Raw genomic sequence first — 72,089 nt, 5'->3', positions numbered from 1 at the left:
CATAAGACGCCTATGGTCCACCCTAGACCACATCTAATGCAAACGAACCAACGTATAGGTTCAATTCTCCTGAACTAGAGGAAGTATTTGATATTTAAAATGGTTCAAATGGCTCTGAGCACTATGGGACTTAACATCTATGGTCATCAGTCCCCTATAACTTAGAACTACTTAAACCTAACTAACCTAAGGACATCACACAACACCCAGTCATCACGAGGCAGAGAAAATCCCTGACCCCGCCGGGAATCGAACCCGGGAACACGGGCGTGGGAAGCGAGAACGCTACCGCACGACCACGAGCTGCGGACTTGATATTTAAATTTCGACTCTGTACCGTAGTATAGCTACAAGATGCCCGTTCATCCGATAGACACACAAATGATCGCTAGGCTGAGGGCTGTGCAAAACTGTAACAATAAAACCCGACACACGCCCCTTGAAAAATCACATTTAGAGCTCGTCGTTTTGGACCATTCTGGCACGGTGCACTGTTGAGCACGGACCGATTTCGTGTGCTGTATTACTCAGATCCCTCTAATGTTTTCTTTTCTGTGTTGATAAATAAAACTGAAAAGTGTCTGTGCAGTGTTAGCCATATCGGATATTTACATCGTTGCCGGCTGTCATAAAGTTTACACTTGTTTCGGTAGTATGGACGAAAATCTGTTTTGTGTAGAAACGTATCAGAGAATTGGTGTCTGCAGGTCGTGACGTAGTGGTTTGCGTCCATCACTCTCGATCAGTTGCAAGATTTCCTTCACTCGGCGACGGGGTATGTATGTGTGTGTGTGTGTGTGTGTGTGTGTGTGTGTGTGTGGCCGCGGAGTGGCCGCGCGGTTTGAGGCATCATGTCACGGAATGTGCGGCCCATCCCGCCGGAGGCTCGAGTCCTCCCTCGGGCAGGGGTGTGCGTGTTGTTCTTAGCATAAGTTAGTTTAAGTAGTGTGTACGTCTAGGGACCAATGACCTCAGCAGTTTGGTCCCTTAGGAACTCACACACATTTGAACATTTTTTGAACACACGTCGCAGAAGTGCATCAAGCTAGAGATTTGTACCAAGCTGTCGATGGAACGCAAACGGAGTCTGCCGACCAGTAGTGCCACACGATCACTTCAGAGAATTTGTACCAAACTTTTATATCAGAATGGAATAAAGAGCAACAAAGTTGTAGAAATTATAAATATTGTCCCTGATGAGTCTGCTACGACTAAAACCAGGCATTACGGGTGGTGTAAACGTTGCTAAGAAGATGTTGAATATGGCGGGCGCCCTGGATGCTCTAGCACACTATCTACCGACGAAAACGTGGGAAAAGCGAAAGTCATGATTATGAAGAATCGCCGAATCACAATCAGAGAAGTCTCTGATGGTGTTGGGAAATTAACTGACTCGTGCCATCAATTTTTTCGGATGTTTTGGGCATGAAACGTGTGGCAGTATAAGTTATTCCAAAACTGTCGAATTTCGGACAAAAACAGGGGCGAATGCAGGTTTCTCGGAAGTCAGATGAAATCAAGAATGATGCAAAACAACTGAAACTTATGTTAATTGGCGATGAAACATAAATTAACAGATGTGAGGACGAAACTAATCCTGAGTGAAAGCATTCTGGACCGCCAAGACACAAAAAAGCTCGACAGCTGTTGCCAGACGTGAAGGTATGCTCACTGCAATCTTTGATTTTAACGGCGTATTGCGCCACGAGTGCTTACCGCAAGGTCGGACAATCAAGAAAGACTACTATTTGAAATACTCCCCGGATCTGCTGCCGGATCCTAAAATGAACTTGATTCAATATTTCGGCTATCCAATTGCCCGCCATCTTCAGGACACCGCTGCTGCTGAAAACTGATGCCAAGGCGAGACTTTCAAGATCTATTATGCCGTGAAAGCCTACGAAGTCACAAGAATGCTACTAACAAGTGCAACTCCCTTTGGGTGAATAAATAAAAAAAAAAAAAAACGCCGGATTTGTGGCGAAACAGTTCATGGCTTTTGCAACACGTTAACGCACCTGCCCACAGTAAGTGGCTTGTTCGTGAGTTTTTGGCCAAAACCAATACTGTAATGATGCCACAGCCTCTATATTCGCCAGACATCTCTCCCAAAAAAAAAGGTAAATTAAAAACGCATAGCCAAGACAGCTATAAGCAGTTAGACATCTAAAAGCAGTTACACAGATAGAATTCCGGAAGTACTTCGGGAAATGGAAAAACCGCAGGAATAAATGTGTAATGTATCACGGAGGCTACTTCGAAGGGAATAAATTTGATGTAACGATAAAAAAAATCTTTCAAAAGAAGTTCCGCTGTTTTCTAAACACACTTCACATATTGCAGGTATGAACACAATCGCTAAGCAGTGGCTAGCACACTGGACTCGCATTCGGGAGGACGACGGTTCAATCCCGCGTCCGGCCATCCTGATTTAGGTTTTCCGTGATTTCCCTAAATCGCTCCAGGCAAATGCCGGAATGGTTCCTTTGAAAGGGCACGGCCGACTTCCTTCCCCGTCCTTCCCTAATCCGATGAGACCGATGACCTCGCTGTCTGGTCTTCCCCAAACAACCCAATCCAACCCCACAATCGCTAAGCAGCAGTATGAAATGGGACGAGCACATAAAATCAGAGCCGTCCGCTGTGACCGAGCGGTTCTAGGCGCTTCACTCCGGAACCGCGCTGCTGCTACGGTCGCAGGTTCGAATCCTGCCTCGGGCATGGATGTGTGTAATGTCCTTAGGTTAGTTAGGTTTAAGTAGTTCTAAGTCTAGGGGACTGATGACCTCAGATGTTAAGTCCCACAGTGCTTAGAGCCATTTTATCCATAAAATCAGATTAAGGGAAGAGAGTGGATGATTTGGTTTTGATGGGACGGTACTGCGAAAATGCATTTCACCTGTATAGGATATCGCGTACAACACACTAGAGCGACCCGTCCTCGAACATTGTTCCACTGTTTGAGTCCTCGTCAAATAGACATGACAGACATCTAAGGAATCGTTACAGGTCGGCTGAGCCCATGCGAAAGAGCAACAGAAATGGACCCTAAACTTGCATGGGAATCAGTGGAGGAAAGGGTTCCCGAGAAACCGTGTTCGGTAAATTTAAAGAACTTGTATTCGAAGAATTGTGTGCGACTATTATCCTACCACATCGTACGCGAGTGTTCATCGGAGACGACAGTATCGTCAGCTCCACCAATTTAGGTTTAAAAAATGCGGAATTTGTTGTGGGGCGTAATGGAATATTCCTGCTTCAGCCTGTATGGTTTCCTCAAGTCCCGACAGGTGGCGGCGCTATACGCACCCATCAAAATGGTGTCTGTACCGAACGTGCGTTCCAAGCAGAGAGCTGTCGTTGAGTTTCTTTTGACGTAAAACCAGAGTATCGCAGATACTCATAGGCGCATGGAGACTGTCTGCGGAGAGCTGGCAGTGAACTAAAGTAAGGTGAGGCGTTGGAACAGGTACCTGTCATCATCGCTCCAACCTGTCTGATCTCCCGAGTGCCGGCAGGTCGCACACATCTGTGACTCCTGCAGTGCTGGACTTCATTGTGTTCGTCGCCACAAAACTGCAAAACGAACTTCTCCTTCCCCATGACAACGCAAGGTCTGCTGACCGGAGAGGAACTCACAAAACTTGATTGGACTTTTCTTCCTCATCCACCCTAGAGCCCGGATCTCGCATCTTCCGACTTCCACCTGTTTGACCCAACGAAGAATGCAGTCCACGGGAAGCAGTACGTGAATGATGGGGAGATTATTTGTGCAGTAAGACGCCGACCAGTAGACTGGCACCATGAACTCATTCAGGCCCTCCCACTAACGTGGCGTAAAATTTGAGGTTGGGAATTGCGAGGATCGCATGGTGTTGAACACACACTCCTACGTTACGTAAAAGAAGCAATTCTCCTGCGGTGGCCGGGAATCAAACGCGGATCAACCGCTTGGGAAGCAACCGTGCTGACCGTTACACTACCGTCGCATTCAACAGAGATTATGTTGAAAGGTAGGGTTCTTTAGTCCAAAGAGTTGAGAATTATGTGGCGTATTGGGACGCTGGATAAAAACAGCCTGCTTTCAGCAAAAAAATGAGTTGCATTATTTACTGGAAGCCCCTCGCACATAAATGATCTGACGGGCAGGGTGAGCAGGAATCAGCAGCTGTTTGCTGACGACGTCGTGCTGAGCGGGTAGTTGTCGTCTTTGATCACTGTAGGAGCATAAAAGATGACTTCGAAAAAATTTGCCGGCCGGAGTGGCCGAGCGGTTCTAGGCGCTACAGTTTGGAACCGCTACGGTCGCAGGTTCGAGTCCTGCCTCGGGCATGGACGTGTGTGAAGTCCTTAGGTTAGTTAGGTTTAAGTAGTTCTAAGTTCTAGAGGACTGATGACCTCAGATGTTAAGTCCCATTGTGCTCAGAGCCATTTTTTTCCGTAATGTTCGAATACAGTATTAATAGTATGGTGCTTGACACAGTCATATGGACTAAATATCTACGCGTACCGTTGCACAGAAGTGACAAAACGAAAAAAAGAAAATGCCAAGCCATTTACGAACAGTACGGAAGAAAACTTGGGAAGGGTGAGACCGAGTTTGGAAATATTAGAATAACGGGTTACCAGCGCAGATGCAATAGTGCAGACGTTAGAGAAAGAAGCTGGAAAAGTGAAAAAGCGAGGACTAAATACGAATGAATCACACAGAATGTTTTAGATAAAATAGACGAGCGCAGAAAATGGAAAGAAATCACTCTTCAGAATAAAGACAACGACAATATAGAACACTGAACAACGAAATGAGGAGGACTACTGGCAAAGCAAGATCAGATAGGATGATAAAGCAATGTGAGAAAACAGAACAGTTAGAAAAGTAAGAGAAATTGGTGAAATTTACAGAGCTTCAAAGCGTATAATAATGAAAAAACTGTGAAAAATTAGCAAGCAAAGAACGCTAAGCAAACGGGACAAGGTAACAATGAATACTGGAGGAAAGAAGATCTATGAGTATATCAGTGTTTCCCAACCTGGGTATAATTACCCCCTGAAGGGTAAAATGAAATTTTCTGAGGGGTAAAAACAAAAATGGTTTGTTTGTGTTTATTAAGAAATCATTGGAACGATCTGTCGTTTTACAACTATCAAAAAATAACACTAAATTTCTATATAAAACAAATACGTGATCTGTGTTAACAATGTAGTACGTTCTAAGATCATTTATGGACGTCACTCCATCTAGAGCACTCAACCTTTCTTAAACCATTACCCTCGAGAGCAATCGGATATTTTCTAGTACTCGCACCCTCCAACCACCCTCCTTACCATCACCAACTTTAGCGTCTTTAGAAAGAACAGTTTTATTTTTAAAGTTTTGAAATATGAGTGATATTTACTTTTGTGAATGTTTTATCACGCTATGGACTATGTGAATAACCTGTAATCTCCAGCGCTTAGTGTCAAGCATTAATGTTAGTAATTGAGAAAAGCAATTATTGAGAAAAAGTAATTATCGATAACTCATGAAACCAATCTTATTGTTTAAAAATAATTACTTTTTCCTCAATAATTCCTTTTCTCAATTACTAACATTAATGCGTGACACTAAGCGCTGGAGATTACAGGTTATTCACATTGTCCATTCACTACATATATGATTTAAGCTTTCTACCATACGTCGATGGCGGGAAAAGTTAGACATACACGTAACAAACAGTACATATTCGATCAAAATGTGTTCTTCAGTTTGTAGATAGTTCGTGCAGTAGACCAGAAATTGCGTCATTACTCACTTCGAAACAGATAAATGAACATTTTGCAGCATGAAACAACAGTAACTACTTCAGGTTACTGTAGCACTCTACACATTATTGTTATTATCGTATTGGTCAGACAAAAAACGTTAACGGTCTGAAGTCATGCAGTTTCTGTCAGTGCAGAAGTAAGAAGTCCAGCCAAGTCATTTACAAACTGTAAGTATAGGTCATACACTTGAAATTCGTCAATTTTAAATTGGGATGCACAGTGCTGGCAAAGCAGTTCCGCTAGGGAGGGGACCAGTGCAGGGGAAAAATGTTTATAACAAGTATCCACGCCTCGCGATACAGCTGGAATTGTTTCAACATTCATTCCAAACCACACACACACACACACACACACACACAAATAAGAGCGCGCACACCTGCACAAGCTGCCAGAGCACAGCACATGGAAAAGAAATGTGCCATTCAAGATTTATACACGTGAAAGTAGATTTTTGACTATGATAGCAATGAACATAAAAATAAGGAAGTGAATGCATTTGGCGCGTGATTTATGACGTACAGTGATTGAGAACAACTCACACACAAAAAAGATTGTCAAACATAAGCAGTGCCAATTGTCTCATTGAATCACTAGTTCGTAGCTTGATAAAAGACTCACAAAAACTAAATATCATTCATCTTTCACAACTTTAAAAATAAAATTGTTCATTATAAAGACGCTAAATTTGGTGATGGTAAGGAGGGTGGTTGGAGGGGCAGGTACTAGAAAATATCTGATTGCACTCGAGGGTAAGGGTTTAAGAAAGGTTGGGAGCCACTGATCTAGATGGAGTGACGTCCATAAATCATCTTAGAACGTACTACGTTGTTAACATAGATCACGTATTTGCTTTCTATAGAAATTTAGTGTTATTTTTCGTTAGTTGTAAAACGACAGATCGTTCCAATGGTGCTTTATGTTTACAGATAAATTATACTTGTAGTCAGAGATATTGTGTGTTATGTAGATGCGCGATCTTAATGTTGTTTATTTCTTTTGTTTATCACTGACATAATAGGAAAAAAAGGGCCCAACACAACACGATAAACAAAAAACAATAGACATAATTAAGATCTCTCATATACATAATGCACAATATTCCTGACAAAAGACTTCTCTGACTACCTAAGTTACAATTTACATGTAAACATAAAGGATCACTGGAACGATCTGTCATTTTAAAACTGTCAAAAAATAAAGCGAAATCTCAGTAGAAAGTACATACAGAACCTATGTTAACAAAGTAGAACGCAGAAGAACTTACGTTCTAAGATGATTTATGGACGTCACTCCATCTAGACGTATGTATAAAATAAGATAAAATCTCGTAATACTATTACATTGACATGGGAAGTATCTGTAATAGAACTCTCAAAAAAATGTACGAATTTGCAATCTTATTTTTCTATAGAAAGTAAATATGTGACCTATGTTAACAACATATTACATAAAATGAATTACGTTCAAAGATGTTTTCTGGTCGTCACTCCATCTAGACATAAGTATAAGGCAAAATGACATAGTACTATTACATAAACGTAATAAAATGTAATGTCGATAGCAACACTTGATAATAGCACATATGCCGAAAAAAGCTTGTCGTGAACCTATGTAATCAACAAGAAATAAACGATTTGGAGCTAATTGTGTCAAAGCATAAAGAAGATTTGCTGACTTGTTTCTGTATGCACTCGGAAAACTATCGCTACCGCTTATTAAGGTGGTAGGTATTCTGTTTCACCGATAGCGAACAAAATGTTGTCTAAACAGCCTCAATGCATCTACATTCTGATGAAAATCAACATTTAATGTTCTGCGCACATCCTAAAGAGAATGTTACAGGGAGACGCGGCAGAAAGACGCAGTTGGGCTGGCTTGTCAGCAGATTCACATCACTCTGACAAACGTGTATCACTCGATTCCCCTGCTACCATTTATCCAGAGTCCAGCTGTACTCGTGTCAGGGAATTCATTTCCCTGCGTTTGACAAGCCACCAGCAAGGACGCTTGTGTATTACCTCAAACAACTGCCCCAGTATGTACTCCATGAATATAGTATTTTAGTCGTTCAATTTCTGTTGTGCTTCGTCCACATTTTCGTCTCATCTTACATCATCACCTGTAACGGAAAATGCCTTTGTTGTTGAGCCTCTCGATTTTCTCCATTATTTAACCCATTGCAGTGACGAATAAAATTTGCAAAATGGCACTGCATCGCTGTACGCTCTGCTTAATCTCAACTCACTCTGAAATAGCTTCATCCAGCGGAAGACAACTCTGGCTGTGTTCATATAGCATTTATACTTTATTAACTAGTGATATTGATGTGCTCTCAAGGCGTTCCTACAGATTATATCTACGTTCACAATCATCTACAAAAAATGAAGATGATATTTCCTCCTTTTTTCCAGTAATTCTCCGTCATCACTTTTACAGAAGACATCAGATTTTTCTTCTAAAACTATAATGGCGCCATTGGAGCTGCGAACAGAAAGCAGTATTATCAGTAAATACAAACTGACAGAAGGATTCACGTATTAATGAGAGCACAGCTATCAAGTAGTTCATATGCACAACAGCTGCGTTTCCACATTTATAAGAGTGCAGCTGTTCATCCAAGACTATTTCCGTCTCTGACAAAATTACAGTGTCATCAGTAAATTTTGAAGTTCGCGGATGACATTCTAGCCTAATTCTGCCACAGATGGCAAAAGACTTGGAACTGCAAAGTGGCTCAAATGGCTCTGAGCACTATGGGACTTAATTTCTGAGGTCATCAGTCCCCTAGAACTTAGAACTACTTAAACCTAACTAACCTAAGGACATCACACACATCCATGCCCACGGCAGGATTCGAACCTGCGACCGTGGCGGTCGCGCGGTTCCACACTGTAGCGCCTAGAACCTCTCGACTTGGAACTGCAGTTGAACGGAATGGATAGTGTATAGGAATGATGTTTTAAGAAGAACACCAACAAAAGTAAAAAGAAGGTAACTGAATGTAGTCGAATCAGAAAAGACTATGGTCAGGAAATGATGCTAGGAAAGGAGAAACTAAAAGCTGTAGATGAGTGAAGCTACTTAGGCAGAAAGACAACTGATGATGGCTAAAGCAGAAAGGATATACTCGTAAAATACATACTGGCAATAGCAAGCTATGCATTTCTACAAAGAGAAATTTGTTAACAACAAATAGGCATTCAAATTTTTTCTGAAGTTATTTCTGTAGAGCAGCGTTTCTTTACCTGTGGGTCGCGACCGCTGGGGGGTCGCAAAGCCTCGCTCAGGAGGTCGCGGTCGCTGGAGAAAGCAGTTGCAGCATAGTTGGTATGTTTCATGACGATCATCTGCTATCGTATAAATATTACACGGAAGTGACAAGGTTTTGTGAAAACACCCTTGCAAATTCGCTCAAGTTCAGATCTGGTACTTATTTATAATAATGAATACGAATTTAATTTAAACCTGTTGAAGAGTTCAAATAAGCAAACACTTGCAGCAGGGAGAAGCAACACGATGTCTATCGATCTCTTCCCACTATGCCCCCACTGGCCCCTTCTCACCCCATCGCCTTTACCGCGGCAAAGAATATAATTATATCTCTGCCCGCAGAGCACTGTGACGTCTTTTCACATTGCACTTGATTTCTCGATCAGTGTAGTATCAGTAGAAAGAAAATTAAGAACGTTGCCTTTGAAGTCGCTGACATACTTTTACTATGGTTCTGGGGGCGCCAGAATAGTTTTACTTGGAAAGGGGTCGCGTATTCAAAAAGGTTGAAAAACACTACTCTAGAGTGTAGCATTGTATGCAACTGAAACGATGATGCTGAACAGCTCGGACAAGAAGAAACAGAAACTTTTGAAAAGTGGTGCAAAAGGAGAAATCTGAAGAATAAATGCATAGATCGGATAACTAATGAAGAATTACTGACTAATTGGTGAGAAAATGATGGAACAACTTAATTAAAAGTGTATCCGTTGACCGGACGCATCTTGAGACGTCAACGAATCGCCATTCTGTAATGGAGTGCGATGTGGGTACTAGAATTGTAAAGGGGCACAATACGCATGTTCAAATGGATGTACAGGTTGGTTATATATAAACTTTCGCTACTAGAGAAGGCCCATACAAAGACAGAGAAACTTTGTGGAAGCATTTGTAAGGCCACGCGGAAGTGAAATAACGAATAAACTAGCGAAAAAACACACATTAATTTTCACACGAGAGGGTGAAATTTGCCAATCGCGTAACATATTTACGTATCAGGTCACAAACCCGCTCATGTGATGATCATCTGCATCCACGCCAGCCCGTAACCGCACTGGAGATATCATTTCACAATTGGTCGCAGCACTTTTCGAGCGGTGGACCAGGGAATCTTCAGCTGTCGTGACACAGCTCGTACATGCTTGAAGATCGCACATTGCGTCCAGCATACTCAGCCAAGATAACAATTTGTGACGCAGTTGGCCGTCAGCCTCTCCCAGCAACAATTCCCAAATCACGAGGTAATTTGTACTTCCAAATCGTGTTTTTAAACTTCGGTGTGGAAAGAGGACCTCTCTGTACCCCTTTAATGCGTCGATACTCGGGAAGAGTTCAAATGGCTCTGAGCACTATGGGACTTAACAACTGAGGTCATCAGTCCCCTAGAACTTAGAACTACTTAAACCTAACCAACCTAAGGACATCACACTCATCCATGTCCGAGGCAGGATTCGAACCTGCGAGCGTAGCAGTCGCGCGGTTCCGGACTGAAGCGCCGAGAACCGCTCGACCACAGCGGCCGACTCGGGAAGAGTAGCAGCGCTACTGTTGTTATTTCGATAAAGCACCTTTTGAGCAAAGTACTGCTCACCTTGTCCAGACCCTTGTTAACTGTCTATAACTGATGCTTGTGTTTCAACCCTACGTCTCCCTACCAGTACCGGCGTCTAAAGGCAAATTGTGACACTAACGATATTAACAACTCAAATCCTGCAGCGCACAGTTCCATCAGCCGGCCGCGGTGGTCTCGCGGTTCTAGCCGCGCAGTCCGGAACCGTTCGACTGCTACGGTCGCAGGTTCGAATCCTGCCTCGGGCTTGGATGTGTGTGATGTCCTTAGGTTAGTTAGGTTTAAGTAGTTCTAAGTTCTAGGGGACTGATGACCAAAGCTGTTAAGTCCCATAGTGCTCAGAGCCATTTGAACCATTTTTGAACAGTTCCATCAGCATTCCTATACACTTCGATACCCATACGGTAAATAGTTTTCCGTCCAAACTGGGCCAAGCAGCGAAAGTTTAACTATAACCACTATGTAGATTGCAGTAGTTATGCAAATGTTATGCTTCCACGGGATAGATTAGGGTAGCGAGCTGCATCAAATCAGTTTTCGCACCGAATAACACAACAACAAATCAACAAGAGTTGCATGACACAAATGCTAACTACCGAAGTAGTGTACACCAATGACTGGTGAACTAAAACGTGGTGAACTGAGAAATTATTTGCAGCAGAAAATACCGGGTGGTTATAATTAAAGTGCAGCTCCTCACGGGGGGGCAGTGCAGACTGTAATTATCTTTGACAGCGAAACTAGGAAACTAGGTGGATATGCTAATGTGCGTATGCGGAACCCATTTACGCTGAAAAAAAAAATAGTTCCAATTTTTGTCACCAGGCGCAAATCTGGCGCTGTACAGCGTCTCGTCGACGTCTCCGGCACTCATACTGAACAAATTGTATAAGCGGCAGTTCATAATGTCAACATTGTGCCTTTCTCACTTGTTTGACCTTTTCTACCCACGTCCCATTGCTAACTCGTTGCACACGGAAACATTTCTGTAAACCTTTCTTGCATTCACGATTTTTTTTTTCCAACTTAAATCGTTCCGTATTAACGCTATCAAGTTTCGCCGCCATACGACAATTACGGCTATTAGAACATCATGTGTACGTTCGTTCACGCTTCGGGCTATGAGTTACTATGTACATCACAGTTGGACGGCTCGATACAGCCCAACTTGAAGGCCCACTAGCGTGCCTCGCTGCACTTGAGACAGCACAATGCAGCACTCCCAACGTTGCGCCCAGCTTTTGCATAGAAACGGCTTCCGTTCTGCGTATTAGCCTCGCTACCACGGCAGAATATCGCTTCTTTATATGCATTTCGTTAACTTGCAGCGCTGATAATGCTGCGGTGGTAATATGTTATACGTGTATTTGGGAGAAACCGGAGTCGGATCGCGATCGAAGCGTGTAAATGCATTTTTTTAAGAGTTACGCAAATCACGAAAGGTAAAAGGCAGCTTCGTTTCACAAGTAAGTCTAGGGTTCACTTCGTGAAGCACTGCGACACTTGGTAAGGCGCTCCTCGTTCCGGCAGACCACTGTTTGCTGGGAATCGAAATGCGAGACCTCCCGACAGGGCGAGGTAAACGCCCGGAACACTAGGTAAGCGAGCCCTATCCGTGCTATCGTCCAGAGTAATGGTGATCAAGGACGTCATATGCAGCAACAAGGAATTAAGGGAAATAGCAGAAGACGGTAGAGGTTCGAAAAAATCAAAAGAAAATGGAATCTTAGATAAAACAAGGTAGCTGTTAAAGAGAAGACGAGAGTCTCAATGAAGTCGTAACAGAAACATGATATAATTCGTTGATCGGAACAAAACTATTCGGAAATGTCTTCAGGAGGATTATAGGATGAAAGGTATGCAATCAAACATTGCTTATAAAATTCAAAAGACGAACTACAAAAATAGATAATCAATAATAGTCTAGAAAATAATGGAATATAACGTACATGAAGGCATTCGAGTTGCGAAGAAAGTAATGGCGCCTGCTATTCACTATAAATAATTGCATCTGAATGGAAACACAATACACGAGAACTTATAAAATTATTTGCATTGGCTAATGTAAATAAGTAATCCATCCTAAGGTTGATTTGAAGACCACAGTGCTGTACTTATGAAGTTGTAACACGTTTCCAGTCACATGTGCTCACACTGAAGCATCAAGGCATACAAAAATACAGAAAAATGATTTACGTTACTGAATGTTTACATGCCATCTGCTTCGCATATACGTTGTCATGTATTCATCGAATCTAAAGGGCTAACCTTCTGTAAGGATAACATATACATCATATGCATTCAGATATTATGTATGAGTACAATTCCCTATATACGCTAAAGAGCCAAAGAAACTGGTATACCTGCCTAATATCGTGTAGGGCACCTGCGAGCACGCAGACGTGTCGCAACACGACGTGGCATGTATTCGACTGGCATCTGAAGTAGTTCAAAATGGTTCAAATGGCTCTGAGCACTATGGGACTCAACTGCTGTGGTCATAAGTCCCCTAGAACTTAGAACTACTTAAACCTAACTAACCTAAGGACAGCACACAACACCCAGCCATCACGAGGCAGAGAAAATCCCTGACCCCGCCGGGAATCGAACCCGGGAACCCGGGCGTGGGAAGCGAGAACGCTACCGCACGACCACGAGATGCGGGCATCTGAAGTAGTGCTGGAGGGAATTAACACCACGAATCCTGCAGGGCCGTCGATAAATCCGTAAGAGTGCGAGGGGATGGAGATGTCTTCTGAAAAGCACGTTGCAAGGCATCCCAGATATGCTCAATAATGTTCTCGTCTAGGGAGTTTGGTAGCCAGCGGAAGTGATTAAGCTCAGAACAATGTTCCTGGAGCCACTGTATAACAATTTTGAACATGTGGGATGTCGTATTGCCCTGTTGCAAATGCCCCAGTCCGTCGGAATGCACAATGGACATGAATGCATGCAGGTGACCACACACGATGCTTACGTATGTGTCAACTGTCAGAATCGTATATAGACGTATCAGGGGTCCCGTATCACTGCAAATGCACACGCCCCACACCAATATAGAGCCTCCACCAGCTTGAACAGTCTGCTGATATGCAGGGTCCACTGAATCACGAGGTTGTCTCCATACCCGAACACGTCCACCCGCGCGATACAATTTGAAACGAGTCTCGTCCGACCAGGCAACATGTTTCCAGTCATCGACAGTCGTGTCGGTGTTGACGGATCGAGGGGAGGCGTAAAGCTATGTGTCGTGCACTCATCAAAGGTACACGAATGGGCCGTTGGTTCCGAAAGCCCATATCGATGATGTTTCGTTGAATGGTTCGCATTTGTTGATGGCTCAGCGTTGAAATCTACAGCAATTTGCACAGGGGTTGCACTTTTGTCACGTTCAACGATTCTCTTCAGTCGTCGTTGGTCCACTTCTTGCAGGATCCTTTTCCGGCAGCAGCAATGTCGGAGTTTGATGTTTTACGAGTTTCCTGATATTATCTGTGCACTCGTGAAATGGCCACACGGGTAAATCCCCGGTTCATCGCTACCTCGGAGTTGGTGTGTCCCATCGCTCGTGCACCGACTATAACACGACGTTCAAACTCACTTAAAACTTGGTAACCTGGCGTTGTAGCAGCAGTAACCGATCTTACAACTGCGCCAGACACTTGTTGTCTAATACAGGGTAGAGAAAAATTGAAACTTCCTGGCAGATTAAACCTGTGTGCCGGACCGAGACTCGAACTCGGGACCTTTGCCTTTCGCGGGCAAGTGCTCTACCAACTGAGCTCCCCAAGCACGACTCACGCCCCGTCCTCACAGCTTTACTTCCGCCAGTACCTCGTCTCTAGGCTGTGGCTACGCCATGTCTCCCAATATCCTTTCTTTCAGGAGCGCTAGTCCTGCAAGGCGGTAGTGCACCAGCGTTCCACTCTGAGGGCCTGTGGGCAAATCCGCCAAGATCCCGACACACACATTGTAGTTATATGATAAGACGTACCAGGAATGAAACCGTCAACAACTGTCAATTCGCATACCGAAAGTCTTTTACAAATTGTTTACAACTGGAGACCCTCTGTCGCGACACAAGCTTCGTAACGTCGAATGGTGTTTTGCCAACCCTTTTTCAAAGATTCATGGCGTTGCCCTGATGTGATTGGCAGCATGTTGAATGCGATCCATTAATTCATCTTCGTTTCTAGGTGGTTCGCTAGACTAGAACCATGAAGAGTCCCCACAGAAAAAAGTCCGGTGGCGCGAGGTCTGGTGATCGCGGGAGTCATGTCCTACGAGCACCTCTGCCAATTACCCGGCCGTCGAAGAGTTCATGTAAACATCCTCGCACAGCACGACTGTTCTGTGCGGGCGCCCCATTATGCTGCAGCCACATGCGTAGGCATATCTCCAGGGGAACATCCTCCAGCAAGCCAGGTATTTCTTGCAAAAGAAGTGAAGGTAATTTGCCCCGGTAAGTCGAGGAGGTAGGCGAACCGGCACAGTCAGATAGTCACTCACAATGCCTGCCCAAATGTTGAGCGAAAATCGTTCCTGGTGTCCGTGGACGTGCGTGACGTGAGGATTTCCCCTTGCCCAGTAATGAACATTTCGAGTGTTGTAAAGGCCGTCTCGATGGAAGGTGCACTTGTCGGTAAATAACACAATTGCGGGGAAGTCAGAATCTCTTGCAGCACGTCGCGGAAACCACCGAAAAAACCCTAGCGTGTGTTCATAGTCCGCCACGGGGTTTAGGTCTTGGACGGGGTGGAAACTAAATGAATGCTGGCCGTCATCCCTCAAAGCCTCCTAGACTAACCGATGAGTGACCCCCATGTCGTGTCCAACCGCTCGAGTACTTGTCGTAGTTGCTTCCTCGAAGACCTCGAGAACAGTCTCTTCAAATGCAGCATCCCGTCATGTTCGAGTTCTTCCAGCATCACCATGATATCCCGCTAACGAGCCTGTTCGCCAAGTCGCCGGTGAATTGTTGTAAACGTTTGCGGGTGTGGGTGGTGTCTTGCTGGGCACCATTCCTCATACAACTGTCGAGCTTCATGCGCATTACCGTCGGCTAGCCCATAAACAAAAATCATATCTCGTTTTTCTTCAAACGAATACGGTGCCGCCACGCTTACTGTATGACCAAATCGCAGGTGGCGTGTGTGTGCACCGAAGCGAAGCTTACGTGTAAATGTCTCTGAGGTGAGGCGGAGCCAAACAGCAAGACCTATTCCACACGTGTGCGTATCACATTGGGGCAGTGACGGGACAAGGGACGTTTGTATCTGTGAACAGAGACCCATAGCGCTGCCTCACCCGACTAACGGCAAGAGGGCAATCCCACGGCCAATCGGTGTGCGTGGCGCCAAGTTTCCGTAGTTTAAAAATGGTGCGTTTTCGACCTACACAGCATTAGTGATTTTGGTTCCTACTGGCATCAGCTATCCAGGTTTAAAATTTCGTGACACAATTTTTCTCCACTCTGTATAGGCGTTGCCGACCTCAGCGCCGTATTCTACCTGTTTAAATATCTCTTTATTTCAGTACGCATGCCTATACCTATTTCTTTGGCACTTCAGTGTACTAGAGCGCATTCGCGGAAAACCAATACAACCAACGTGGAAAATGATTAGAAGTAGTCGAACTCAGGGTGAAAGTTAAATTTTCTATCATTGCAGGAGTTTTAGTGTGATCCAACTCAATAGTGTAAGTCCACAAAAGAATTACAGTACTTTAAATTTGTAGTGCAGTCCTGATCGTTCCATAGTGGTGATAGAAAAAGTGCCTTAACTCTTCAATTTTTCAAGCTGTCTGTATAAGAAATCCATTCCGTTATCACAGTGTCCAGTGGTTTTATAATCTACAGCCTTCAGTCGCTGGCTTCCGAAGTGAAATCTTGCGTTAAAGCATCTGTGGAGGGGCAGTACACTGTCGAGAATGTCGTTTTCCAATCTCTTGACACACAACTGGAAACCACCATCTCGACTGACTTAGTAACTAAGCAGGTCTGATTAATTTGGTGGTCAACGGCCTTGCCGCAGTGGTAACACGAGTTCCCATCAGATCACCGAAGTTAAGCGCTGTCGGGCTAGGTGACCATCCGGTCTGCCGAGCGCTGTTGGCAATAGGGGTGCACTCAGCTCTTCTGAGGCAAACTGAGGATCTACTTGATGGAGAAATAGCGGCTCCGGTCTCGTAAACTGACATACCAGCGGGAGTGCGGTGTGCTGGCCACATGCCCCTCCATATCCGCATCCAGTGACGCCTATGGGCTAAGGAAGACACGACGGCCAGTCGGTACCGTTAGGCCTTCATGGCCTGTTCGGGCGGAGTTTAGCTTAGATTAATTTGGTACAAATTGAAAAATAAATTACAGATTACGAACATAGCCCACGAAATTTAAAAATGGGACCATTCTGTCAAATAATTCTACTTTCGCTGAATCACCTCCTCCTGTCAGAAATAGTATTTCTTGTCACTGAAAAAGCACCTTCAACTCACACACATTACATTTAAAAGTTCTTGTCCTTTATCATGTAATCTATTGCGTGCTGTAAATAATCAAGTACTTGCAAGATCTCCCGAGATCTATCAGACTGATCACAACATCCTGTTGTTTCCCATATGTAAACCACAACAGACGATTGCCTACTAAAGTAACTACTTTAATTACTTTAAATAAGGCAGTCTTGGTTGGAAATTGTTTTTATCTATTTATTGGCAGTTACGCGTTTCGCCCTTGTGGGGCATCTTCAGATTAACGGAAGGTGAATTGGCAGTTACGCGTTTCGCCCTTGTGGGGCATCTTCAGATTAACGGAAGGTCAGAACATCCGCCCTTTGACACCAGCATATTGCGTTAAGACAAAAAAAGTAAGTAAAATTGTCCTATCGTCATAAGGCGAATAAAAGCATAAATGACCTGTGAAGCTACGTAAGTTCGAAGCCGTTGGAATCTCGCCACAGCTAATTTTAGGAAATGGAGATTACCTCGCTGAAATACGCATCTAGGTTCGGCTCCGGGATAAATTAATAGGACCACGTCTCCTTAGAACAGGTCTTCCGCGAGGAGCAATCCTCAGTTCCGTTCTCTTTGTTACTGTAATTACATTGATAACGAATTCATGTCTTTTTATAACGAATGAATAATAGTTACATTTCATCTATTATAAGATGAAGTTCAAATGGCTCTGAGCACTACGGGACTTAACATCTGAGGTCATCAGTCCCCTAGAACTTAGAACTACTTAAACCTAAGTAACCTAAGGACATCACACACATCGACGTCCGTGGCAGGATTCTAACCTGCGACCGTAGCGGTAGCGTGGTTCCAGACTGAAGTGCCTAGAACCTCTCGGCCACAACGGCCGGCTAAGATGATGTATTTAACCACAATGATCCTTATGATATATTTATGTTAACAGACACTATGCAGCTAAGCCTGTTAGTTCTCGGTATACGACACTTCTTGTTGCAGCGAACGAGCTATCTGCGCACAGCTCTGTGCTGAACTGGGAATGGAACACAAGACGGGGCAATGCGTTTCTACCACTTTGGACGCAGGAACCGGGGCGCGCCCATAACGTGTACCAACAACATGTGCAACTCCTGTGCAGTGTCCAAGTTTGATGGTAGCCTGCGGTAACTGCGAAATTTCAGCTTCGATAAGTCGACTCACGACTTACACGAACCATCTGATTCACTCCGTTAGTGTGAATAAATAACACCTTCCAGTGCCACCTGGTATGTTAAATTTGCACCACCACTCGCAATAAAGATTTAATGATTTTTATGTCGGAAACAAGAGAACTAGGAGGCGAACTGCCGTTAGCACATTTACAACTTGATCATATTTTTATGTCCATTCCGTATGATAGGTACCTCCTTACTTACGTGGAGTAGACAAAAATACGAAATCAATACAAGAAATGGATGCTTGAACGTTAATGCAGATGGTAGCCAAGTCTGCAGGTTGCACTGTTGTATTTGACGAAAAACGGCGTTTGTGCAATATCCTCAATACACTGAAAATGTAAATCTTGATCAGAACAGCGTTCTGTGAAGTTGTGAGTGCATCATGTCGGAGCTCCGTGCATTCGAATCTGGGCTAATTGTTGCGCTCGTATGGGGGGCTGCTTCCATAAACAAAGTAGGCGATGTCTTTGCAGTTTCAAGAGGCACCGTATCGAAGATTTATAGCATACACAGGGAAAGAGGAAGAACACCATCTGCTAAGTCACAACGGTGACGAAAGTGAGTGTTCGTGGTAGTGACGAAAACTAATAGGACGACACCTGCAAAAGTCACTGCAGAACTAAATGTTCTGTCAGCACCAAAACAAGACGAAGGGAGCTCCAGAAGCAGGAAACTGCAGCACGAGCTGAAAATCCAAAAGAATTCATCAGTGATGCGAATGCCCATAACAGGAAAACGGGGGGCCAAAGCCACAGAACATGGACTATGGACCAATGAAAGAATGCCATTTCGTAGGATAAATTCTTGTTTCACACTGTTCCATCTTCTGGCCGAGTTTACGTCCTAAGAGTGTGAAACCTGAGGCCGGGGGTTCTGTTTGATGATTTGGGCAGCTATTTTCTGGTATTCCATGGGCTTGGTAGGTACTCTGCAAAGTTGCATTAATGCCAATGATTATATGACTATTTTTGCTGATGAGTTCTATCCCACGGTACAATGTTTGTTCCCCAATGGTACTGCTCTGTTCCCAGAAGACACGACCCCTGTTCACACAGCTCTCATAGTCCGAAACTGGTTTTGATTTCCCCTGCCCACCATGGTCAGCAAACGTGAATATTGTTGAGCCTTTCTGGCCTACTTTGGAGAGGGGGGCGCGTGATCGCTATCGACATCTATCATCGTTAACTGGACTTGCCGCTTTTTTCCAGCAAGCAAGGTACGAGATTACCCTGAAAACCACACAGGACTTGTATTTATCCATTCCGAGAGGGCTGGAAGCTGTTTTGAATGCGAACGGTTTCCATGCACCGTATTAGTAATGGTAATATTTTGTGCTTCTGGTGTTTTCATAGTTTTCTTCACTGATGTTATAAAAAAAAGGTGTCCCATTCGCTACTTCACCTTCGTAGGGACTGTTTTTTATGCAGCCTCAGTTCTTCGTCAACGATGCCACCTCCACACTAAATGCCATCAAAATCGGTTCAGCGGCTTAATCGTGGAAAGGTAACAGACAACCACAATTTCATATTAATAATATTCGTATGGGTTTCTGAAACTCCATGTGGTGAAAACGTAAATGCGATACAAATACGCTTCCTAGTGCGATCTCCACCAACAACTGACATGAGTAATTGCGGCCCGAACCGCATATTGATGTAACAAATTCCGTTCCACTTAGGTGGACTTAACTGTCAGCAATAATGTGCACTTTATATGTGATGGAGACTCCTTTCCTTCCGAATGTGAAACTAATCACAGCGGAGCAGTGAAGTCCCCAACACACTCGTAACAAACAATTTGTATGATAGTCTTCCCAAAAATGTTCGAAGGAAACAAGAAGAAAGTCTACAGTCGTGCCGACGTTTCGGTCACTAAAGACGGAACACAATTCCTGACTGGAAAGACTAAGGTGGGAATTCGGGAATCACCTTTTCATAATATTACCGTCCATTCGCGTTAAGTGATTTAGGGAAATAAAAGCAACGGCAAATCTGCGTAGTCGGATGGGGATTTGAAGCCTCATGCGGAATCAAGGAAGATTACGGGTTTTACGTCCCGTCTATGAGGACATTAAGGGACGGATCACATGCTGGTATTGAGGAAGAATGGACGAGGAAATCGGCCGAGTCTCTTTTCCACCGCCTTAACCGAATTAGAGAAACTACGGCAAATCTAAATCCAAATGGCATGACAGAAAGTTTCATCGCCGTTCTCCCAAATTCGAAAAGAAGTTATTAAACCATGCGCCCCCTTTCTGGGTAAATAATAATCTCCATGGCGATATGAAACCGAGACTGGCATGCCAAGTGACGCTGTATTCAGTTAAAGCATTGGACAGACCCTGTCCTAGGCGACGTAGCTTAAGTGGTTGACAATAGCACTTAGTGACGCCACTGTAACTATACTTTATTTACTTGTTGATTTATTTATCCTACAACGATTACCAGACCACTAGGACTTCTCTCAAATGTAACCAGACATTCTTCATACGCAGGGGAGAGGGTGGGGGGGGGGGGGGCGTGGAAGGGTTGCAAAAACCATGAAGTGGTTATAGGCCTAACTGTGAATAACTATTTTATTTTTAATTAGTTTCCATTGATATCACACAGACTTTAACACCAATGATGGAAGATTGTCTACACTTCTGCGTAATGCCTGAAACAAAACAGAGGAGATAAAAATAAATAAAAAGGTTATTGAGTTACAGCCCCTTCTTTACTTTTGGCCCACACCGTATTTCATTGGGGGACAACACATTTTGAGCTCTCGTATTTAGAATGGAATGCAATAATTGTAAATAGTTGTCATGTAAATAGCAGAGATTGTAGCAGACGTAGCAGAAAAAAATAGTTTATATAACTTTGTGAAAGCTGGATAATGAAGATAAATCATCATACACTGACAGCATTGGGTATGACATAGGAATGGACGGAGAGAAAGAACGTGATAGAAACAAGGGTAAGGAAGGGAGGGAGGGATAAAGAGCCGCGAATGACTGAGAAATGGAAGGAGAGAGACCCATAAATGAGGAAAGACGTGGAAATTTGCTTCTCCGTTTGACAGAGACGAACCATGGTTAGTATTTGTTAAAGAAATGTCTGATAAGCCAACAACAGTTAAAACGCTCTGTAGTATTTGTTTGTGATCAAAATGCTGAAAAACGGAGCGGCAGTAATGCGCTGACACACAACACCAGTGGTGCATTTTAAGAAACGAATGATGTTAAATTCAGTTAACAGCAGTCCGTCCACTTAGTTTAGTTAATCACATGTTTCATGGATTAATTATATAACTGCTCGCTTTAATGTAGACTAGTGTATGTCAGTAGGTGCACAAATATTATACATTTTTCAACACTAATATACCTCTGTACATAACTGGACTTTTACTTTAATGTTAATTCGCAATAAAATTTAATAAATATGCCCCAACCACACATGGCCATTACTTTCCTATTCAGAAATTCGTCTGTAGGGTATATAATGTCAAGCAGAAACAATTTTCTTTTTTAACCTGTTTTTAATTATCTAACAACACCTTTAATTCACAAGAAAGGTTGTCAAATATTTTCATGCTTCTGTACTCTGACTCTTCCCGAACGAGAGTGGGGTTAATATGTGGACAGTGATGGTCCTTTTTGATCCTATAGCTATATTATGAACTCTTCTATCATTTTCAAATTGTTAACTGTTCTTTACAACAAATTTCATAGGGTAGTTAAATTACTATTAGTGCGTTGGTAGCCTACCTAGCCTAGTTTTTAAATCTTCTGCACTGATATTCCAGTACACAAACCGTTTTATCTTTTTCTTGTAAACTCTCGCCTCTCGACAGTAAGGAACTAATAATCCTGGGCTCAAACATTGAAGAAATATTGTGGAGACTTGATATGGAATGCAACATTATTTACTTTCATGTAATTCTAATGTATGATGCTGTTTTAGTTTGTTAGAGCACCACGTTTCTGTTTCTGAAGTTACAGTTTTCAGCTCAGGCGACAAAAGTTAACTCCTGGAAATTTAATATCGTCAGTGAACTGTCTGCAGGGTTTCATTGGTAGTCACAATCACACCTCTGTTCTACGTTACCTTCTCCTGGTAACACGATTTCTGATTATTTTGTTGGGACGTACGAAGATTAAGAAGTGGAGCTGAAGGTATACAAATCTGTGCATTGTTTCATAATAGCATTTAAAACACAGGACGAATTAATGAGCAAACGATATGATGAAATTACGTAGCCGGCAGTATGTCTAGGACGCAGTGTGTTCGTTATTCGACACTTCGAATAAACAAATTGCGTGTATGTTACGAATGGTCTCCGTCCGCTGTAAAGATGTTATATACCATGTAGTCTAAATACCCGTCAGTATGATGGTAACACAGCATAGATAAAATCAAGTAGCTTTTCTATACTTACTCTTCGACGCTGCCGGGCCATGCACGCAATCAGATCCAGTTTACAGTACTCACAAGCATCTAGTGGATTATCCTTCCTTCAACACATTCTGTGCAGCAATGGCACGAAAAATTATATAAGTGATGTTTTTCTTATGAAGACACGTCCGACTTCCACGTCACCCTGCGAATGGTTAGGGATTTATTTTTATGCAATAAAATAAAGTATAAACAGTAAAGGATTCTATAATTACCTTTTTAGTGATGTCAGAGTACCTAGAGCTTTCAGCCAACGTACTCCCTGCTTAAGAGTTTATGAAGCTGATCCAAGGAATGTTCAGTAACAGAATATGCAGCAAGGAAACAGAGTAGACGTCAAGTAAAAAAAACGGACAACATATCTCGGTGGCCTGTCTCAACATATAGGGTAATGCAGGAGGAATGTCACATGATTTTGTGAGGTGATTCTACATGTGAAAACAAACCGAAAAAGTCCTATGAACATATGTCCGATTTTCGATCGTTACATAACTGGAGCGGGCTGAAGACTATACACAAGACTGAACGGATACGAAGGCAGTGTAAATATTACTTACCGAAATGCTACGTAGGCGCTGTGGTGGACAGAGTAATGGTGGGGCAGATGACTGGTCCTATAAGAGGTGCGACGGTTCTCCAACAGTTGGCGGCACTGTGAAGTCGCACTGAGGCAACAGCTGCAAGAGTACCCAATGCGCAATCGTAGCTTGGATCAGTGAGAAGTCTTGAGGCCTTGAGTGCGTCGTTCTTGAGTATTAATTGAGCAAGTCCATTGTGTCATGGAATGCCAACATGCCACATACATTCACCCAAGCATAATGTGCAGACATGTTGTTTTCGTACGGGTATGCCGGCCGTTGTGGCCGAGCGGTTCTAGGCGCTTCAGTCCGGAACCGCGCTGCTGCTACGTCGCAGGTTCGGATCCTGCCTCGGGCATGGATGTGTGTGCCGTCCTTAGGTTAGTAAGGTTTAAGTAGTTCTAAGTCTAGGAGACTGATGACCTCAGATGTTAAGTCCCATAGTGCTCAGAGCCATTTTTGTACGGGTACTATAATGGCAGTGCCCCTGCGGCTGTAACAGAATACCAGAGACGTTGACCTGATCGATGAACCCCCTGTTTTTCAAACTGTATGTGAATCCAGAACACGTAACGTCAGAACGTGAGGCTGTCCAGTTGGTTGAAGAAAGGGACGACATTATTGCAATGGTACAACAGAGTCCCATCACCAGTACATGGCACATTAGCTGTCAGCTCGATATTCCCCAAACGTGAGAGTGGCGTACGTTACACTCCGACGGCTTGTACCCAATCCACGTGCAGGCCTTGCAACATCTGCAACCAGGTGACCCAATATGAAGGCACCAATTTTGTGAATGACTGGCTGCACACAGAGACGTCGTGCAATAAATTTTATTTACAGATGAGGCTACATTTACAAGCAATGGTATCATGAACACCCACAATTCTCGTACATGGGCGTTAGAGAACCCACATGACAGTAGGCAAACAAGACTCCAAGATAAGTCCTCGTAGACATCTTGTGAGGTATGACTGATGGCCTGGTGATAGGGCCTGTGTGCCTGCCAAATCGCATGACAGCCACAGCATACGAACGCTTCCTGATGGAACACCCACATACACTTTTGGAAGACGTAACATTAGAGCAACAACCGCAAATGTACCTGCAACATGGTGGACCATCGGTTCACTGTACCAGACAGGTATCCCAGCATCTGAACAAAACGTTTTCAAAACAGTGGATTCACCATGGAGGACCCATCAACTGACCTGCCAGATAATCGGACTAACCCCATTTATGGGGTTGGTTAAAGCGTGATGTGTACACTACCACACGTGGATACACGTGAAGAACTTGTCGCTCATACCACCGAACGCTGCTACCCGCTTTGAAGCCCACCGACATACTGTTCGATGTGCAACACACTAGAAACGCGTTGACAAGTGCACCTATGACGGGTGGGGGCTTTTTGATATCCTCTTATAGGATCGATCAGTTATCTGTCCCACTGGTATTCTGTCCACAACAGCATTTCTGTAAGCAGTAGTCACACTTGCCTTCATAATAATTCATGGATGTGTGTAGTCTTCAACGTGATCAAGTTCCATAACGATCAAAAATCGGACGTATCTTCATAACACTTTTTCGGTTTTTAACTGTATGAAGTTAACGTGTGGTGGCAAACAAGAATGAGGCACCGCGTAGATTCAGACAACAGTCAGGTTGACTTTTCCCATTTCATCGCGACTCTGAGAGAGAATTTCGTAAGCCACCACCACCAGCCCAGCAAATATGCTGAACGCTTCAAAGCTCGCCAGACGTCCAACGTTGCACGGACCATAATAACCACTCGGCTGTCTATTTTAACAATAATATAAAAAGTTAAGTTTCCTTTACCGACAGTTGAGAAACTGTTCGATGTACGTGTTTTTCCCATCGTGAACTCTGTGGTCAGATGAAAAAAAATAATACCAAGAATGGAAGTTGGAACAATGAAGACCTTGCTCATTGTCAACTCATACTTTGACAGGATATCATGTGCCCACTACAATGCAAAGTGTTTAAAGAAAAGAAAATCCAATTCTTTGTGAAATACATAAAAATGAAAAGTGATGTTGACGCTGCAGTAGAATAACTGTAAACGGTCATTTCTGATCATCTGAGTGCATGGTGCATAGGTAAACCATATCCATTAAATTTTATTAAAACAATTTGTGCTTCATATTTTTCCTTGATATTCTCAGGTTTTCTTCTAAACTTTTTAAATGCCACGTTTTTTAATACAAATGAAATGAACACACTATGTAAATACAAGAACTGGAAAATGGTGTGACACCACTTATTACTACACAGGCATATCTCTGAAGTCAACAAGTGGTGTGGGTCCTAGAGCAACAGTTCAGAGTGCCGAGTCACTAAACTGGGTAAAATGGCTAATCACCTTGGAAATTACACGGTGTACGTCCAAGTGCTTATGACGGTCAGGTATGCTACCACATGATGACATTGATTACTTGTGTGCTGTGTTCTGTTGTGTGCGAAAAATTCGTATTTGGTTCATACTGGAAAAAAAAAAACTAAAATAGTGTGACCCGAGTGTTACAAGCTAAAAATACAAATTTGACTCAGTTCCTCAGTCAGAAACTTAGAGAATACTACGGATATCAACAGGGTATCGCAAAAAGTTGTGAAACAGACGGGAATCATTCAAGATCCAGTCAGGTAAACTCATGCTGCCCAAAATGTTTCGCAACTGAAACTGCGCCTGCTACAAAGCGTGTTTGCAGTTGAAATGGTTCAACAATGGATTTACGCAGGGTGCAAAAAACCATTTTACTGAAAGTGTAGAGTAGAAGGACAGCAAAAATCGAAGGAATTTGAATACGGGAACTAAAGATCGCAGTTGGATATTAACGATAGGGTAGACCGGGGCCAAAAGTAACATTTTGCATTTTTTTATTACCTCCCTACAAACTTTTGAAACAAAAGCCACTAATGTGTGTGTTCTCTGAAGCTTTCCTAACCCAAATGAATTTAGTTTCCACAAAATTACATATATTTGGTACTTGTAAAACTAATTTCAAGGCATCAGTGTTCTTGTTACTTTTGTCCCCGGTAAAGGTAGGTTAGAAAGTGACATAATAAGTTAAGCTACATTTTATTACCACTTCCCTTTGGGACGACTGTGGCGGAAAGGCTTGACACATACAAGGCAGTAGCTATCATTGTCTTCCTATGATGATTCTTCAGGTTTTCTCTGCTTTCGCACTCTTAGCCGGCTGCTTTCTAAGTTTAGCTCCTTTTCCGCTTATTTCGCCTGGGGATGGGCCTATAGCCCTTCTTCTATAGCCAGTTTCTCTGGAGTGTCGGTCAAAATTGCTACTGGATCAGGATTAGATGTGCTCCCAGCTTCAGATGGGTCACTAGAAATCGCTAATGATTCTGCTAGGGACATAGTTTGCTTTCCATAATTGGAAGCTTGCGCTGGGCGATCAGTGACAGAAGATCGTGCAAATTCGATTTAGCTGAACGCATTCCTATTCAATGGTACTATGCCCGTGCAGTGAAACTGCTGCAATGTTTTTGGGAGTTACAGAAAGTGGAAGTGCTTCCCTTACAATTGAGGGGATGTCATAAATTGAAACAGTCTTTCCCAGATGATTCTTGATCCAGTTGTCAGCAAAAGCATTCACCATCTTTTTAAATGGACCATAAACTCAACGGTCTAGAGGCTACATCCTGTGTGCACAGTGCGGTGGGAATGACAGCATAACAATCACCTTGCTTTTGCAAGAATTCAGGCTTCTAACGGATATACGAGATTCGTGATCGTCGAGAAGCAGTAAACACTTGTGCTCAGAATTGGTTTAACGCATTTTACGAAATGGCGGAAGAATAACAATAATTCTTCCTCTCGCATCCAGCCACTCATTTCCTGCTTCAATGCAACCAATAGGACCGTCTCGAATAAAATGGTCATGATACCTCAAGCGAGGGAATACAAAGAGAAGTGGTGTACTGTTTCCCTGAGCGTTGATGGCAATAGCAACAGTGACAAGAGTGCTTCTTTCAGCGACGTGATAGCTCCTACCTGCTTTATTCCATTTTAGCAACAATCCTGTTTGGTTTCTGAACAGTGGTGACACCTGTCTCGTCCATATTCCAGATGTCCATAACGCTAGCCAGGTTGTTGAAAAAGACACTCACATTTGTTGGATTAAAGCTCGTTGCTCGAGCAAGACTTAGACGACCGAATAGACAACTGGGGATTAATTTTCATGGATGCTGAAAACCAGTCTGGACCAGCAGTTTGACTGTCCACCCAAGTTGATGGAATTGGTATATTGTTTGTCATCGCCAGTTCGTGAGCTAATTTACGGATATCTTTAGGGCAAAGTCTGTAAAATATCTCCGACCCTTTAATCACGTACTCAGTTATAATTTTTGGTTGTTCACCAGAGAATACTCGTTTTATACTTCTACATCCAACACGAGGTTTTGGTGTGCTGTCATTCATACTTTTTTTTTTTTAATGTACCGATGCAATATCACATGACATACATTGTGTTTCTTTGCTGCTGCTCTAGTACTTATAATTTGCAACATCATCTACCGCAGTTTGATATACAGTAGTAGGAGTTAGTCCTCCTGCAGTCGTCCTAACCCGTGTTCGTGGCATAATTCCCTGTAACGAAATAACTAAGTAAATAACAAGCCTGTTCAGTAATAACGAGTTTGTTCAGCAAGACACTGCTACTCCTAACAGTATCATACCTAATTTACTGTGCGCTAACGAAAAAAAAAAAAGAAAAAAACGGGGGACCTGCAGCTAATAATTCTTTTTCAGTAACGGGGACGAAATAAACAGTTACTTTCGTCCCCGACCACGCTTTTCTGTTTAATTGGTATTTTAGACACTATCTATACAAGTAATGAAAAAGTTGATAATGATGGCATAAAACTGAAAGTTTCACATAGTTAAATCATTACAGTAGCCTTACGCTCACAGCGTAATGCCACCTTTACCACAAAACTAAGAAAATTGAGAAAACTTACGTGAGACACTGAAAAGACGGTTTTACTGCGCCACACTCAACACTCTCCAATACTGGCCAACAATTGGTAGGTAGTTGGAAAACATGAAGGGAATACATTGTTTGAATCACGTCATTTTCGGAGCTGCATGGGAATGTAGGAGAGGGATGTTACTTTCACACTCTGCTACTTTTGTTCCCGGTCTCCCCTGCTATGCCAGCGTGAAGATAGTGGTCGGTTTGAAAATTTGCTACGACATACTTACGTTAATTGTGACGAGTCTGTATATACAAGTATACTCTTTTTCATTTACTTTGACCTTTTTATGACTTGATTGTTTTTCATTTTTAAAGAAATGCTGTGTGGAACATCAGCTAAGTACAATACACTTTTTCATTTTCGAATACTGACAGCTGACTATCCCAAATATTTCGTTTTACATATACTTTTTCTGTGAATTACATTTCCTTTTGAGTGAAGATAGATTTCAATTACTTTCCTGTAGCGCTGAAAATATTCAAATGTGACCCCTGTTCCTATATTGAAACTCCTTTGTGTTTGCCCAATTTTTCAGTCATTTTTTACACCTTGTAAACAAACTTTGTCACAATATACAAGTTATTGTGTTGCTGTAATTTGTTCAAGATATATGACTGTCAATTTATAGGAAGCTTTATCCATTAAATTAGTTTTCCTTAAAAACTTGGCAACCTGCCAGAATACTGAAAGAACAAGTGATTTGAGTAGAACTATTGTCTATTAAGTTTCAGGCAATGTTGAGCCACAGCCATCCATGAAGCATTGTCACATTGTTACTTGCACTACCTGCACCTGCAGCAAAACAAGACTGCACTACAGTAACCTTACCACTGCGATGTTCATATTCACCTGGTGAAGGCATCATACAGGCTATATGGGCTGCTAATATTTTGTAATCTGATTACACTCAGAAATTGCTGAAACAATATACAGTGTACAGTAATACAGTCAACTAATTCTCTATCAACCTAATCCTTTGGCCATGGGATCGCATTCCTGATTCTAGAATGGTGTTCTAGATGCGCTGCCACTTCCCTGAAGGTCAAGTGTGAGAATGTTATTTGAAACTTCCATTCACCATATCCACAGTTCTCTACCATACAAGATATTTATGACTTTTTGAATGAGCCTTCCTGGTAAATGTGTACTAGTCTTCATTATGTACAGCTGAATGTTAGATCAGAATTATACCTCTTCCCTCCTTTCTTGATGTCAGCTATAAACTGAATACTTTTCACAAAATTTGTGACTGTGGAAGTCAGGATGTTTGTTGTAAAATGTGTGAAGCAATCCTGTTAAATTCTTGTAATTTGTGCAGTGAATCAAATAAATGTCAACCACATGTAAGCTTTTCCTTAATATTGAAATTCAGTCAAGGGGCTCTTCATGAAATTCAGCCAGCTACTCTTGCAAGAATGACCCTAAATTGGTTTTGGTATTTTTGTATTTGGTAACTTCCTACTATAGATGTTTTTTATTAATGTATTCAACAAAATGTTCTAACACATTGACTGATGCACAATTTAATTAAAGGACTAATTAACCATAATTGCAAATGTGATGCCTGCAGCTACTACTTATCCAATTTGCCTTGCAGATAGATAGCAGGTGGTTTTAATTGTATTTAATATCTAACGTGTGTAATAATTTTGTCAGCCATTTTCAAAGTGATGAAAACGAGCTACTGTCTAATACACTAAACTACTCCTACTCTGTTAAGTTCCATCAATATTTTTCTTTGCGTTGAATTCAAAGTTTTGTACACAATAAGACAAGATTAAATTGCCACAGCAACATTTGATGTTACTAGTTCAAATAAATGAATTATGCATAGCTCAACATCAATTCTAGCTACATGTCTTGTGACAGCACGGAATATCAGACTTCCTTCAAATATTTTGATTCTGTAAATAGCACTGATTTGATTAGTTTTGTGAGTTTATCTTTCCATGGATTTATTAATGTTATGCAACAAAAGTTTATGAGAAGGTTCAAATTAATTAAAAGTGTGTTACCGATTTGATAGTTTGTGTGATTTAGAAAGAATACCACCAGTCAAATGTTTTTGTGATTAATATATTAAACACAAAGGAACTACAACCAAGCTTTAAGACAAATACTTTTAAGGAATAAATTCATCTAATAAAAAAGTATTTAAGTACAAATGTAAGAACATTAAGTACTATTTGAAAGTATGATACATAATGCACCTCTAATCATTTACAAAGTGACCACAATTACAAAAAATTTATAATAAATCCAATTTTGTTAATTTCCATGTACTGACAACTAAGCAGAAACAGTTAGCTCAATCAGAAATCAATGTTAGATATAATTTAAGTTCTCATATAAGTTGATTTTTAGGAGAAAAATGAAACTTCTCATGTCACAGGAGATAACTTATTGCCACATCATAATCCCAAACTCATTAAACGTGCAGATACAAATTACATCTTTAAAAACACTCATTGACTCTGCCACTGGTACAAAATACAAATAAAATTAAGGCACGCACGGATAATCCTTAACTACAGCTCTAACGTCTTCCTGTAAACTACAATAAAAATACTGAACAACATATGAATTTGTATCAAATATTACTTGACGTCAGGATTAACTAATGGCATCTCAAGCTTTGATGCTTACTCTCTGAAGCATTGACAATAAATTTGGAAAATTCCTACCTGGTGGATGTTGTAGCACCTATGTACTTCCTAACAAATACATAAAAGGATTTTCTGATCTGCACTTTAAGATTCAAACTATAGGGAAGAGTTGTGTTTCCAATTTGTGCATTCAAAAGAAAAAAAAAATCAAAATCTATCTACTTCACAAACATAACAAGTCTGTGTTTTATATTTACTTTAAAAATCTTCTTTTATAAACAAAATATAAAAATCTTATCAGACATAGCAAGACACTATCATCATATGCCAAATATGAAAAATTTTAATGGTAACACGTACAATAAGCAGTAAGTTTACCCAATCAGTACAGTATACAACTAGCTGTCTAAACTGCTTACAAAATTCCGGAAGTGCTACAAAATTACAAAAAACTTTATCAACAAGAACAAAATAACAGGGGTGAAAGCCCTAGCAACTGCACACATCACACAGTAACAATCTTTTAATATGAATATCAGGTACAACCCTACCTTGACATGTACTAGTTTATTTAACATATATCAATCTACAAAAAATTACAATATGTGTAGAATACAAAGCATATCCTCTAAAGAGCTAAAATTAATTGCATTGATAAACAGAAAAGAACTAAAGCTGAAGAGAAGCTTTTAGTCTTTCTTACAACCCAAACATTAAACAGTCTCAAAGGCACTCAATGAATGCTAGGTTTGTACAAAGGAAACTACAGCTATACACTACTCCTATGAGAAATGGAAACTGAGCAAAAAGGCTTTGGCTTTTAGCATGTTACAGGCTAATTAGTGTTCTCCAGTAGTACGAAGAAGGAAAAGGGCACTGATTTTATGTTAAACAGTCATCTGAACACGATCACTTCTGCTAAGCTTTGTGCACTCACAAAGTGTTTATGGCCATGAGGTAAGTTACACGAGTGAGGATCAACACTCTAAACTAGGAATCAAAAAAGGAAATTAAGAAGTTCTCATCCATCCTCACTACAGAACACAGTTAATCAGCCCACAGAACCCGATACCTCTCTCTCGCAATTATATGTACACACATTTATAATCAATTTACATTGTATTTTACACTGAACTAACGTAAATGCCAAACGGTATCCGATCTTACACTACGCATTCCCACCTCACGTGGGAAACTACGAAGCAGCAAGAGTCCTTTCGAAGTAAGCATGCAGAACAAGGTCCGTGTGCTATTTCGGCACGAAGTTTTAATAGAAGCCAACCCTAGTGTCGCATAAAAAAAATAACTGCTATCTGACAAGGAATTTTTTAATATTCCGAGCGAATGCAATATTACCGAGTGGCCACAATCCACAAAAATCTAGCAGTCTCGGGACCTGCGCGTCGGTCCTACCACAAGCGTGCAGCGTCAGTGACTCCGAAGCCCGTAGCACCGATTCGTGTCGAGTGCTACAAATCAGATACCCCACAGCTGAAAGTCTGTACTGAAGTTATTAAAATTAGTGTCCCCCACAGGCCGACGCGGCAAGATTAAAACCCGCCGTACTCCCGGAAGTCTTCGTCCACTTCTACAGGCTCGGGTTTTATCTCTTCGACGGTGAAGTAATCGTTGCCGAAGCAGCTGCCCTGCTCGTCCCGCATCCTGATGACGGCCAGCTCGGTCCGCAGCGACGACAGCTTCCGCTGCAGGCCGGTCTGCTGGGAGCGCAGAGAGCGCAGCTCCACCTCCTGGCTGTCGACGGTCGCCGTCACCTCGTGGCAGAACTTGGCCGCCTCGCGCAGGATGACCACCTTGGCGGCGCGCTTGTTGTTCTCGGTGGCGGGCACGACGGTGCGCAGGCGCTCCACCAGGTTGCGCAGGTCTATGCGGCGCTGGCGCTCCATGCTGTTGTGCATGGAGCGCTTCTCGCACGGGTCGGGCTCCTCGTCGGCGTTGGCCCTCCGGCGGCCCCTGCCGGCGCCGAACGCCTTCCCCTTGCCCTTGCCGCGGCCCAGCACCAGGGGCGCCGTCGCGTTGCGCGCGCGCTTCACGGAGCTGCTGCTCCTGCCGGTCGTCGGCGCCGCCTGCCGCTTCCTGGAGGCCGTGGGCGAGTCCGCCGCGTCGTGGCGGCTCTGGCGGTGGATAGCCGTGGCCACCTTCATCTGGATCTGGCGCCGGTCGCGCGCGCTCGGGTTGTTGGGAAGTCGCGCGGTCCCCTTGTCGCCGCCCACCGACACCACGTCGATCTCCTCCTCTGTAAAAGACAAGGCGTACGCCGCTATCAACTGAATCCAAGGTCGTCACACTGCCGACACATTTTCAAGTCAACCACTTGCGTAGGTACACAAGTTTTGTTTTTAGACAACTAAGTCAGCGGCCAGACGGAAAATGTTAGCGAACTCAAGGACGCTGACCGACAAGTTTCAGAACTACGAGCCATAGTTCAGCACTTTGTGAACAAAGAGAATTAGTAGTGTACACTACATTGCTGGAGAAACGTCTGAGAATGGACCGAAGAATTCCAAATAAATATGAGAGTTACTCTCTGCAAATACGTACCGTACGCACTGTCTACTAATTCTAATTGGTCACAAGACCGTGCATAATGATGCAAACTTTGAACGCTAATGCACAAGGGTAGATACATCAATTTTAGGTAAGGAATGCTGGTGCAGAAACGACTTAGTCGAAAGTTGTAAGTGAAAATCGTTCTGACCCTCTGACACTGGACCTCTTCTACTGCAAGCTCTTTGCTTTCCGTGTTGTGGGACGAGGAAGTATAGACGACAACCAGAAACAATTGTCCAGTGAAGTCGTGCTCTTAGGCGCATATTTTGCGAGCTATGAGCACCTGCTCAGTAGAAGGTATGTGTTTCACAGTGACAAAGTTGCAGATAGCTTTTACGATACACACTTTAAGAGCCCATTTTCATTCGGCAATTTTCCTCTTATTGTGGTTCACACTGCCAACTCTCAAAATGTGGAAAGCAAAGACCTTGCAATAATATGTCCACTGTCAGAGGTAACGATTATCGCTTATATCTTGGGGACCCTTACCTGCAACGATACATTTACTCTTCGTCATGTCTGGAAATAAGCAATACACTACTCTCTGCTAGGTAAAGCAGGCTGCAATTAGCACTGAATATCGGTCAGTGCCTTTGGATTTCAGTGGATTCTGATGATACCAGCCACCTCGTTCTTGTCCCATTAGGTAAAGGGATGAAGTTGAGATCTTTTCCTGATTGGACATCCAACATATCCGCTCATTTGTTCCTGATTTATAACTTTTCTTTTCAAATAAAAATATAGCCTTCCACTATAGTGGATACTTCACGCCAGCCACTTTGTTCCACTCCAAACTTAAAAGTTATACGTTATCCTCATATTACTACCCTTCCTTGGGGGATGTACGATGATGCCATGATATAACCACAAGAATCAACCTGTGCTAACCACATCGAAAAAACGCAAAAATATCGAAATGAATTCAGAACAAATAATAAATGATGCCGCGGCAAGAGATGCGATATACTCATCCCACTACACTTGGTATCAAGGTTGAATTCTGCTGAAGGTCCCGTAGCAAATGTGTACATTCGTCCCGTCCACCTTTAAACATTGCCCTTGCCACAGATAAGCGTCATGAGAAATCGTCGGCAAAGCAACATTTTTTTTAATATTTGACAGACTACTGGAGTGCTTCCACGATGACGTGGTGCTGGATCATGTAAGAGTTTTGACAAAGACCTCTGACAAATTTCGAAACGGAGAAATACTGGAAAATGAATAACCACTGTAAAAAAAATTTCGCTGTGAGTAGTCAGGTGCCGTCGCATAATTTCCATCGAAACCGAAGTGAATATTCCTGCAGCTGCCGCCAAGGTAACACAGCAAAGTGGGGCGTAACCGGGCTAGATGCGTTGCTCCTGGTGAGTTATGCATGCTCTCGACCGCTGTAGACCCTGCTGTAACGATTATTAGAACCCGAACACGCAGCCTCATCCCGTGCAGCCATAGTAGACTTGAAGGCCCGCGCTCTTCCGGAGAGAGAGAGAGAGAGAGAGAGAGAGAGAGAGAGAGAGAGAGAGAGAGAGAGCGGCAGCGGGGCGTGGCCGGCGGCGACTGCGGCAGTGTCGGCTGCTGCTCCAGACGGATCGATACGGCCGCTGCCCGCCGTCTGGCACACATTCCGGCCGCTGCGACACCACACCGCCTCGCCACTGCTCCCTCTGCTTCAAGGGACAGCACCCTAAGTCAGACCGACACCCCCGAATCGTCGCCTATACTAAACAAATCCCTTCCTTTCCAATTCGGCAACCCTTGCAATGCGCAGTAGCTTCGTTTAGAGGCTACTGCATGAAAATGGCGCTGAACAAGGTCGGACCTTTTTTTCGGGTTACCATCTTCAGATCAGGACACCCCTCAGGCTTGAGTACGACTGCTGCGACAGGTAAACTACAAGCCGTGAAACTTTAATCGCTCCATATTTGATTACGCTATTCCAACTGTTTGGACAAGCATTAACCCCGCCAACTCCCTACCAGTTTCAGACTTCGAGGAAGTTGTGAATGGAATATTTCCTTTCTTCGTAAGTAAGTCATGATAGACATTGTAAGTTCTGCGCTACAGAATCGAATCACACCACAGGCGGAGCTATTTTATGGCTTTTAAACTACGTGGAACGATACTGTGACGCAAAGATTTCAGTGTGAACTCGACAACGAAACGTACAAACAAAAACAATACGTAAAATCCGCTTTTCTATTCTTGCGCCGTTGTTTACTACCCTGCTACGAGCCAAATACGATGAACCGTAAGAAGACACAGTATAATACACAAAAGCTACAGAGTTAAGTATCAACCCAGACGCTGAGACAAGGGTCAAAATCGGGACCAAGAACGGGCGTGCGCGCGCGGCTTTAAAGACGCCGTCAAATTTCTGCGAACTGGCCGCACCGCGCACCATTGCTACGCAGCCGGCGGAGGGGCCGGATTAAAGGGGATGTTCCTCCTGGCGGAGTGCGGGGGCGGCGCCGGCCGCAGCCTCAGACAGGGCCACCCCTGCCACGCCCAGCTGCCGCCACGCCCCGAGAGCCGATACACTCGCAGCCCGCGCGTACGCACCAGACGGCGGACCACGCCGGCGATTAGCACGGGGCTATAGTGGAATAACCACTTACGCAGGTTTAAGAATAACTCACCCGTCGTGCACCTAATTATTACAAATCGAGCTTAATGGACAGAATGCGAAGGCGAATGGTACAAGAAGGTAGTGCGAGCATTTTTTAAGCGACTAGCTACTGCGATAATTATGTGAAGGTCAAGTATTCTGGGCGGTTGCTTAATCCTCAGCCAGGACAAGCAGATTAACGAAAAAACCTAGGATTGGTGTGCTACACCTACAGCCAGCAGGCCTTCGAACTAAAAGACACTGGGCACTTGACAGAATCTCTGAACGGACATTATCTCGTGGATTATTTAGCAACTTTTGTTATACAGGGGGGGGGGGGGGGTCTCCTGAGCGTCGCCGGCCGCATTTTTTCTGGTTTTTCAGGAGACATTTGCAATTTCGGTTGTGCATCGTGAAGCTAGAGTCAGCCCAAAACAATGCTGATGACGTCATTCATAAGCGGCGCTCAATATCAACGGTAGACTGTTTCGGTTCCCGTGACAGGTAAAATGGATTTAAAAACCGAATTTCAAACCCATTTGACAGAGCGGTACGAAATTGGTCTACTGCGAATTTGTTTTGTCGTTACGTATTAACATGGACAGTAAAACGCTAAAACGCCAGCACTCCACCAGCGGCAGCTCTGGCCTAGCCTGACCGTTACCACCAAGCACGCAGCCCCGCCGATTCGCTGCTCGACTGATGTGTTATACGGTCCCGTTTCCTACATACGATGAAACAAATATCGTATTATACTAATTTGGGAACGCTCTATCAAATGGGGACGTGAAATTCCGATTTAAAAATTGTGCTTGTAATAGGAAACAAATCGATACTTTAAGTTGGCACTAGCCGTCGCATGAAGTGTGTGACGGGCAGTAATTGTTTGGGCTGACTGCAGCTACAGGATCCTCAAACGAAACTGCAAATATCTGCCGAAACACCACAAAAGAGACTGAACGACTCTTAGAGACATCCGGTACATATAATAGTTCCAACACCAGCTGGAGCACTGGTTGAGCCCAAAGGTTGTCTCCTTTGACAGCGATTTCTGTCGTCCAGCCTTCTATCTTGGGATTTATCGTTGTGGGTATTAGGCCGTGCTCTAAGGCATATTTCAATTTAGCACATCACTGTCGCTAAACGACTCGCACATTCCTCATTATTGATGCCTCTAGCACTACACGGTGTAAAAGGGCAGTGCATTGGAGGAGATGTCAAAAATGATTCAAATGGCTCTGAGCACTATTGGGCTTAACATCTGAGGTCATCAGTCCCCTAGAACTTAGAACTACTTAAACCCAACTAAACTAAGGACATCACACACATCCATGCCCGAGGCAGGAATCGAACCTGCGACCGTAGCAGTCGCGCGGTTCCGGACTGAAGCGCCTAGAACCGCTCGGCCACCGTGGCTGGCCTCTAGCACTAGAAGGAGGAACTTCTCACACGCTTTAGACTACATACACAACGGAAAATCACTAAGATGGAAGGCTGGACCGCAGAAATCGAGGAGGCCAAGAACCTGCGACCACACCCAGCGCTCCAGCCGCTGACTAGACTAATCTCCGCGGCACGCAGGCGGGACTGCCAACGGAGGTCGCTTGTCGCACGCTTTCGTTCCGTAATCATGTTGCTCAAGCCGTCAAAAGTTTTCCGCCGACCCGAACAACTTTTTAGGGGGACCGGCACTACCAGTAGCGGAGAAACAGGGCCGGCGCGCGCGCGTGTGTGTGTGCGTGTGCGTGTGCGTGGTCAAGGAAGCCCCAATGCCGTGTCAAGGAAGATGAAGCAAGCTGAAAAACTAACGAGAGCAGCCGTTCACCTGATATGGCAATCCTTTCCCGACTCGCACGATGTGGTACCTACATTTACGTAAGCAGAAGACTGTCTTACGTAGTAATAGATTTTCGATAAAGGTGCAACCACTGAGAATCAGTGAACGGATTTGACAGTTACGCCCACATAAGAAATGCAGGGTGCGTTATCTACTATATTAAGCCGGAATGTATACGGACCAAGACTGTATAGAACATGTTATGAAACACATCGAATAAAGTACTTTCATCTCGTAACACAGTATCTGTCCGATGAGCAGCATGAAGGGAAATTGCTAGAAGATGCCCACGACGCCAGAATTCGTGGCACAGATGACTATTTGGCAGTAACTATTGTCAACTTACACTGAGGTGAGTCAAGGGGTAGCGATATGGACAATCATTCAGATGGTGGCAATATCGCTCAGACAAGGGATGAAGGGACAGTACATTGACGCAGTTGTCATCTGTACTCAGGTGATTCATGTGGAAAGGTTTCCGACATGATTATGGCCGCGCGACGAGAATTAATACACTTTCAACGCGGAATCTTAAGAGCTAGGCGCATAGTACATTCTATTTCGGAAATGGGTATGGAATAGAATGTTCCGAGATCCAAAGTGTGAAGAATGTGCCGAGAATACAAAATCACATTGGCAAAGCAGTGGCCGACGGCCTTCACTTAACGACTGAGAGCAGCGACGTTTGCGTCCAAGTTGTCAACACTAATAGACAAGAAACACTGCATGAAATAAACGTAGAAATCAGTGTTGGAAGTACGCCGAACGTATCCATTAGGACAGTGTGGCGAAATTTGGTGTTAATGGGCTATCGGAGAAAACGACCGACGCGCGTTCCTTTGCTAACAGCATGACATCGCCTGGGCTCACGACTATACGGGCTCGTCCCTTGAATGGAAAACCGTCAGATTAATCCCGACTTCACTTACGAAGTGTTGATGGCAGACTCAGGAATCGGCGCAAACACCAGAAAGTCAAGGACTCAGATTGTCAGCAAGGCACTGTGCAAGCTGGTGGTGGATCCATAATGGTGTGGGCTGTGTTTACATGGAATGGACTGCGCCCTCTGGATGTCTGGCCACTTTTAAGACCATTTGCAGCCATAAACTGACGCAATGTTCCCACACAATGATGGAATTTTTATAGATTACATTGCGCCAAGTCTTTGGGCCAAAACTGTTCGCGATTGGTTTGAACATTCTGAACAATTCGAGTGAATTATTTGGCTATCCATATGGCCCGAGATGAATCCAATCTATCATTTAGGAGACACTCGAGAGGTTAGTTCCCGCACACAATCCTCCATACGGACGGCTACAGAAGCTGCATGGCTCAATATTTCTCAGAGGACTTCCACCGACTTGAGTCCACGCGACGTCGAGTTGCTGCAATAAAAGAAGGTCCAAAAAGACAGCAGTAGGCATCCAATGACTTGTCACAGTGTAAAACGGACTGAACGAATTGCTTTCAACTCATAGTACGGGCCTTACTTTTACCTATCCGGCAGCAATATGAAGGAAAAAGCCTGGAAGATGGCCAGGACCCTCAAATTCGTGTCATAGCTCACTAATTTGCTGTCACTTTATGTCAACATAGCGTCACAGAATGTGAAATTATCCCAGATTCAGTTTCTTCCGTGAAGCAATAGCAGGAAGCACGATTCCAAACAAATGAACTAGGCTTGGCAGTCAAGTTACACCAACAATTACAATGAAAGGTGTGCAAGTCACATAATCAGCACACATCGTGGCAGCCTCGTTGACCTTGACCCGAATAGTAACTACCAATGCCTGTGGTCGCTACGGAAAGAGAGAGAGAGAGAGAGAGAGAGAGAGAGAGTACCATGTGACTGGAATGCACCATGCACCTTCACTACGTATTCTGCGTGTTGGCTATCAACCCACTGTGCGATCCTGAGGGAACGTAGTTTGGAGCCGGAATGGTCACGGAGTTTACTGTGAGGCGGGCTGACGGAAGAGGCAGGTGCGCCTCGCGACTCTGCAGGGGTCGGCGACCCCGTGCTCGCCGGCGCAAGGTCGCGGCCACTACGCCAGTAGCCGCGACGCCGCCGCCGCCGCTAAAATCGATGCCCGCCGGCGAGACACCCCCTTCCCCTCCAACCGCCGAAATCCACTGTGCGTCTACGTCTGCGCACGCTTCAGCCACACACCACGCAATCCCGTGCCGGCCCGCCGCCTACCAACCGACACGTGCACAGGCGAGCTATACGGAAATGCACCAAGCAATCCCTACACACACACACACACACACACACACACACACACACACCGACGGCAGTGTAACAACGTCAAAATTTAGTACTGCTTTATGTTATACACAGCCGTATCGGTAGATTTGATTATGAAGGAAGATCGACTTCGGTCTAGGATTTGACCATCACCTGGGCGACAGAAACCTGTTACGTCCATTTAACATGATACACGTTGTGACAAACGTCTATGAGGTTGAATAGGCATACAAGGTCACGTACAAGCAGCTACTACCAAGTGACAGAACAATGTACACCTGATAACTGTTATTCAAATTACACAGATTACACGGTTTTTGGGCCCGATGATGCTCTAATCTTAGGCCAAAATCAATCGTCTCTCATAAAATGTATCGATACAGCTGTATATAGCATAACACAGTTCGCAACATCCATGAAAGCTATACATCACCACCTGCATATACTATTTGTAGTATCAGAGTTATTTGACGGATCTTTCGAGCCGGCCGTCGTGGCAGAGCAGTTCTAGGCGCTTCAGTCCGGAAACGCGCTGCTGCTACGATCGCAGGTTCAACTCCTGTCTCGGGCATGGACTGATGACCACAGATGTTAAGCCCCATAGTGCTTAGAGCCATTTAAACCATATTTTGATCTTTCGAAAAACTGCAACTGAGATATGGTGAAAGTAACAGTGCAGAAAGAATGGAGGCACTTGCTCCCCCTCGATCTGGAGTATAGTTTTTACTCTTATATTGAGTGGATATAGTAATATTTAGATCACTTAAAATTGTTAGCCTGTGACATGTCTAATTTTAACAACTCGTTTATATGGCTATTTTGGGGTCTCGCCAGCTTCCTTCTCGAAAAATTTGTGCGGACTCCCATGCTAGTACAACGTCAAGATTTTTTTATAAAAGTTCTTATCCAGTGTTATATAGGCCAATGGTAGCTGACTAAAAACTATGACCAGCTGCACAGCCAATTCGTAAATTTAGATCCAACCTGTCCTGCAATGTCAATATTAAAGTATCTTTAAGTATTAACTGCCACATAATTTACTACACTGAAACAAACTGACTGGTGCTATGAAGCTTACAAACAAATCCAGAGCCAAACATCCTTTCACAATGACTTCTGTGCTATACCCCGTTTACTGCCAATTCCCTGCCGTCATTATATTGACCACTGTCTGTCAGATATTCCAAGAGGCAACTATGAATATCTTCCGCCTCTAGTCTAAAATGCGTGAAAGATGATGAAAACACTCGTTTGCAGGGTTCACAACGAACAGCAATGTGCCAAGGCCTAAGAGCTCCAAGCAGTCAAAAATGCGTTAAAAATAGTCAGGCATAACATGTGTAGAACTTCGGAAAACAGAAAGTCATGTAAGAGTTTTGTGGGATTTCCATCCTTCAAGACAGGATCTTTTACAGTGCGTAATACAGGACGAAATTCCATGGCTAAAATACCTAAACTTAATTATTGGAAAGAAAAATTATGCACGAACTGTGTACGTATCAGATGCCCATAACATTGAAATTACTATTACGTTGGAGAAATACGTTGAAAGGAGACAAAATGAGAGCTGAGAGCTCCAATCTAAACTACAACCACCGTGCGTTTTAACAACAATTTGTAGACGTACCCACTCAAAGAAGTCAAGCAATTTAATCGTATCTTTTTACGCCACAACAATGTAACGTAAGTGACATACCCACCAACAACAGTAACGACGGGCACATCTGAAACTCACGTGTTACTCTAGCATAGTGTCTGACCAGATTCAAGCACTGACCGTCTTGCCTGGAATTCTTCTATGCCCACTAAGACCCGTATTACACGGTCATCGAATTTTTACAGATCTTGTTCTAAGTTCCAGCTTTGAGAAAAAATGTAAAGCACTCTAGCAGAAATTCAGATATCTTAGAAGAGGTATTTTACAGAAGATTTTGAGAGATTTCAGCGTCATGCAGGCCTAATACTAATAAATGCAGTAATTTCATCCGCCGACTGTTTACCGCCTTTCGGAATATGATATATCAACACAATCTCAAATGGCACTACATTATTACTGTGTCTACATATCGACGCCAAAGTAACATTACCAAACGTAAAAATATAACCTAGTCGTCTGAAAAAAAATCATGTATTTGGATCCTGGAGGTTTAATCTAGACATACAGAAAGATTTCCAGAAATTACTGCAACCAGTCGCCTACTGTAGTTCAATGTATTTATCTTTTATTTACCATGGCTGGTTTCCAACCGCCTGGCGACTGATGATCAGATGGAACATATTGCATGTATGGCGCGTTGCGGTGGCCGTGTAACTGTGGTAAGATGTGCTGCACTGCTTCGTTTTTCCATCTTGTCACAGCCACACAAGCCCTCAGCTATGTTCCATACATGCAATAAATATGTATCATCTAAAGATAAATCGCTAGCCAATAAGGAACTGGCAATGGTAAGTAAAAACTGAGAAGAAATGAAGGATTACAAAAGGCGAATCGTTGCAATAATTTGTGAAAACCTTTATTCACTGCAATAGCAATGTTTCATACAAAAAGATTACTCTACTACGAAATGGCAAGGGTGAGCAGTAAACTAAAGCCGCTGACATGCTACGTAACTCTGGTGAGACCTGTCCGATAAGTGAGAAACAATTTTCGTGCGTGTGTGTTGGCTAAGTGACCCATTGGCCTAGAGCCGTGACGTCAGCGCCAATCAGTGCGGTCAGCCGGGCGACATGACGCGAGCAGCCGCAAGCGTCAACACGAATGAATGAGAGGCCGGCCGGCCGGCGACCCACCCACATGGACACGTGCCCCGCCGTGGGGCGTCCTAAACATTCGCAACGTATCACGCCCAGTCACAACAGGCTGCACGTACTGCTTACTAGCATAATGCACACCAGCTACCCCTGTAACGTAACTAAGTATTGCACCTGCTACTAACTGGAACCAGAAAGAACAATTGAATCGCTAACAGAGTAAGAATGAGCAATGGCCAAGTTCTTTCAGACGCATCGTGCATGCCACAATCGAAGCCAGCAGAGTTTAAGCTTTAAAGAGGCGGAACCGGTTTCTGAATTTAAACCCCCAAACCGGCGAGCCGTAGCGGCATCCGCGCAGCAGCGATGGAACGCGAGCAGACGCCCGCGAAGGGGAAGGGGAGCTGACCCGCGGGAGGAGAAGGGTAGCCACCGTGGTGGGGAGGCCCCACCATGACGCGGCCCCGAAACCAGCATAAGCTATGACCGATCTCCCGCGCAATTTTCCCGCGCTTTTTCTCAGGGTCGTAAAACTTTCGGCCCTGAACTCTGAGCCTGACGCTCAGCGGAACAATGAAAACTTACGCCCACCCCTCTTTAAATAACGATGGATGCCTTAAGTCATTGAATACGGCAAGATTTAATATCTGAGTAAATAGATCGCGCCAAGAATTCACTAATTCGGCAGTCTAAAAGTGGGCGTAAACACAACAGAGTTCTGGAACGAGTAAAATTAATCAACTCACCAGAGCTAACAAGCAACGACAGTTCTAGAACGAGTAAAAAAAAAATTCAACTCACCAGAATCCGAACTCGCGTAGCCTGAGGTTCGGTTATACAAATCGTTATCCCACTCATCTTCCGATTGTAATGGACGTCCTAATTCAATGAATGCAACAAGACACTAGTAAGTGAATGAATAAATTGAACGCGGTAAAAAATCACGAATATGACAAACGCCACTGTGGGCGTAAACATGAGGGAGCTGGAGGAATGTTCGGTACGAGTCGTCGGCTTTGACCAGTGACACAAAAAAACATGCGACGAACGACGTCAACAGTATCGCGGCTGACGATGTTATTCCAAAGTCTAACCTATACATCTGTCACCACAACCATGTTTTTAGTATCACATTCACTGATTTCGCAAACTCACGACCAAACAATTACGCACGAAGGAGTGACTAACAGCAGACACTGACATTACGTCACTGGACACAGACGACAACTCTTACCGAACACTTCTCTTGCCCCTACATCAGAGCTAATAAGCAATGACAGCTGAATTAGTAAAGAAAGTCAACTCACCAGAATCCGAAGGAGTCTGCACGCCGAGGCCGTCTATCCGCACGTTGCTCTTGCTGAGATGGTAACTGTGATCACTAATGTAGGGCAAAACTGTCCGTGCAGGTCTCTCCTCCCTAATCACAGATTCCGGCGGAGATCTCAAGCTCTGATGTTCGTAATCTTCTTCCTCTTCCTCCTCCTCCTCTTCGTCATCATCATCATCGTCTTCATCGCCGATTGTAGACTTCGGACTGCCACTGGAATCGCTCGGCGTCAGGTACACTGTCGACGAAGACGGGTCGCACATAGATGAGGTGAATATCGTGTCTATAGTATTGTGCCGGAAGACAGGTGCTTCGTCTTCGGACTCTGTTATAGACTGAGGCGTCTCCGGACGGCTCGATGTAAGGGGCTCGCCCTCCGGACCTGTGAATCGACTTGCCTTGATCTCAACTGACGTCTCCGCAGGTGGAACCGGATCGCAGGTCGTCGTCGCCGGAGCCTTCTGTTTGACAACAGCATGCGTTGCTGCGGCACCTGCCGCCGCCTGGACCTTCGTTCTCGCGGTGGGCAGTAACAGGCTTCGAGAGCTGGTCTTGACGACGTGCTGCTGTTGTTGCTTGGTGTTGAGGAGGCTGCGCATCGGCCGAGACTTCATGGCGGACGCGGCCGGCACAGTGGTGGATCGGTTGGCCAGCAGCAGGCTGTTGTCAGGGGTGACAGCCACGGCGGCGTCGGCGACGCCGGGCCGCGTAGGAGTAGTGTCCTCTCCCATCAGCTTCCGCCGCAGCTGCGCCGGAGTCGGCATCGGCAACGGAAGGTAAGCCAAGTCGCACTGCGGCAGACTCCACATAATATCGCGCTCTTCTTTGACGCCCTTCCGCTTCGACGACTTCTCTGCCGCGGGCTCGTAGTACGCCAGTTCAGCGTCCCAATCTATATGAGGGATGCCCTTCTGAAACTTCTTGGCGTATTCCTTCAAGTCCACCAGTGTACTCTCATCCCTCGCTACGTCCGTGGGGAACTCGAACTTCTTCCAAATGTTTTCGCCCGGGTGGCAGGCCGCCTTGTCTGCGTACTTTATGGAACATAACGAGAACGGAGACAAGAAGGCCGGATTCAAGAGCGGATCGACGTGCTTGCGAGGCGTCGTGGGCTGGGATAACGCGCCGTCAGCCGTCTCGGCCGGCTGAGCTTCCGACTCGACATCCGCGCACGGAGCCGCCGCTATCTCTTCGGCCACGAAATCCATCACGTCCTCCTCGATCAGACCGCAGCCGCCATCCAGCAGTGTCACTCCCTCCTCCAACGCCTGCTCGAAAGATTCGCCTCCCAGTGCTGCGAGCAGGTCTTCACTATCATCGTTCGCCCAGTCGGCGGAACAGTCGTCAATCAGAGCCATCAGATCCACCGGCAGGGTCTCCATTCCCGCATCCTGCAAGAGATGGGCAACCAAATAAAAACTAGTAAACTAGCGCGTCCGCATCAACTCACGCACACATACACACTTCAAAGAATGAAAACATGTGCAAGTTCATGACTCAAGTAATGAGAGAAACTGAGTTGACAACAGTGTTTATCGACTGCAGCGTCAATACTGTCTATTAGCTACAATATAGTGAACATACGCATTCCTAAATGAGTGTTACTGCTTAACACACGCGCTATTGCATTGTGATATCGGAAGGTAATTAAAAGTTACATTTAAGAGTTAACATTGTTAGAACTCAAGCATATTTAAAACAGACGCCGGTGACAAGCATATTACGAAACTATGGTTAAGAATTGTTGATTTGACTGCCCAAATGGAAAGAGCAAGTCCGGAGACTGACACTATATATCGAACGCATTAGGAATGTTTAACATGTTTGCCGAGCCCACTATTATTAAGGGATCATGCAGAGAACACTACTATATACACAACACTGACGTATCCGTGATATGAAACTGATCAACAATAACATCCACATGTCACATGGAGCAGCATCGTTACTATACAGAGCATTCCCTATGACTCTTCTACAGGTGTTCTGAAGTCAGATCCAGCACGAACTACATCCTAAACGAACAAACACCCGAGCAAGAGGAGTGAAACTCTCGAATCATCTCGCAGAATTATCAACCTGCAAACTCGGAAAGCGAGACAGGTAACAGCCCAAGTGTCGGACACAGCACGAATCCGATCACGTTCCGTGAATGGTAACGCAAAATCTCCACAGTACAGCCGCGGGCAATGCATATATTTGTGAGAAGACGGCAGAGGGAAGACGCGACAGCATTCAGCCGGCCTGCGCGGGTTTGCCACGTCAAACGCGGCCCGCCTGCCCGCGACGCCGGCCGGCAAGCGGAGCGCGTTCGGCGTCCACACAACAGGTAGCAGCGCAGGCGCGCATACCTTGCCGACAGCGTCCTGCTCGTCCAGCGCGGGCACGTAGCTCATAGGCATATCCAAGGTGTTCATCTCGGCAGCGTCGTCGTAGCACACTATCGACAATCACAAACGAGTCACTCGCCGCGAACAGTCACTGAAGAAACAGTCTCCGGTGACCACAGAACACTAGCTTTCAGTCTCAAGTCTCAGCACTGTAACACTCGAAGACACGAACTTTTCCGACGGCTGGTCGATACGCGAAGCATAACACAGCAAAATCTGAAACTAGCCAATTCGTTGCCAGCGATCGATGTAGTAAAATGCATCTCACGACGAACAGCGGCCGTACGACAGTTCTCTTGCGCCAGCAAATCCCCGCACACGGAACCCGAAATAGAACTGCGTCCCAGCGTACGATGGAAACACTATCTCCGTCCAAGCGCCGGCACGACTGAGCCGTAGTAGTGTCTGCGCCGGAGAGAAGTTCACGGCCCCCACCACCACGCGCGCTCTCCCGCCAAATCCCCACCACCCGGCGCGCTCTGCCATTGGCTGGCGCGCCGTATCCTTCCGCGGCGCCGGGCACGGCGCTCGCTCCCGTGCTAGGACTGAAAATTTTCTTCATGCAAGCACTGCGATGGCGAAAAAAGGCTTCTACATACGCACTACGCGCCGGTAAATGATTTCATTACTCGCAATGACTTTGTCGAACATTACTTCCACTCGTGCAGGCGTGCTTTACCGGCGAACTATATTTCGCCTTACGCGCTCTGTTACAGACCGCTTGCTGGCTGTGGAGGGGAGTGGCGAGGGGGAGGTAGAAGAGGAGAAGGGCTGGCCAATTTCCTCTACACGTGAGGCCACGCTTGACGCTTGGTCCATAACGCTGCAGACGGTCAATTACAGGAGCCCTTTTAAATACGGAATTAAATGTAAGTTCTATATTGAGCACCGAAACATCTTTGAGCCTGCTATTAATCGCACAAACTCACGAAGCAGAACAATCATCTTGACTCAAACGCTTCGCGTTGGGGGGAGACGGGGGTGGTTTGGAACCGAAAATCCGATTCTGGAAAATCGGCCTTCTCTCCAGCGTCTATGATTGCGTGGCGCCTGTAACGGCCAGCCACGCAGAGTGGACCAGACAACCTGTTAACTAGTGTCAGTTGCAGCGGTTTTTGCCCCCCCGTCTGCAGGTTCTGCCATTGTTGCTCCGGAGTTGGGGAGACCGCGGAGGGGGCTGTACTGCCACGAAACTACCTGTTCCCGGCCGGTGGTGAATAAGTAATAGCGTCTGCTTGAATGTGCCGCGGACTTATACCTATTTTTTTTTATAGCGATATGAAGATATTCTACAGCTTGGCAATATTTAATAATAATTCGCACTATATACAGAACTGTAATAATGGAAATCCATTTTCGTTCATGTATTTCCAACCAGTTACATAGCAGTATTATCACTCCATTTCTAAGAGCTTGTTATGCATGCAATTGCTACTGTGTTGAATGATATGGGTCATGGTTTATTACGGACCGCAAACTCTGCTATCGCAGAGTCAGTTACCTGCTATTTATTTTTTACGTGAGCCTGATGTAAAAAAAAAACCGGCTGACATTGGTAGTGCAACGCCTTTGGTTCGTAAATATGAAGTGCCATTGTCTCTCCACGTATATATCGCAGTTTCGTTGTGAGATATGAGGAACAGCGTATGTGAAGACCTGTCTATACACACCGCTCCTTAAATTCTCTGCTTTAGACAGACAGACTTAACAGTTAAATAGATATCCTGTCATGCATTAGCTTTGAACTGTTTATTTAAAGGATTACTATGACCAGTTTTGCGTTTGAAAAATCCGACCACAGAACGGCGATGAGAAGCTCATTAATCGTGACTCCGTGTGTTCGTTCTCTAATTCGTCACCCTGCGTAAATCAATTTATTCGGAAAAGAAGCAGCCAAAAGCATCAAACTCGGTAAGTTAAGTCACTTCACGAATTAAATACTACAGAAGCAGCTTACACCCACGCAGCTGTAAAGCGTTTCTCGAGCGCTATAAACGCAGTTGTATAGTAATTTTAATAAAAGCCACAATTTTCAACTATGTATCACCACCCATCTAGAAACCATCACATGCTGCTAGTTAAAGAATATGACAATTAATAACACGAAGTGAAATAAAAACACAAAATTTTCGTACCATAACAATAAAGCGAAGAACCAAATACACGTAAATACTTTGTGCGCAACTTTAAATACTGCGTAAACGCGCGATCTTAATTTACGTCATCGTCGTTCAGGAAAGTATTAAAATTAAGCTATTCATAACCTGGCATATTTACAAGTGCTGGCAGTACCCCTTTCGTTACATTTACTCAGTTCTACGGAGATTATATTCACCTCATTAATTGTCTTCGAAGCGACTTTTCGACAGGACAGTAACTTCACTCACGAGGCCGAGTTTTAAAATAGAATGCGGATTTTTTTTTATTGTTATTTACGAAACTGTTACACGCCGGTTGTGAGGTAATTTAGGTTTCAACTTCGATGTCATAGTTTCTAATTTTACAAAATAATACATAATTATCGAATTTCATATAGATCGAAAACAACGCTGTCTCTAGGGAGGGAGGGGGGGGGGGCAGAGAGAGAGAGAGAGAGAGAGAGAGAGAGAGAGAGAGAGAGAGAGAGAGAGCGACGGGGGGAAGGAGGGGGGCAAAATAGTTGAAAACACATTTTTAGTAGATTCACTGTTTCGGTGGGATGATTACAATTTGTAGCGGTCTTTGGAGGTATGATTAAAAGTTTTAATTGATTCCGTGTCGAACTTAGATTGACTGAAATCTTGCATAGCAGCGCAACGAAATCATGCAAAATGAAGCGGTGTGTGTCCTTCAGCTTACTAGTGAAGGGAAAGAACACACTAGTAACCCAAACGTAGATGACCAGTTGAAACTCCCACCTCCCCCATCTGAAGTCGCCTCGCTCAACGTAAACGTAAAGTTAATTTTATTTCTAAATTAAAGACAGCTGTATATAGGGAATATAGACAGTTGTAGACAGGGAGTATAATAATTAATGTAGATTTTCCGACGAAGTTTCACACAAACTAAACTCTCCTTCGGACTGAAACGTATTCTCCTCGTGCAATCCCACAAATGTACAGTGAATGAAGTATGTTCAATTTTCATCACAGCGTGCGCGTCTATTAACGTATGAAATGTGCCTTTACTTGAAATACAATAGTGTTTCATACGTCCAGTGAAATAAAAACTTCCCGAAAAAAAAAATTAGATCTGTAATCCGTATGTTCGTGTTAAGAAAGCCACAAACAATGCTGCCGAGCCAACCCTTTTGTCTGGACCCCGGCATTGTCATGCACGTGACAAGCCAGTGATCTCTCATGCGAGACAGACAATGGTATAGTTCATCTCAACAATGCCTAACTCTCATTTACTACGACAAAGCAAATACTATTAATTTTCAGTGTCTTTCATAAGACCACGTTATTTTCATTCCTGCAACATTACACGATCCCAAGGGAGAAATAAAAACTTGCGGAAATGTTTCTGTCACAGTCCTATCGATTTTATTATCTCGTCGCAGCCATCCTGCCGTTTCGGAACCCTACACTCCCGACTGTAAATAGAACGACTCCTTTCTTTAGCTGATTCAACGGTGACCTTAAAAGATACAGTTTTGAAATTGATTAATTGAAACTATCGGTATTTACGTTAGCGGAATCAATGAAGTCAAATAAACTATTAGTAGTTTACGGTGTTATGAGCATTGCGTTTTGCCAAAAACAGAGGCAATTTAAAGAATTTTTTTTGTCAACTCACCTGCCAAATAAATAAGTAAAATTTCCGCTGTAAGTTTAGTGCGTACCTCTCGCAACGACGTTACGTATACTTCTAAAATATTAAGCGCATAAAATAAATCATACTATTTCTGGAGTCGTGCGCTTATTTACTTGTTGGTCTAAGTGCGCCGCTAATCACGAAGGCTACAAATTAAGGAAAGAATATTACATGCACATTTTATGGTATCCAGAGAGCAGTCTGCAACTTTCAAAATTGTAAATAAATTTGCTGTGCTCGGAATAAAGTCTTAAGATGTATTAGTTCGGGAGGGTACCATCAGTTTTAAGCAGAACACTAAGACAATGCGTTCGAAGTGTCCGAGCCCACTTTATACGATTGGTCGGAATTAAAAAGTTAACCTTACAGTGCGAGCTCAGACATGACTCCTAACTTCTACAAGAGACACTAAACGCGCTACTCACTTCCTCTGAAGTAACTTATGTTGTCACTTCGTCTAAATATAAATATGTTGTGGAGTTCATTCAGCCCAATAATTATCATGTAGAAGATCATAGAAGGCGTAATACTTTGCCTATTTGCGCTTTTACAGTCGGAAAATTACCAGAGTTTTCGGGCAAGCCCTAGAATAGTATAACGGATCTTCTCAGAGGATATCGGCACTGCGAAATGTGTATTTGGCATGGATGAGTGTCATCTGGTACATACGCTCAGGAAGTTTGTCTTGTGTGCAATGATTCATATGGGTAAAAATGTTGGTGAGATCTGCTCAACATTCTCTTGTCGAACTTATATTCCGATGACGCCAACTCAAATACACTTCAAGTTCAAAAACTGGTACGCAGCAACGCATTTCTCCCACATGTATCTTCCCCGAAACGTCACGACCCGTTCACTACTACTTACTGGATGTTAAGACTCCGATGATTCACCGCTTAACAGTCCCGTTTAATTCTTCCGACTGCTCGGTGGAGCACGGGATCCGTAGGACGCTGTGCAAATACAGGGTTATTACAAATGACTGAAGCGATTCCACCCACAGCTCTACAATTACTTTATTATTTGAGATATTTTCACAATGCTTTGCACACACATACAAAAACTCAAAAAGTTTTTTTAGGCATTCACAAATGTTCGATATGTGCCCCTTTAGTGATTCGGCAAACATCAAGCCGATAATCAAGTTCCTCCCACACACGGCGCAGCATGTCCCCATCAATGAGTTCGAAAGCATCGTTGATGCGAGCTCGCAGTTCTGGCACGTTTCTTGGTAGAGGAGGTTTAAACACTGAATCTTTCACATAACCCCACAGAAAGAAATCGCATGAGGTTAAGCCGGGAGAGCGTGGAGGCCATGACATGAATTGCTGATCATGATCTCCACCACGACCGATCCATCGGTTTTCCAATCTCCTGTTTAAGAAATGCCGAACATCATGATGGAAGTGCGGTGGAGCACCATCCTGTTGAAAGATGAAGTCGGCGCTGTCGGTCTCCAGTTGTGGCATGAGCCAATTTTCCAGCATATCCAGATACACGTGTCCTGTAACGTTTTTTTCGCAGGAGGAAAAGGGGCCGTAAAAAAAACCGTGAGACTGCACAAAATACGTTAACTTTTGGTGAATTGAGAATTTGCTGCACGAATGCGTCAGGAATCTCTACCGCCCAGATTCGCACAGTGTCTGTTCACTTCACCATTAAGAAAAAAATGTTGCTTCATCACTGAAAACAAGTTTCGCACTGAACGCATCCTCTTCCACGAAAATTCAAAGCGTTTGACTTTGTCATCGAGTGTCAGGGCTTGTAGCAATTGTAAACGGTAAGGCTTCTGCTTTAGCCTTTTCCGTAAGATTTTCCAAACTGTCGGCTGTGGTACGTTTAGCTCCCTGCTTGCTTTATTCGTCGACTTCCGCGGACTACGCGTGAAACTTGCCCACACGCGTTCAACCGTTTCTTCGCTCACTGCAGGCCGACCCGTTGATTTCCCCTTACAGAGGCATCCAGTAGCTTTAAACCGCGTATACCATCGCCAAATGGAGTTAGCAGTTGGTGGATCTTTGTTGAACTTCGTCCTGAAGTGTCGTTGCACTGTTATGACTGACTGATGTGGGTGCATACGCTTTCTCTGCTCCTGTCGCCATTTTGTCTCACTGGCGGCAGAAACCTGAAGTGCGGCTTCAGCCGAACAAAACTTTATGAGTTTTTCTACGTATCTGTAGTGTGTCGTGACCATATGTCAATGAATGGAGCTACAGTGAATTTATGAAATCGCTTCAATCATTTGTAATAGTCCTGTATAGCGGTATTCCAGAGTGGATAGTAACCCCCGATATCGTGTTTTGTGCATCACTCCATTACGCTAGTATTAACTTCTGCTGAGAACGCTGATAACATGGCCGCTGAGCGTCGTAAATTCACAAGCAGACTTCCGCGGTCCTTTTCACTTTTGAATATTGTGACAAATGCACCGGTGTGCAAAACTGAAGGACGAATGAAACTTTCACTGGCAAGTAACTTAGTTCGAAACTTGGGCGATACATATTTAAAAAAACATTGTAGTACAGAAGGTAACTCAAACAAATAGGCAATTAGACGAACAGGAATGTTACATATGGAAAGACAGTAATTACCCTAACCTCCACAGGATTCAAGATGGTTCTCTAGACATTACAAAAGGCGGTACATGGTTCTTAATGGGGTGTGTGATCACCAGTGACGGCAATGTATGTTTTGTAACGCGCTGCTACGCTGCGGTTACGTTCTTGTGTCCGTTTCTCCACTTGAGCTGTTGATACATGCTAGGTGGTCGCTGGTGGGGGCGGAAGTGTTTCAATGTGTCTCCACAGCGCACCCCAGAAGTACTGCATGGTAATTAAGCCGGAGGAACCGGCAGACGAGTCTATTCGCCGAATATCCACTCGTTCCAATAGCTGCTCTACTACGCTGTTCTATACAGGCGGTTCAAGTGGCACCGAGCACTATGGGACTTAACATCTGAGGTCATCAGTCCACCAGACTTACAACTACTTAAACCTAACTAACCTAAGGACATCACACACATCCATGCCGAGCAGGATTCGAACCTGCGACCGTAGCAGTAGCGCGGTTCCAGACTGAAACGCCTAGAACCGCTCGGCCACATCGGCCGGCGTTATATGCAGTCGCGCATTGTCTTCCATAGAAATGAAGTTAGGGACGAACGAACCCGTACGCATTGGCAAGAAGAACAGTGTCAGAATAATGTTTAACGGTCAGTGTACCGTGTTCAAAGATGTGATATCAGTACGCCTATGGAACATTACGCCTCCCCACTTCGAACCACCTGCACCACGACCATGTTAGGCAATGCCGGACGTACCGTGATATGGCGAGAGGTGGCTACATGTAATGACCCTAGCGACATTATCGAACTTCATGGTTTTTGGCGACGCTTAATGTTGTGTGGACGTACTGGTCTTCAGATCTGGGAACACGGGACACTCAGTGTTCAAGATGATTGTGACACTGTGTTCCTTCCGCAGGTGCTTCTTTTCAGGGGCGAATCACCCCTGCAGGTGGGGGAGCTCTTGGAACGAGTGGATGTCAGGCGAACTGAGTGACCCGTCCATTCGCCCGACTTAAATCTCATCGACCACCTTTGGGGTGAGTTGTGGGGACCTACTGCAGCTGGCCTGCATGCACGAACGACCATACGACAGCTGTTAACCGCGCTGGTGGAGGAATCGAACGACGTATCACAACAACCCCTAACCAGCCTTGTGGCCAACATGGAAGCACATTACAGGGCTCGCATTGCCGTCCGTGGTAATCACACGACCTATTAAGAACCATGTCCCACCTTTTGTAATGTCCAGGGGATCATCATCAATCGTGGAAATGTCAATGTAATTATTGTCTTTGAATAGGTGGTTCATTTCTGTTCGTGTCATTGCGTAGTTCGTTGTGTGTATCGTCCAAGTGTCGGGATACGTTACATGAAACGCGTTGCGGAAGTTACTTTCGTCCTTCAGTTACGCACACCAGTGTATAACAGTAGGGTGTACAAATCTGTGGTTGCAGGAGGACGCAGTGTTTTCAGGTAAATCTTAATTCTATTTAATACATTCTGGGAAATTTACACAGTTAAATGATTTTAGATGACTGAGTTGCGGCTCGCGTGAGCCTCACAAAATTGTCCATGAAATGAGAATTCCCGTAATTATCATTTTTTTCACAGTTTTCGTAACATGCTACAAGACTCTTATCACCTGCGTGTTACATCAGGTGGCATAAAGAAATTGTACAACGAGTTATTAAGCACTTAACAGCTAATAATGGACAACACAAGCTGGCAACAAACGTAAGGTCCTTTAGATTGTTATGGTGGTGATAGGGTGGGTTGGAGGAAGGGGTGGAGGACTACAAGCAATCGAGGGTGAACATTTGACAATGCCAAACACTCGTGCTGGCGAAACGTCAGCCGATGAACCGCGAAAGGAAGCCAACACGCAATTTGCAACCAATGGGACTCTCTCTCTCTCTCTCTCTCTCTCTCTCTCTCTCTCTCTCTCTCTCTCTCTCTCTCTCTCTCTCTGTGTGTGTGTGTGTGTGTGTGTGTGTGTGTGTGTGTGTGTGTGTGTGTGTGTGTGTGTGCGTGCGTGCGTGTGTCACATTACTTACTTCCGCCACAATTTGAGGGCAAGTTCTGCATTAATTACAACTATTTTCTGCACAAATTAATATTGACGGTAAATGCAAAATCATCAAAAATTTTGGGTATAGGTATAGGAATGAAAAGACATACAAATAATTGTACGGTAACACACAGACAGACTCACATACATCAACAGAAGACGCCGACTAACATTCTATGGACATACACTCGTGCTTAGAATGAATCATCGACACTCAAAGAGAATTTGTGACGTATTTAACAGCTTAATCAGTTGGATTCGAGGAAAACAAGACCTAAAACTAAGCATGAATCGCTAGTGAAATGGAAAATGAAAGAGAATTTTAGAAACAAATTATAAACATGAAATTTGAGGTTGAAGAAAAGAAGAAAACAGGGAAAATACTGTCAAAGCAAAGATGACAAGAACACAGTCAAAGCCGCGCGGTCTACTGCGTCTTGTCATGGTCCACGCGGCTCCCCGCCGTCGGAGGTTCGAGTCCTCCCTCGGGCGTGTGTGTGTGTGTGTGTGTGTGTGTGTGTGTGTGTGTGTGTGTGTGTGTTGTCATTACCACAAATTTCCTAACACAGTTAAAGCATGCAGAGATTTTGGGAGGAGAAAAAGAAAAATTATACTAGAAGAAATTCAATAATAAAGTAGCATTCAAGATAAACACTGTCTTAAGAGGAAAAATTACTACTACTAATACTAAAAACGCATCATTGCGAATAGCTTCATCGAGACTTCATTTCTCCGAAGTACCGGGAGTTATTCCTTAACGTAATAATGAAGTATTTAAAACGCATTTTTCTTGTGGTGAAACCAAGTACTACCTTTAATAAGATGAATGCCTGTGTTTCTCAGAATACAGTTAAATCAACGTGTGGTTTGATACTCGAAAGAGCTGCTCGTCGCACATCGCAGAAATATACTATATTGCAGGGCGCTGAAAATCGCGAGTGTATTCATCAACGCATTGCTATAAATTTATGTTTGTTCTGCAGAAAGTTCCTCAAATACAACAATACGTTTTATCTAAATATAATTAAATTATTACGAAGGTAACTCTTTCTCGGTCGCGTACCCAGCGCTTGAAGATTAGGTAATAAAAAGTTTCTTCAGTGGGCACCAGATCTGAATTAAATAGATGTTTCCGAAAGGTGTTTTTCAACTGTGGAATTCAACGGATGACCAGCGTCCAAAGCTGAATAAAAGGACTGGCAAATTTGAGGGCGCAGATCATTAACGTTCTCCTCCTACAACTTTTACCACACTGTTGCAAATTTTGCTTCGGTATATAGTTTCTTGCGTAACAACGGTTCCACACGATTATGGACAACAAGTATACGTCCGATTTTTCACATTACATATGACGCTAATTTGAATACGTGCACGGGGCACACACAGAAATGGGGCCTGTGCAGCAGGATTAGCAAAATTTCATGTGTGTTTCATCTTTCTGATCAAATGACTGTCCATATACTAACTCATTTTCTCGGGCGTGTTACCATGTGACTTCTAAGACCATGAGAATCTGATTCTAGGAGGTGTTTATCAGGCTGTTGATTGCCCTTGGGCCTAGGTACAAGTAAAGCAGAGCGGAATACTCTTCCCGCATATATTTTCCATAGACCCCACTCGGTACTCGAAAGTAGTCTTCTTAAAAATGGCATCACATACTTTTACGTCATCGCCATTTAAATATGGATAAATGTTAAAAACAGCGCGTAAACGTGGGGATCGTAAACGTTGCAGATAACCATTATGTACATATCCACCTACAGGGGAAAGAGTGGATCAATATGAAGTGGGACGGGTAATATCAGTTGCAGTGACTGAACACTAGAAGAATACTGGTTGTTGGCCGAGTGCGAAACGAAAGTGCATCCCGAAACACAAACCCTTACAAGAATTCTTGCAACTAGCCCTTGAATACAACCTTGTGCTCTTTTTGATTCCCACGACACCGATCTGAGGAAACACAATGGACGAATTTAGTGGCAAACTCATAATGTTACCGTGTCGCTCGACGCTAATGCGTTTGGAATATGTTCGCTAAACTGTAACAGGAATTTGAAAATCAGAAAAAAAAACCTACGGACAATAGGTTGCTGTGTAAAAGTAGAGCGGTAGCATCAGAAGTTTCAATGACTATAACAAATCTAATGAACGACTGTTAATGCATCGATGGGGTTGAACTCAATGACGACATGACACGAACTGATATCAGTGCAAACCGGTTAGATACGCTGAACCTGCAGAGTAATGAATATTTAGCAACAACGCAAAATTTGTGCCTGACTGGAAATCAACTGTTTCCTGCCAATCGCAACCACTTGCAACAGCCATTAGGCTTTCTGAACACGCCATCTACTTTCACCCATGATTTCCGAACGCATGTATCAGTCGTTCTTCCAACTGAAGTTCGATTAAGAGCTGAAAGCTTGCCCAGATAACGCACACGTAAGGCCGACTGCTGGTGATGAGCAGAAAACATGTGTCCGAGTAACGGTCTGACACTCAGTTTTAATCATCACTGCAGATCTACAAATGTGAATACTGCAGTGCCAACGTAAGAGAGATAAGGACGCTACCGTTCTACTTATCCACGTTTTCCTATCGAAGAGTTGACAAATAATCGCTAGAAAAACACACACACACACACACACACACACACACACACACACACACACACACACACACACACACACCACGTACGGCAGTTAGGGGAAAAAGTAGACAAATGTAGTAGGAGATGGAACTTGCACGTAAGTAGACTGCAACAGTAAACTTCGCTAATTTTTTCACTCAGTGGCCACACTAGGCCCGAAACGGAAAATAACAGAGACAATGCCGAAATACTGAATTCGGACTTCCGAACCTGTTTCACGGCGAAAGATCGTTAACACGGTCCCTCCTCTCAATCGTAGTACGAACGTCGAAATGGCAGATATTGAGATAGCCGATCGCGGAGCATAAAAATAACTACAATCCTTTAGTTGTGGAAAGAGTCAGGACCAAGTGAGATATCTGTAAGGTTCTACATGGATTATGCGAAAGAATTTGCTCCCCTTCAAGCAGTAATTTATCGCAGATCGCTTCAGCAACGAAAGGTACCTAGCGACTGGAAGAAAGCGCAGTTCATTCCCGTTTTTATGAAGTGCCGTACGACAATTGCACACGATTATAGGCCTATATTACTGACGTTAATCTATTTTGCAACTATCGAACATATTTTATACTAAAAAATTATGACTTTTTGGAGAATGAAAATCTCTATAAAAGTGATACTCAGCTCGCCCGTTCCTCCGCAAGATCCACAGCACCGTGGACAACGGCGCTCAGGTTGATGCAGTGTTCCTTGACTTCAGGGAAACATTCGACACCGTTCCGTATAGCCGTTTACGCGATTTTATAGAGAGAGAGAGAGAGAGAGGGGAGGGGGAAGGGAATAGAGCTTATCAAGTATCGGAGCAGTTTTGCGACTGGATTCAAGACTTCCTTGCAGATAGAACTCAACACGTCATTCTTAATGGAACAAAATAGATGGATATAAAGGTAATTTCCGGACTACTTGGTTTTTATAAAATATATATACATGATCTAGTAGAAACGTCGGATGCACTTTAAGGCTGTTCGCAAACGATGCAGTTATCTATAGCAAAGTAGCAACGCTAGAAGAATGCAGAACGACCTCCAGAGAATTAATAATGGGACTCGCGACAAACCGCTGGAAGCAGTATCCATCGTAAAATATCTAGGAGTAACAATCCAGGGTGACCTAAAGTGGAATGACTTAAATGGTAGGGAAAAGCTGATGCCAGACTTTGATTCATAGGAAGAGTCTTAAGGAAATGTAACTCATCCACGAAGAAAGTGGCTTATAAGACGCTTGTTCACCTATCTAGGATCCTTACCAGGTAGGACTGATAGACGAGATCCAACAAAGAGCGGCGCGTTTCGTCACGGGATAGTTTAGCCGGCGCTAGAGTGTCACGGAGATGCTCAACAAACTTCACTGGCTAACGTTACCGTGGAGAGATTTCCTGGAAGAGTCTGACAACACACTATATCCCCCCAAAAACGTCTTGCGTAATGACCACGAAGAGAAAATTCGGGAAATTAGAGCCAATACAAAGGCTTACCGACAATTTTTCCCACGGGCTTTTCGCGAGTTGGGTTGGATGGCTCAGTTACTAGTACAGTAAGGTTGCTTTGGGAGCATGCTTTAGATGTATTGATCCTCGTCTCAGGAAAACTCAGCCTCTAGGATCTCATTAATTAATTAATGTGGATGGGTGAGTGGAGAGGATGGGGAACAATGGCTTACTGGCAATAATAACGTAACATTTTAGCTTGAGCGACATCGAAATAAAGAAACATCATTTAGATTCGGGGCTGTTGACGGCACACAGCGTCTTACAGCCCAATGTCGCGCGGAAAATTCTCTGGGGAGACGCCACACGGCCTGGTAATTGGAACACGAAGGATCCATTGGAATTTGCAGGCTGACTCTGCAGGAGTGCACCGTTGCTTGCAGAACGGGATTTGGGGAACTTGTCCTCTGATGAGTGAACGATGCGGGTGCACCAGTTGATTGCAACAGCGGTGTACGGGACGGGAGCCTACAGGAATTCCAGGCCTTTCTTCTACACGCGGCTGGAGCGTTTATAGCACTAACGGTACTCCCGACCATTACTGCCGGAGCCCTCCCCTCTGAAGATTCTGAGACAGCTCGCTCACTGCACAACTCGACATATGCTTCACGCTTTCTTGTTAAGCAAAACCGCAGCAGCTACTTAATAATCCTTTATTAGTACAACCAGATCCGGAACACCAAGTTGCATCATCAGGCACACCTGAACGGAAAAAGCAGACTGGAGACAAAACTTTATTTATTCATTTTTGACAAGCGGTCCACTTAATTAATCTGTATGTTCAATTATGTTTAAATATATAATATACGAACTGTTCAAAAACCAGCAAGAGACTAGGATACGCAATAAGCAGGATACTAACATTCAAATCATACAGCGAAACACAGATCACTGCACACTCCCCGTAACTCATGTATTAAAACGTGGTTAAACGAACGGAACTTACAAAAAAAGTGACGGAATCAGGGATGCCAAGATGGCAGAATTTCCGCTAAATTTAACGGATTTTACGCACCGTCAGCGGATGAAATTTTGGATTTAGCGGTCAACGGATTTTTAACTGGTTTGTGGATTGATGCCTGCAACTAATTTTTCCGTTTAATTCAGTCGTTCCAATATATCTTTTAGAAATTATATTTAGCGTGAAAATTTCTAAACTGGCTACAATATGGTTGCAGCTAACTCTTAATCATCAGATTTCTATAGAGTGCTTCCCCTGCCTCAACAGAACAGAACAATCCTTTCCAGTCTTAGTTCTTTGCTTTCAGCACTGCAGTTACAAGTTACCGTGGACCGAAGTCGGTACAGTGTATAGTGTGGATTTGTTAATGTTATTGTGCAGTTAATCACATTGTAATCAGTGATTTTCTTTACTTTTTTATTAGTTGTCTAATCAAAATGTCTAAGCAAAAGGACAAAAAATACATCCAAAAGTTTAGAAAAAAGTGGCTTAGCAACAAACAATTGAAAGACTTGCGACTTGAGATCCCCGCCGATGCTTCTAGTGCGCGATGTCGATTTTGCCAGTGCAATTTAAATTCGCGTCTGTCAGATTTATTGAATTATTCAAAAAGCGTAAGGCGTGTAAAAGCTGCGGCACCTTTTTCTTCACTGAGGCAGTTGAAACTAGATGCACATGTAGGTAGGCAGTCCAACGAAGTTTCTGTTGCGGAAGCAGTACTATGTTTATTTGTGGCTAACCATACCACAATAAGATCTGTGTATAACCTCTGCAGCCTTTCAAAAAGGTGTTTTATAGGTGCTGACATGTCTCTCAGATGCGTTTGCATAGAAGCAAGTGTAGTGGTGCAATTAAAAACATTCTTTACCCACATTTCAAGGCCAGTCTGAAAGAAGACATACGAGACGGATACTTCAGTGTACTTTTGGTTGAATCTACAGACATTAGAGCCACTAAATTGCTAGCTGTGTGTGTGATATACTTTTCTCAGGCCCAAGGTCGCACTGTTTCCACATTCTTGGGAATGGTAGAGTTAGGGGAAGGCAACGCAGTGGCAGGAACCAATAATTTGAAATCTTTGCTTAATGAGTATGGCTTGAACATTCATTTAATGTGCGATTTGGGTACCGTCAATGCAGCAGTTATGGGAGGCATCAATAATTGTGTATATCAGAATTAGAAAAGAGTAGTTTCTCATCATCTCTTAATTACTTGTGTCTGACATTTCGTGCAGCTGGCAGTATCTTCTGCCGCAGCTGAAACTTTGCCCCGGAATGTGAAATTATTGTTGTCAGAGACGTATTCTTGGTTTTCCAAGTCTTCATCTCGTCATATTGCTTATAGAAAGTTATTCAGTGCAATAAATCACAGAGCTAATCCATTGAAAATAGTTCAGAAGTGCAATGCAAGTTGGATGTCTATTTTAGAGCCTGTTTCTCGTGCTTGGTCTCAGTGGCTTGAACTAAAAACCCACTTTGAGATAGCTGCGCTTCATGGTTAGTGCTGCACTGCCCAAGTCCTCCATAACATGTACAGCGACGAAGTAAACAAAATTTATCTTACTTTTCTGAAACCTTATTTGGAGGAATGTCAGCTGGTAAGTAAGGAATTTCAGCCAAATTCTGCATACCAATCACGGCTTCTGAACGATGTTGTTTTACTAATCAGAGGGTTCGTAAGGAGAATAATTGTACGTGGGTATAGTGGCGATCTTTTAACAGCAGATGTTCGCAAATATAAGTCGCCAAAAATATACTGAGGTTATGACGTCGAGGTCTTACTGCAGGATATGACTACTTCCAACAAAATTTCATCTGAGGTTGAGAATGCCATAAGGAAAAGATGCGAACATTTTCTTGTTTCCCTTGCTTCTGAGCTGCAACGCCGCGTGCCCCAAAAAGGAAAACTGTTGCAAAAAGTATCCTTAATTGCTCCAAGAGAATGCTTGAGGGTGATAAAAGAAACAATAGTATCGCTGGCTAAGGAAATGGGCTTCTGAGACGGTACAGTAACAAAAATTGATTTTCAGTGGTCCAAGATCACTACTGTCCAACGGAAATAAATCAACAATACTGCGGCGTTCTGGAATTAAATTAGGTTATACAGACATGCCAGCGGCTTAAATCCTTTCAGAACTCTCAGATCTAGCTATTATGCTTTTGGTTTCACCATTGTCCAACGCGGAAGTGGAAAGGGCCTGCAGCCAACTAAAAACTTCTCTCCGAAACAGGCTAGCGCCATAATTATAATAAGAGCTGATCTTAATCTTGTCGTTAAGTGCTGTCACGATTACGAGCTCCCAGAGTATGTTCTCCAAGAAATCGGCACCATGAGAGCATAAATCCCAGGGATATCTTCACTCGGTCCCAGTGCTTCAGCAACGGACACGCAAGACAACCTACTGCAGGATGTGAAGGAAAATTAAATAATGTGGCTTGAACTACATTAATGTGCTGAGTAGTAGTAGTGGTAATGGTAGTATGCCATGACGATGACAAAAATATTTCTTTATAAGTTATCAGTGCAATGAAGTTTCGTTTTTAGGTGGGTAAATAACAATAATAAGCATTTAGCGGAATTTTAACTTCAGTTTCCCGGTATACATTTTTCTGTGTTGGCAACGCTGGACGGAATGAGGGAGACGGCCATGGTTAATGCCTTCAGTTCTAAAAAGAAACATGGAAAATAATAAAAATATACGAACTATATCAAGTACTCGATAAAACTCCTAGATGTCTGTTATATCAAGCTCACCTGGAGGAAAATAACCATATTATCGTGTAGCGTCACGGAATGAACAGTACTATAAAAGCACTAAAATTGTATGAACTGTGATGCGATACAGGAGCCAGTAATGGAAATAACGCGAACGGAAGATAAAACCTGTGGCAGGGAAACCAAACTAAATAGAACAAACACGGGGCGATGCCAGCTGAATACTGAGCCACGAACTAGTGTCAAGTTCACAGCGAAACACACCCGGAAATAAACGGCGCGGCTAGGTGAAATACGGACTCGCCCTTACATTCAGAGTTATATTAAGCACGTATATGAAAAACAGTAAGTAAAAAATTATTTATTACGATACAGACGGCAAAAATTTGCAAACACACTGCAGTGACGTAGTTCCGTTTGGCTGTTTAATGCATTTTATGAGTGGCTATTCCTATCAATTTCCTCATGTATATTTGAAGTATGACCTGTATTTTGGCGATGCAAAACTGGTAATTGGGTGCCAGTGTTTACGGAGGTGTATACTTAGCGCTGATTTCGAATTTATCGTATTTAATAAGTGCTCACGAAGCCTGATTTCAAAATTCCTACCTGTTTGACCACTGTATTTCATGGAACAATTATCGCACCTATATACTCCAGTAGTTGAATATTTGGGATTTGAGTCATTCTGCGACATTATTAAGAATGAAGAAAGCTGATTTTATACTTCTTCTTTTCAATGTGGAACCAATCTTCTATCACAGTTTCTGCTCATGAGTATCTTAGTTCAGCATCAGTAGAAAGTAATTATATGCCTTATTTGTGTGGCAATAGCGTCCCTCGTTGCCGTATACTTACGAAAGAAATCCTAACGCTATCTATGCAACTACTAATCTGCGTAGTTGCGAATATGGACTTTAAATACCTCAGTTAAGAGTAATTTCTCCACCACGTGGAGAATGGTAAGATGGTAGCGTTTCACTGGGGGATTATCAGGTGGAAACTCTGCAGCCACTCCGTGTTATAGGAAGCAAACGATGGTGGGATAATCCTCGATTAATTCAGTCAGCGTGCTATGGCCAGACTGACAGGAGTCGGTCCCCACGAAGCGCCCAATGTGACTTATAACGTCGTTTTTCTGAGCTGGAAAATAGTTCAGCTCTCTCATAACCCGACATAACTTTCCGATTCTAATAACTGTACGCCGCTGACACGAACTTTTAAACGGCATAGAAGACGGGAGTGCCGTCAGCACTCTGATTCACCGTCTCCCTTCGTTTTCAGCAGCCATCAAAAGAAACAATGAGTGCAACCTCCTTTTTATGCTTTTCGTATCCAGATTTATATGAATCAGATCCCATGAATCGCACAGAGTGAGGTAAAAAAATAAATTTTTTATCAAGTGCAGTGCAACATAATCACGAAGTGCGATGGAATGACAGTTCATTTTGCGGATCAGAGATACTCTATACCTTGGTCTATTTGGGTATGTCAGCAGGAAGACCCGTTGTTTATCATAACCTAAATTTTCACGCAGTGGGAGCTGGTTCCGATGTACTTTCGGCTACTACAAAAAATTGCTTTTAATTATCCATCTGCTTCCATTCCGATATAGTTACTGGTATTTACTTTCTTTCTGTAATTAAAGTTTTCGTATTTGGTGTCTCTTTTGGAAATTACCTCCAGCATTAATAATATTAAGTCAGAACTACGGCTTATTCACACTGACATAAATGGTTTTTATGGGTAATAGCTTCAGCCCCTCAAAGCCAGATATGAGGACACTGCCCACTTACTTTATGACACTTCCTTTGAAAAGCGCCGGCAGATGTGGCCGAGCGGTTCTAGGCGCTACAGTCTGTAACCGCGCTGCTGCTACGGTCGCAGGTTCGAATCCTGCCTCGGGCATGGATGCGTGTGATGTCCTTCGGTTAGTTAGGTTTAAGTAGTTCTAAGTCTAGGGGACTGATGACCTCAGATGTTAAATCCCATAGTGCTCAGAGCCATTTGAACCATTTTTTCGAAAAGCATTCTAAAGCTATATCTGTCACAGTCAATGTACAGGGTCGCCATATCTCGATACTGTTTTACGCAATACCCTGCCGAGTGTTCTACGAATGTATCAAATCCAATCTTTAATGGATGAATCAACCCCATTTCCTTTAGTTTTAATTTTAATCTTTTTTTGCGATTTTCGTTTTTATATGCTTTTAAGTCTTCGATCTCCATGTTAACCCAGTTCAGTAAGCGTATAATAAACACGATTTTCATGCAAATACAACTGGCAATCTTTCCAATTTACCGAATTCAACCTTGACCCAATGAGTCGTACGAAATCTGGCCGTCTGTGTCACTGCAAAATATACCAAATGTCATTGGATTCACAAGACACTTCGTAATTCTTACAGTGTCTGGTTGTCGCCGTTACGAAAGACGACACAAGGAGCCCTAAAAAAAGTTAATCGCCTGAGGTGACGATGGACAGTTCTGGATAGATTTCAGTGAGACAGGCCAGTTGCCAGCAGAATGACGGAGAATGGTTCTCTTCTAATGTGCGTAATAATAGCAACACTTACTCAATGCACCGCATTAGAGAGCAATATGATTTTATATGTTTAATGAACAAACCTCACTCAAAGATTTTGTTTGTTATTTATATTTTCAGATCTATCCATTGTGATCTGAAGTTCTGGATCTGCAACCTTGAGCAAATTAACGACCACAAGGTAAGTATATGAACCAGAGTTCCGGATTTGAGAACCTACTGTCTGATTTCGCTTATTACGCCAACATAATAAATACAGCTAGGCGTCAGAAATAATCCTTGAATTGTCTGGATCTTCATCTGCTGACCCCAGAACCACCGCCGAATTGGTTGCACCGATATATGTCGAACTGAAGCTGTTAAAAGACATCGTTATACTTTCACATACCATGCTGTATGGAAACGGATTTGGAAATGGGTATTTAGGAGCCAAAGCCAGTCATGTACCTGTTTATTGTGCTTACGACTCATCGCCATGGGCAAGAAGTCTTAGAGGGGTATATGCGACCAAGTTGGCACTAACGATTATACTTTTGTCTTGGTCGCCAACTTTTCGTGACGCATATCGAGTTACTCCACTATCAGATCACAGTCTTACAACCCCCGTGCCCGACAAGGCGTTGAGGTAACCTATAGAAAATAAACACGAAGTCTTAAGGCTCCTAACGACTGTAACCACGTCCGCGAACTGAGAAACATTTATGGAAAAAATAAAAAATTGGAGAAATTACGGAGGCCGTCTGATGCAGATAGTATGTAGACTATTAAGATTAATAAGGAAAGGAGAGCTAGGATGAAGCATCAAACCCTTTGAAAACCAAATTATTCTCCTCCATACCCCCTCATTTTTTTCTCGTCAGAAAAAGGAACAAAAAGGCCATAGTAAGTCTGAGCGAACACAGACATCCGCAGTTATATTGTCTTTCGGGTTAAACGTTGAAGGATAGTGTCAGTAATTGATTTTCGTCTAGAATAATTATTATTTTTGTTTGAATCCAGTAATATTACCAAATTGGAAAGGAATGCCACTATATCAGCATCAAGACGAAATGTCGTGGGAAGTATTGACGCGTTGCTGATACCTGTAAGGGCTAAAGATAGCACTTCCCGCTTTTGCGCACTATTAAATGTGCATACTGTTTCCTCTGGAACAGCAGTTCCTCTTGTTTTAATCAGCCCTTTTTCGTACACACTAACAGAGAAACAAAGCTACCCCAAGGCTCTTCTAGAATACTCCATCTGTTGGAATCTCGGCTTCTTGGTCTGACTCTAATTTAAATCACACACGACACCATTTTCGGTACAAAACCAGTTAATCTAGCCAATGGTTCGTATGTACACTGTCTAATCACACTGATCTAACCGCCCGTCAAAAACCTTGAATAATCACATAAAATGGACCGCTGTGAGACATGCGGGAAGAGAGTCAATAAGGTTCCGCAAGGTACAGACAGGGATGAGGGAGCCATTCTGAATCCAAAGCCACTGTCAGGTGTGCTAGGTATCTCGGTTAAGGGTCCATGGCGCGAACAGTCCCATCGAAGTGGTCCCACAGATTATTGATGGGTTTAAATCTGGGGAGTCTGGTGGCCGGGGGAGTACGGTGCACTCATCCTGGTGCTATTTTAAAGACGCACGCACACTGCGAGCTGTGTCTTGCACCGTCTTGTTGGTAGATGCCGTCATGCCGAGGATAATCGAAATGAAGGTAGGGATCGACATGGTATACCCGCGAATGGAGACTAGTGTGGATCAACTGCGCCTTACGGAATGATGAAACCATACAGAGAATGCCACGGAAAGATTCCCCAGACCATAAGCGTCCTCCTCCAGGATGGATTCTTCCAACGACCATTGCGGGGTATTTGCTTTCAGCTCGAAGGAGCGTAAAACATGATTCATCTGAGAAAGCTACCTGTCGCCACTCATTCACTCAGTTGCAGTAATGGCGTGCAAATTTCAGCCGCCGTCGCTGGTGTAGAGCAGTCAGCAAGGGTGCATAATGAGCCGTCTGCTGTGGAGGCCCAGAAGCAGCAAAGTTGGTAGAACAGTCGTTCAGGAGACACTATTGGTAGCCTCTTTGTTTATCTGGACAGTCAATTACTGAACCTTTGCACGACTATCCGCCCGTATACATCTCTGCAGCTGCCTCGGCGCCGATTTTGGATAGCTCCATTTTGCCATGCACGGTATACTTTAGCCACGGAGGCAAGCGACCATTTTAAAACTTAGCCGTTTTGGAAATGCTTCGAGCCTTGGCGCGAAAACCAATGACCACGGCTTTTGGAAGTCAGATAAATTGTTCCGTTTCCGCATCACAACAACTGCACTGTTTTCCGAGTCCTCCCGACACGATTTATACACACTCCACTGCTAGTTCTGGCATCTGCGAGTGGTTATTGCATGCTAACGCCGAACATGTGGTCATATTAATGTGACTGAACCGTGTATATTTACGATTACTCTTTGCAACGCTTATTACACTGAGAAGTGGAGGGCATTAATATGATTCAACACTGTAGTAAACTAACCGTTTCATAGGTCAGTTATGTAACTTCTGGCAATACGAAATATGGGACAGCTTTCAACAGGACATCATATGAGTACTCAATATTGCGGGAATGTGGCACACAATATCTCACAAATTTCGTTTAATTAATTAGAATGAAGTTGTAACCAGCAGAAAGAATCCGGGATATGACATGCTACGTTTTATTTAAATCTGATCATGGTTGACCTTTACGTCTTTAACCGATGGAATGTAAAATACGAAATTTAGGCAGAATCAATTCTGTCGCCAGGGCTGTGGTGCACCGGAATTTTAATATCCACGAAAGCGGATAAGAGACTCGCGTATACAGCAAGGCTCTTGCGAATACCGCTTGTCTTATTAGCACAGACCTCTCGTTGTAGTCATAAGGTGTCACTGTGAGCCCAATACAAATGTATTATGCAAAAATACTCCGAGTCGCAAGAGCAGTAGCTGAGTCATCGTATTTCATTTATAGCTCAATGCTGAATGTTTAAAACCACCAGCAGAAGATTTTCGGAAATGAACGTAGATGGAAACTAGGCAGAATTTAAAAAGGGAAGGGTGAACATCTGTTCTGGAGGTTAAGTTTCTTGTGGATTACCAGCTTCGTTTGTTCATGCGCTACAGTTATGTCTACTTTGTTAGACTAACTTTCATTGGCAGTAAAGTTTTTGCAAACAGCAGGCCTTGATGGGCAAGGAACAACGGAATAAATGGTCAGCACAGCGTTCTCCAAACGCGGTCCCCACCACGCCACCCACCCATCCGTCCCAAATACCAAAGCGGCCACTTATGTTTGTCACCTCATCCCGACGGACCTTCCCTCCAAAGCCGTCTGAAGGAATCTGGGAATCCCAAATCCCCTCCTTGTAAAGCTGGCATTGAGGTAAAGAGTGTCCCTAGCCCCAGGTAGCTGGAAAAGGAAAGGACATGTTTACATGTCGATTGTTCTGTGGACTGGCGGCTCAGTCCCCACGAATTCAGAGCTCCATATTGTAGCAGAAAATATCCCATCTTTACACCCTGCAAGACATATAAAACATTGTATTATAGGTTCGCAGTTACAGAGAAAAGTGCGTAACATATTAGACCGTTTTCTTGTGGGTTTTTAATTAATTATAGTACACAAAATTGTTGAAGTTTTCTTGGCCCCTTGTTCACCTACTGCTTGCTGACTTCTGCGTGAGAATCTTCGGGTCACGTGTGTTTAGTGATTTTTCTGTTGTTTCGCCAGCACGAGTGGCTGGCATTGTTTAAGTTTCCCTTCGAGTGCGGAACAGAGTCAAGCCCGAGGCTAGCAAACTTCTGAAGATCTGTCCTGTCATTACAGCTGTTGTCTTCCCCTCATTACCAACAAAGATCGTTCGCTACAGCACGGGAATCCAGTTTTCACTTACTTTAAGGCATTGTTCTTAAAACTGTTGTCATATTTGTGAATTTCTGTGGTTTCCCTGAATAAACGGACGTGCTAGCTCTTCTCCTAGGCGAGAACCTATGATAGGGAATTTTAATATCTAGTGCAGGGCCTATTTGTCCATCTGTTCCAAATGTTAAGGCCACCACAGTAGTACAAGTTTACATTCCAACAAGCATGTAGATGACGAAGAGATTGAAAGAATGTGTAATGAGATAAAAAAATTATTCACACACTTAAGGACAAGATAACTGGAGTGTGGTAGGGGACGGGAATTAGATAATAGGAAAAACAAGGAGAAGAAAAGTAAGAGAACATGGACTGAGGGAAAGAAAAGAAAGAGGAAACCACCTGGTAGAATATTACACAGAGTGCAATTACCGCTGATATTTGGTTTAAGAATTCTTTAAGAAGGCTGTACATGTGGAAGAGGTCTGGGGACACTGCAAGGTTCACATGGACTATATAATGACAGCACATATGTTTAGAAACCTGATTTTAAACTGGGAAAAATTTCTGGGAGATGTGGGCGCTCTTAATTAATTGGTTATGAACTGCAGATTAAACTGAGGAAAATTTAAATTTAAACAGGTAGGATATTCTGTAGATGGTACCAGGGTAAACTGAAGGAAAGAGACGTTATCGGAAGTTTCAGGAAGAGCATTGGGCAATGATTGACGAACAGTGAGAAGAAAAACTGTACAAAATGAAAGACAGCCGTTTAGCACATAAGTAAAAATATAAGGATTGGTGGAAATCCAAGGATAACATATAATACATATAAAAATGCAACAAATCAAGCAAGCGAAAGGAAATACAGATTTCTAAAAAATGATACAGAGGATATGCGAAGTGGCTAAGCTGAAATGCCTAGTGAACAAAAATGTAAGTCGGGGGAGAAAAGGAGTGACAGAGAAAAGAGGGAAAGATAGCTGCTGCCTGTAGGAATATTAAAGACAACTGTAAGGGGAAAAGTATGAACATCAAGAACTCAGATGGCAAGCCAGTATCAAGTGAAGAAGAGAAAGTGGGAAGGTCTATACAATATATAGTGTGTGTACATACGGGAAACAAATTTGAGGACAATATTATAGAAAGACAAGAGGAAGTAGATGAAAAAATTGACTTAGCACTGACAGACTTATGCCGAAGCAAGGCCCTGGAGTACCCTCTCAGAACTCTTGAGACCCTTGGGAGAGGCAGCCGTGACAAAAATATTTCATCTGGACACACGATAATGAGATAACCAAAATACGAGTATACTCAGAACTGAGCGAGAAAGTAATAATTTCAACTCAAAAGGAGGTATGTGCCGATAGAAGAGAATATTACTGAACCATATGTTTGGTAAGTCATGGTTGAAAATACTGACACGAATTATTTACGGAACAACGGGAAAACTGGTTGGAGACGACATCGGGAAAAATCTGTTTGGCTTCAGGAGAAATGTAACACGCGAGGAAATGCTGATTCTACCACTTTTCCTAGAAAGCCTACTCTTATAGCATTTGTAGACCTCGAGGAAGCTTTTAACAATGTTGACTGGACTTCACTCTTTGATGTTATTCAGTAGGTACATAGAGCAAGCTGGCAAGTACAACGAAGATAAATTTGAAAAGGGAACTGAAGTTCAGGGGCAAGAAATAAAAAGTAAAAAAATCTGAGGTTTGTTGATCACACTGTAATCCTGCCGGAGACGGCAAAAGACCTTGAAAAGCAGCTTAACGAAATGGCTAATGTCTTGACAGGATATAAGATGAACATCAAAGAAAGCAAAACAGGAGTAACTGAAAGTAGTTGAATTAAATCGGGCGATCCTAAGGACATTGGACTATGAAATGAGACGACGATAGTAGTGAACGAATTAGGCTACTTGCGCAGCAAAGTAGCAAAATAACTAATGAAAGCCGAAGTAGAGAGGATTATAAAATGCAGAATGGTAGTGTCAAGAAAAAAATTTATGAAAAAGGTAAATTTGTTCACATCTCATGAAAATACCAGTTTTACCAAGTCTCCTCTGAAAGTGTCGGAGTCTAGAACTGGGTGGAAGCGAAAAACGGACGGTAAGCAGTTTGAGAGTGACAAAAAAGAAACACACATACACGCACAAACATTAATTTACGAACGCTCTGACGGTCCCTCACAGATGGATTCTAATCAAATTGCATGCCTGTTTAGTATCGTCTCATTTGTGCGGATGGATTCGTGATTCCGTGTCAGAAAGGTCACGAGGTAATAGAGTAAAACAGAAGTGACAACTGACGTTCCCGAAGGAAGTGCTGTAGACCCTCCGTTGTTTCTAATCTATATAAACGATTTGGGAGACAATTCCAACAGTCCTCTTCAGTTGTATGCGTTTACCTTATAGTAAAGTCATCAGAAGCTCATTATGAATTACAAAATGATTTGGACAAGGTATAAAGAGATTTCCTACACTGCGCTCATCCGTCGTCTGCTGGAATATTGTTGCGCGGTATGGTGTCCTTAACACCGAAAAAATTTGAAGGAGGTCAACTTGTTTTGTAATCGAAAAATAGGGTGGCGAGTGTCACAGGTATGATGCGCAATCTAACGTAGTAATCATTAAAACAAATGTATTTTTCATTGGGGAACATCTTGTCAACGTTTCAGTCACCAACTTTCTCCTCCGAATGCGAAAAT

At 43.5% G+C, this 72,089-nt stretch overlaps 1 protein-coding gene across 3 annotated transcripts; it reads right to left on the bottom strand.

Annotated features, from left to right (window-relative positions):
- Positions 1 to 30,533: 30,533 nt before the first annotated feature.
- On the bottom strand, positions 30,534 to 47,073 carry LOC124605710. 3 transcript variants are annotated; one of them, XM_047137583.1, is made up of 5 exons: positions 46,657 to 47,073; positions 45,028 to 45,696; positions 44,283 to 44,997; positions 43,777 to 43,854; positions 30,534 to 33,220 (listed from the first exon to the last, which is right to left on the bottom strand). In XM_047137583.1, the coding sequence occupies exons 1-5, from the start codon at positions 46,720 to 46,722 to the stop codon at positions 32,517 to 32,519; spliced, it is 2,232 nt and encodes a 743-aa protein (XP_046993539.1). In that variant the 5' UTR covers positions 46,723 to 47,073; the 3' UTR covers positions 30,534 to 32,516. The 3 variants fall into 3 exon arrangements, with proteins under 3 accessions (XP_046993539.1, XP_046993538.1, XP_046993540.1); XM_047137582.1 differs by having other exon boundaries at positions 44,283 to 45,696; XM_047137584.1 differs by lacking the exon at positions 43,777 to 43,854 and having other exon boundaries at positions 44,283 to 45,696.
- Between the last annotated feature and the right edge of the window lie 25,016 nt (positions 47,074 to 72,089).

The sequence above is a fragment of the Schistocerca americana genome, chromosome 3 (assembly GCF_021461395.2).
Source record: "Schistocerca americana isolate TAMUIC-IGC-003095 chromosome 3, iqSchAmer2.1, whole genome shotgun sequence".
NCBI lineage: Eukaryota > Metazoa > Arthropoda > Insecta > Orthoptera > Acrididae > Schistocerca > Schistocerca americana.
This window is presented reverse-complemented; position numbering and strand designations above follow the sequence as displayed.

Bases quoted from the DNA above. Each gene is read 5' to 3' on its own strand.
- LOC124605710 (XM_047137582.1), bottom strand. From the start codon at position 46,722: ATGAACACCTTGGATATGCCTATGAGCTACGTGCCCGCGCTGGACGAG. The intron at 43,855-44,282 runs GTGAGTTGACTT...TCATTGAATTAG, and splicing joins GCAGACTCCTTCGGATTCTG to GACGTCCATTACAATCGGAA. The intron at 33,221-43,776 runs GTGAGTTGAATT...TGTCTTTTACAG, and splicing joins CTACGCGAGTTCGGATTCTG to AGGAGGAGATCGACGTGGTG.